The 72,089-nt window shown below is 44.1% G+C and overlaps 1 protein-coding gene across 1 annotated transcript; it reads right to left on the bottom strand.

The window, feature by feature from the left end:
- Positions 1–20,583: 20,583 nt before the first annotated feature.
- Positions 20,584–54,054, bottom strand: LOC120917164 (alcohol dehydrogenase 1-like). The gene is made up of 9 exons (XM_040328259.1): positions 53,945–54,054; positions 44,679–44,780; positions 35,084–35,225; positions 34,054–34,141; positions 33,273–33,492; positions 29,466–29,726; positions 26,225–26,360; positions 25,963–26,104; positions 20,584–20,844 (listed from the first exon to the last, which is right to left on the bottom strand). Exons 1-9 carry the CDS (start codon positions 53,960–53,962, stop codon positions 20,802–20,804), a joined length of 1,152 nt encoding a protein of 383 aa, XP_040184193.1. The 5' UTR covers positions 53,963–54,054; the 3' UTR covers positions 20,584–20,801.
- Between the last annotated feature and the right edge of the window lie 18,035 nt (positions 54,055–72,089).

Here is a 72,089-nt window from a genome sequence, read left to right on the forward strand (position 1 = left end):
ATCTATGGCATGGTCACGTGGTATGGGAAAGACAGAGTTATGTGAGAGCAAGCATGATTTCCACGCCAGGTGTCCCATTCTGTTACTGGGAGTGAGGTAACAGAGGTACTGTAGACTGGTGGAGTGGGCACAAGCTCAGCATTTCCCTCCTAATGCAACATACAAGTTACAGTGTGTAGTGACATGGAACAAATAATTATTCAGAGGAACTCTGCACTTTATTACTACGGTCATGGATCCTATATACAGGCATCCAGTAAGGGTCATCAGATCAGTGTGCTGCACTCAAGGAATCATGAACAAATGAGTAAGTGAGAATGTATATTTTATTAACTGATCGCACAACAAGATTCGTTGGCAGAATGGCACGGGCAGGCAGATGGACGTATATATACCGTATTTATCGGCGTATACCGCGCACTTTTTTGCCCTGAAAATCAGGGCAAAATCGTGGGTGCGCGATATACGCCGATACCCGCGTCCAATTTTGAATACTGCGCCGGCATTTACCGAGCGCAGTACACTCGTGTATAGTCGGGCAGTCTCGGCTCCTCTCACGCTCACGTCCTGGACGTACAAGACGTGAGCACGAGAGTAGCCGAGCCTGCCCGACTATACACGAGTGTACTGCGCTCGGTATATGCCGGCGCAGTATTCAAACTCGGCGCGGGAAAGCGGGAAACGAGCGGGGAGGATGCCGCAGAAGGACGCCGGACCCGACGAAGAGGACACCCGAAGCCGCAGACAGACGCCAGACCCGACGAGGCCGCCGCGCAAGACACCAAAACTGTAAGTACAAAAAAATCTTTTTTCCACAGGAATGCGTGTCCACTTTAGGGGTGCGCGCTATACGCCGGAGCGCACAATACCCGATAAATACGGTACGTCCCCTTTAAGAAGCGGCATTGTGGACGCGCGTGCGCCCGCCGTGAGCTCCGTGAGCCCGACTGCGTGTTCCGTGGACTCGATGTCCGCGGGAATACCCCCGATCGTCTCACGGAAAGCAAGAAGGGGGAAATGCTGAAGTAAACGAGCATTTCTCCAGTCTTCCTAGTGACAGGACACTAATCACAGCTTCACACTGATCGCTGTAAAAAAGACAATGGTCCCAAAAATGTGTCAGAAGTGTCCCATGTGTCCGCCATAAAGTCACAGTCACGATAAAAATCACAGATCGCCGCCATTACTAGTTAAAAAAAAAAATGCCATACTACTACTTCGTAGATGCTATAACTTTTGCGCAAACCAATCAATATACGCTTATTGCGTTTTTTTATACCAAAAAGATGTGAAGAATATGTATCGGCCTAAACTGTGGAAAAATTTAGTTTTTTTATAGATATTTTGGGGATATTTATTATAGCAAAAAGTAAAAAAATATAGAATTTTTTTCAAAATTGTCGCTCTATTTTTGTTTATAGGGCAAAAAATAAAAACCGCAGAGGTGATCAAATACCACCAAGAGAAATCTCTATTTATGAGAAAAAAGGACATTAAGTTTGTTTGGGAGCCACATCGCACGACCGCACAATTGTCAGTTAAAGCGACGCAGTGCCGAATCGCAAAAGTGCTCTGGTCTTTGGCCAGCTTAATGGTCCAGGGCTGAAGTAGTTAAAGATAATGACACATGTGCAACCAGCAGGGCCGCCATCAGGAGGGTACAGGCATTACACCTGTAAGGGTGGTCACCGGCTGGCCCCCCCCCCTCCCCGGTTCTCTGCTCCAGGGGGGCCCTGCCTAAAGCTGTGTAAGGGGCCCCAAAATTTGTGATGGCTGCCCTGAACACCAGCAAACCATAAACAGGTAATGAAACATAAATGAACACAACAAACCCCAAATACACCTAACTATCTAACTATGTACAAATTAAGGAAATACACATAAGCAAACAGGGACAAGAGAAAAGGGGAACAGAAAGCCAGGTACTGGGAGGCAGGAAGCAGGTATCAGGGGAGAGGTCTCAGGGGCAGGATTCAGGATACAGGCCCAGATTCACAAAGCACTTACGCCGACGTATAACACGTTACGCCGACGTAAGTGCAAATGTGCGCCGGCGTATGTGTGCGGCAGACCCACGAACCAACATGCGCCTAAAAACAGGCTACACCCCGCCAACGTAGCTTGCACACGCCGGCGTAGGGTGGGCGCACATATGGGCTGGGCGCATGGTGCTGCTCCTATTGATTAGCCATTCAAACATGCAAATGAGGGAAATACACCGATTTATGAACGTGCGTGTGCCCGGCGAATGCTACGCGAGATGCGCGTAAGTTGTACGTACGGCGTAAAGTTATTCCCCATAAATGAGGTGCAACCCGGCAACAGAGATGCACAGGTCTGCACCAGGGAACACAAGCCGGCGTATTGTGCGCTGGACGTGTGTCTTGCTGGGTGTAAGTTATGTTCACAGCGTACGCGGTGATCCTGCGTAGCTTAGGCAGTTGTGCTGGCGTGGTTGTGAGCAGGTGCAGGGGGGTGCTGTGCATGCGTCCACGTCATGGCGCATTCGCAGTTTGTGATACGTACCTGTCTGGCGCTCGGCACATCATTTGCAAGGGGTCACGCCTCATTTGCATGGGGTCACGCCCACTACCACCACGCCACGCTGGCGCAGCGTTGGGAGCACTGGCTTGCTGAATGCAATGCTTGCCTCTCCGCGCTACGTTGGCGTGGCGTACGGTGTTTGCTCTACGGCGGCGTAATGTGGGCCTTGCTCTCTGTGAATCTGGGCCAGAGTCCAGGACAAAAAACAGGAACAGGTCAGGCTCAACAGGGACAAGGCTTGCAGGGGAAATACTGAAGCCCTGAACCTCAATAAAGGACGGGCTTATATACTCCCAGCAGTTCCACATCAGGTGCAGCTTGATTATCAGTTCATACATCTGCTGGGAGACACCCGCTGGTGGAACACAGAACTACACCCTTTGGTGCTAAAAGCAACAGTGCCACCAGCAGGTGCCCCAATAATAACACTGATCCTGACAACTACACACAGTTGGGAAATGCCTTAATGTTAGATTCTTCACATGACCGCAGTCTCCACCTCATTCTGGGCATTGATGAACATGCTTGACACATGCATCCGCCCACGTGCATGGGCGCAGTAGGACCAACGTGTGTATTGTATACAGTGTTCACTGTTTGTAGTCCCTGTAACCACAAAATACTCCTTAATTAGGGTGCTATAAGTAAAAAAAGTCTCAAATAAACCTTTACTTGCCTTCTACTAGCTATGCAGGATCATATAAACAATTGTTTGTATTAGTTAAGGGACTAATCCAGTACAAGTGGAAAACAGACCGCAAAAGGAGTCAAGAACGGCCAATTTTTAGACTGAAAAATGCAAAAGGATCATTTTCTTTATGAAGCATGCAGACAAAAATCTCTAGAATAAGCTCATTTTTTATATACACTGAGAACTGACAAAACATATCATTCTCTTTCTCTGTCTCGCATACAAAGGACAGAGATATACCTCATAAACCCATATGGGCTCATGCACACAGTTGTAAATACAAGAATATGGGCGTAAAGCACCCTGTCAGACAGCTGAATTTTTGGTATGTTGGAGATGCCAAAAGTGCACTGTGCATGCCTCGCAGTGAGTGTAAGTTTAAAAAAAATATTGCTGGAAAAAAAATATAGTTTATTATTTGGCAAAAGAGAGTTACAATTTGACTTTGGTTCCTGCGCCCACAACTCCATGAATAGCACCACACTCACCTGGCACACCTGGCGGTTGAGAAATATATATTGCAGATGGCTAAATATACACCCCAATGACGTAAGGTGTTTAGGTACTAGAGATGTGTATGACGAAAAAATTAATGTACTTCCATTTTCACTTGTTCAGTAAATCCTTTTGTTTTCTTATAATCATTATGTTGGAGTGATTCTTCTTCAGACTATACGTTCGTTGTTTCGAATCAATTCGTATTTTCAGGAGTTCTGTTTTGCTGTTGTTATTTAGGAAGATTGGCTATATTCGTTATGCTACTTATTACTTATGCACTCTGAATCATCCCTGCTAGTCCGTCCCACAAAGAGAATGGAATGAGCTGATTGGATGATATCAACAGGAGTCGTGTGCATCCAAAAGTAACAAATGGAACAAAATGAATTTTAAATTCATTCGGTATGTTATGATTTAGAGATTCTGATGGAATCACCTCTATCCAACCCAAAAACAATAAGTAGGAATCATAATTTTTTTTTTTTAAATGTTTATTGAAATTTTCACATTACATGTATAGGAGCAAGTTCAGCAGCTCTGCTTCACAATTATGAACATAAAAGAGAAGACCTAAAGTTGAACACTAAAAAGGGAATGGGAGGGAGGGGAGGAAGGGAAGGAGACAGGGAAAGTATATTTACCCGTAAGCAACAATGTGGCATAGTATTTCAAGGTGAAACAATACAGTAGATATTAAAGTGGATGTAAACCCACTCTCATCCTTTCTAAACTACTGCCATAGTGCTGATCTATAAGGATATGTGTCATGATCTGTGTCATGGCTTTGGTCACCTGCTGGTGGCACTGTTTCTCCCAGTAACAGGGGTGCAGTTCTGGTGTCCACCAGCGGGTGTCTCCCATGGGATGGATTCCTCTCTAATTAAGGTTCACTTAAGGTGAACTGCTACAGGTATATAAGCCCGCCCTTTACTGCGGTTCAGTGCTTCAGTATTTTCCTGTCAGCCTGGTTCCTGCCTGTCTGGATACCTGTAGCCAGTTTGTTCCTGATATGCTCCCCGCCACGCCCCGCCCCGCCCTGCCCTGCCCTGGACTCTGTTTCCCCCCCTGTCTCTCATCCCTGCCTGACTTGCTATATATGCTCTTATTTCTTGTATATATTTGTTAATTAGTTTAGGTGGCTTTGACGGTTGCTGTGTTTATAGTATGCTTGCTTGTCTTGTGGGTTTTCTGCTTTACACGTGTGCCTTAATCTTAAATAGATACATATTTTTTCACTTATCTCTGTGCCTATTTTCCTTTGTGCAGCCCACTGATCTGTTAACCAGTATTGGATGTCTGTGTAGACATCCTTGACAATATGTATGCTTCCTGCATGTATCCTTACCTGTCAAATGTCTCTATTCTGTCTGTTATAAGCAGGGCTGGACTGGGACAAAAATTTGGCCCTGGACTTCATCCAGACTGGCCCACTTTGATAGGTCTCTCCCATGGCGGCCGGACAACTCCTGGCCCCCCCCCCCCGGCCACCCAAGCCCCCTCTCCCCCTTCACTAGCCACTAGCCATTCTACTTTATTAGAGTAGAACGGCTGGTACTGGTACTCTTATAGGCAGTACCAGTGGGGAAGCTAGACATTATTTCACCCGGGGAAAAGAATCAGTTCGGTGCCCCCCCCCTTATGGGACAAGATTAGGCAGAAGTGAGAAACTCCCAGGCCATAGCTGTTGAGTCAGCTGTCTGTCCCCTCCCCCATGCTCCTCTGTTGGTCCCCCTGCTCCTCTGGTCCTCCCCCTGCTTCTTTGTCCCCCCAGGGGAGCGCTGCGGGGAGGGAGAGGAGGTGAGGGCTGCGGGAAGGGAGAGACAGAGGAGCGGAGGGGGGCGGCGGTCCACTGTCACTGAAGCCGGCCCACTGAGCCATCGGCCCACCGGGAAACTCCCTGTAGTCCCAATTGCCAGTCCATCCCTGGTTATAAGAACTGAAAAACTGCAGATTCTGTGGCTGGATCTGTTGTCTGGAGCTCGGTGGGTGGAGTCGTGATGTCAGTAGACTCCCCGCCCACCTCTACACTCCCCTTGTCAACATGCATTTTGTCCTGTGTATTTCTCACACAAAATTCTGCTATGATCACTAACATCCAGTCAAAATCCAGAAAAGTAACCACATGACTTCAGAAAAGGAGTATGGTGGGAATTTAAAAATAATGCCTGTCTCCAGGCTAGTGCATGAGATATGTAAATAACCTGTCATTCACAGCAAGGGGGAGGAACGGACCAAAGTTTTCTCCTGTTTTTCAGTTTATTTCACTGAAAAAAGAAGAGGATTGCTCAGAGCTGGACTAACTCTTTGTGGCAAGACTGGGCACAGATGATAGGAAATCTTTTACTCTACATTGTGACAGCAAAAAAAAGAAAAAATAAATTTTGGGTTTACATCCACTTTAATACTTTCAGGAGTGGAAGCAACGTTGGGAACATCTGGGTGTTGATTTCAGGGAATGGTATGATGACAATAATAGCAACAGAGAAATCAACCTATATGGAATATAAAATCTTGAATCTTCAAAGAGCTTCAAAGGCGTGACATTTCTAGGGTGGTAGAAAGATAGAGGGATCCGATAAGCTGGATATTTTAAGTTTACCTAGGGAATTCTAGAGGTCTTGTTTTAGATACCAGTCCATGAATTTAAATGGTTGCATTATATCTAGCAGCTCCCTTTGGCTGAACGTGACCTCCATATCTTTACGCCATCCTGCAAAGAAGCGTGTAGTAGAACGGAAGTTTAGTACAATAGTGTCTAGTCTCTCTAGGTTGAAGAGCGATAACATTGAGCATTTAATCCAATGGGATATGATCATTCTATGAGCAACTAGGAGAGTTATATGAGTACATTGTGTAAGGTTGATTGAGCCTGCTGATGATGATGTGGAAGGCAGTGGTTCGCATCCAAATATACACAATAATGGATTGTTGGTTAGCCAGATCTTGTTGATTTTGAAAATGTATACTAGCACTGAGTTCCAATATCTAGTAATAGTTGAGCATTCCCATAGGCGATGGAGTAGAGTAGGATGAGGTAGTAAACACCACGGGCATTGTGCTTGAGTAGAGTCTGGCTAATTGGTGCGGAATGGGTAATATGCCGTGTGTATAATTTTAAATTGCGTTTCATGCCACGTCTCTGAGATCGTGAGTTTGTGAATGCGTCTGTATCCCTCTAGGATCCTTTCTGGAAGTGTGTTGTTGTTAAAGATGGTAGACCATTTTGGAAATGGAGCAAGGTGGTATTTATCCGATTGGTGCGTAATGAGGTATGAGTAGGCATGAGCCGAACACCCCCTGGTTCGGTTCGCAGCAGAACATGCGAACAGGCAAAAAATTTGTTCAAACACGTGAACACCGTTAAAGTCTATGGGTCACGAATGTGAAAAATCAAAAGTGCTAATTTTAAAGTTTAATATGCAAGCTATTGTCATAAAAAGTGTTTGGGGACCTGGGTCCTGCCCCAGGGGACATGTATAAATGCAAAAAAAGTTTTAAAAATTACAGTTTTTTTCGGGAGCAGTGGTTTTAATAATGCTTAAAGTGAAACAATAAAAGTGAAATTTTCCTTTAAATTTCGTATCTGGGGGGTGTCTATAGTATGCCTTTAAAGTGGTGCATTTTTCCCGTGTTTAGAACAGTCCATGCACAAAATTACATTTCTAAAGGGAAAAAAAGTGATTAAAAACTACTCACGACTATAATGAATTGTTGGGTCCCGGCAATACAGATAAAAGTCATTGAAAAAAACTGCGCCAATTAAAAAAAAATGGCATAGGGGTCCCCCTCAAAATCCATACCAGACCCTTCATGTCTGGTATGGATTTTAAGGGGAACTCTGCACCAAAATTTAAAAAAAAATGCGTGGGGGTCCCCCAAATTCCATTACCAGGCCCTTCAGGTCTGGTATGGATATTAAGGGGAACCCTGCGGCAATTTAAAAAAAATGGCGTAGGGGTCCCCCTCAAAATCCATCCCAGACCCCAAACTGCAAAGCCAACATTTTTCACCTTGCCATTTAAACTGTTTAGACAGCACTTCCCTTACAGGGCTGATTCCTGCTTGAATGATGCCCAGTTAATCACTACTGGTGTGTCTGTGAATTGTCCGGTCCAGTTAAGGACGGGCCATCACTGGGAAAAGCAGAAGAATCTAACAATCCAGCAACCCCTTAAGGAGTCAGCACTATATGAGCAACACAGCTTGGTCTAGGATCCTCTCCAGACTATGACTGAAAGAGCAGCCCCACACCACACATAAGGTCATTCATATTTTCTCCCTTTCTTTGAATCCCAACTCAAGGTGCCCCCACAGAGGACCACCTTTCAGACCTCCCAGCAGTATATTTTGCTTTAATTTTTTTCTTCTTTTTTGGTCTTCTCTTGGCAGTGCGTGATCCTCGGCTGGTGCAAACAGCAGCGCCTATGTAATAATATCAGCACCATTCTTTGCATCAATACACTGAGTTCAGGGAGCTGTGCTCTTTGGAGTTGATTGATAATGGGCATTGAGAAGACATCTTATGGCAGCTGAAGAGATACTGTGACAATAGTGTGTGTTCCTTGTGAGATAGTGTGAGATAGTGTGAAAAAAGTTAAGACTCCCACGAACCGGCATGTAAATTGCCACCATCCCTAGTGAACCAACAAAAGGATTTACCTCCAAAAAATTGGGATTTTATGGGCAATGAAATGAATGAAAAAAATATAAAAAAATATATATAATTTATTGCAAAATATAATGGGGTAGATTCACGTACGGGCGCGCAATGATACGGCGGTGCAGCGTATCGTATTTACGCTACGCCGCCGTAACTTACAGGAGCAAGTGCTGTATTCACAAAGCACTTGCTCCGTAAAGCGCGGCGGCATAGCGTAAAAGCGGCCGGCGTAAGCGCGCGTAATTCAAATGTGGAATGGGGGGCGTGTTTTATGTAAATGTGTGATGACCTGACGTGATTGACGTTTTTTACGGACGGCGCATGCGCCGTCCATGTACATATCCCAGTGTGCATTGCTTCCAAGTACGGCGCCATGACGTATTGGTTTTGACGTGAACGTAAATTACGTCCAGCCCTATTTGCGAACGACTTGCGCAAACAACGTAAATGATTCAAATTTCGAAACAGGAACGACGTCCATACTTAACATTGTATGGACAAAAAAGTGCAGCGCTCTGATACAACTAATTATAACACTAAAGTCCTAATGTACATAATCGCTGTATAAATATAATTGTACATGGAAGGGGAAACCACCACATAAATGAATGAAAAATAAATAAATGAATACATAAAACCTATAAAAAGTACAAAAAGAGTCCAAATGGGTGCTGAGTGATAGGAGAATATCCCAAAGTCCGAAAAAACTCAAACTCAATAAATATGAATACAACGGTGACTCCAAATGGTGAATAGGTGTAAGTGGAATTGAAGTTCCAAGTGTGAAGAAAGATCCCACCACCGATAAAAATGCAGGCTTACCAGAATAAGTGGACTCTGTGAAAAGTATATTTCCAGAGTCAAACAGACTTGATAAAAAACCTTGGTGTAGAATTGGGATTGGTTATGGCAGATGGCGGTGAAGCTGGATTTCTGTAACCTAGAACAGGCTAAAGGCTCGCTCACTCAGGTGATACAGGCAATGGACATCCGTATTTAGAAATCCCACATAGATGTAAAGAAGAGAAGAGGGGACGCCATAGTGTAACACCGTAAAAATCAATTAAAATTTAATAGAAAATTGCACTTACATATTGGATGAGAATACAGCGCATATTCAATAAAAACGATGGCTACAATGAGGTCATCCCTGATGCATTTCGTGTCAACACACGTTTTCAAACAGACGTATTTTATTTGTGCCAGCCATCGCGAGTTATAGTGGCTGATATCCACACACTCTGCACTGGCCGTCACAGCCTATTGGCCGTTTCACGCTTAGGTTACTCCCCTATGGTTCATCAGTTCTCTGTGGAATGCAGAGTGGCACCCATAGAGAGGGTTGAACCGCATATGAGCTTGATTCTAGGCCACCCCCACTTCCTTTGACGCTCACATCCCTCACAGCCGCATGTGCCAATGGGCTTGTTACATTCGGTCATATAGACCTCCTATCAGAGCCCGTTTTCAAAACGCCATCTTGCCGTATCCCGGAAGTGTGTCAAGTAAGCGCTTCTATGCTTTATGACACTCGGCTCACAACCGATTCAGGCTTTTTTATTTATATACATGGCGTGGTGCATACATACACACGCCATTCGCAGCACACACCTGGATATTATTAGATCCACATGCGGAAGTGATTGATTTGATTACACTCTCTGTGATGGTGAGTTGCATTCTGGGGGCTTATTATATATACTGCTGTTGGCCACATTTGAGTGATACCCCTTTGAAAACGTGTGTTGACACGAAATGCATCAGGGATGACCTCATTGTAGCCATCGTTTTTATTGAATATGCACTGTATTCTCATCCAATATTTAAGTGCAATTTTCTCAAGTCGTCTTCCAGGACAGCCTCTGAGACCTTGGGCTCCTCCCTCCGGGACAGGAAACACATACACCCCGTTTATGCCATCCCCTACCCCGGCTACCCAGGTTCGGGACTTGGGAATCATTCTGGATTCCAAATTGTCATTAAAATCGCAGGTGAATCAGGTGGTGAGCTTATGCTATTACCAACTGAAACTTCTGCGTTCTACACTGCATTTTATTGACGAGGTGGACAAAGTGCATGTGATTAATGCTTTTATTGGTAGCCGGCTTGACTACTGTAATGCGCTATACATGGGGTGTCCAAAAATCCTTCTGCATAAGCTTCAGCTGATCCAAAACGCTGCAGCTAGGTTACTAACTGGTGTGGGTCGTCGGGAGCATATTACACCGTCTCTGAAAGCCCTGCATTGGTTACCGGTTGCTGATCGGGTTTTGTTCAAAGTGGCTTGTATCGTCCACAAAGCTATCCACAAGATAGGCCCAGGGTACCTACAAGAAAAATTTACCTGTTATGTTCCCAACAGAGCGTTGAGATCTGCTAATCAGGTCAATTTAACTGTCCCTAGGTTTAGAAAGACTACATGTGGAGGGAGGACACTGGATGTGCAGGGATCTATATTCTGGAATTCTCTACCTCTATACATAAGATGTGAGACGGATTTATTAAAATTTAGGAAGTTTTTAAAAACTTTTTTATTTTCTCAAGTGTATGGTCCGAATTAGGGTAAGATATTAGTACTTCAGTTTTTAAATGGTTAGTATGTGTTTTTATATAATTATCGTACAGTAATGGGAGACTGTTTGTATTTGTATATGTCGGTTCTATGAGCGCATCGAGGCCTTTTGGGTAATGACTGCGCTCCCAATAAGCATTTTTATAAATAAATAAATAAATAAATATCTTTAAAGGCGGTCCTCCAGGCCTCCATCTTCAGTTATTTGTGTTTCCTACCGGACGGGAAGGAGCACGCACGCAAGGAACATGGGAGCTCCAGGTCTCAGGACTGTCCTGTGAAGGAGCACCTGGCTATGACCTCCTCTGCCTGGGCACCCCTCTGACCTGTTAAGGGTAGAGTATGGTGCTGTATCTAATGCTGCCCTTAGCTCGGGGAGAGTGGGACAATCGATGGCGCTTTTTCCCTAAAAACCCCTGTTTACCTTGGAAGGTTCGGCGGACTGGCGGAGGCGGGAGACGCTGACCGGCCGGGATCATTCCTCCGTGCTGCGAGGCGAGAGAGGGCGGAAGCTCCGTGCTTCCGGAAGCCGAGGGGCGGGTTTGCGTTCCAAAGGGCGGAAGTGACTCACCTCCGCCGGAACGACGTCATCGGAGGGCGCCGCGGAGATGCGTTCCGATCTCCTGGTTTTAAAAAAACGGCGCGGCAGAAGAGACAGGCCCGGAGCAGGGTGATCCTCGGCCAGGCCGTGAAAAAATACCCAGCGACATGGAAGAGGCGATTCAGGCTACAGAGCCATGCGCAGCAAGCTCCGGTACCTCCCAGGTAAGGTGGTGAGGGTAGACTACTCTTACACTGGGAGGGTGGCACTCTGTTATTATTCACTCTCCTAAGGTGGGGAACCTATGGTGGAGGGTTTTTTAGCGCACACTCATTCCTTACTGCACAGAGGTGTTAGTTAGGGGATGTTCTAATAGCTTCCTGTCTGTCTTTCTCAGGTTAAGGTGCCTCCTGTTCAGACTCCCAGGAAGAAGTGTGCCGTTTGTGGGGCTAAAATGAGCATTAATTGGAAGAAGCCAGTATGCCCAGAATGTGTCAGTGACCTAGTTAAGGACGATTCAGCAGCAGAGTGCAGAAAGATCCTGTCTTCCGTTAAGGATGAATTAGCGTCCACCTTTTCATCATTTAGAGAAATGATGGATAGAGTACAAGTACCAGCCCCTCTACCCAGGGCAGCCAGTACCCCTTCTTTATCGGTTCCAGTACAAGAAGAGGAACTAGAGAGAGAAGGCAGATCAAGTGGGTGGTCTCTTTCAGGTCCGACCTCTTCCCAAGCAGATTCCGCTTCGGGGTCCGAGGACGGGGAAGATGTCCCCACGGGATCTAGGTATAAACTGACACTAGAAGACGTGGGAGATCTGCTAAAAGCGGTCTACGACACGTTAGAAATTCAGGAGGAGCAAGTCATTCTTTCTAAGCATGACCAGATGTATCTAGGGTCTAATGCACAGAAAGCCAGGGTTTTCCCAGTACATAAATCTCTTGTTGAATTGATTTTGCTGGAATGGGAACATCCAGAAAGGAGACCATTTTTTTCGGGAAGTCTTAAAAGGAGATTCCCGTTTGAATCTGATGTCTCTCAACCATGGAATAAAATTCCAAAATTGGATGCACCATTGGCCAAGGTATCAAAAAATACAGATTTGGCCTTTGATGATCTAGGCGCACTGAAGGATCCCATGGATAAGAGGGGAGATGTGCTGCTCAAGAGGGCATGGGATGCTTCGTCCATTGGTTTAAAACCAGCCCTAGCGGCTACCTGTGTAGCCAGGAATCTTGAATGCTGGCTTACACAGTTACAGTCACATATATCAGCAGGTACCTCTAGACAACAACTGCTAGGCTCATTTCCCTTATTGTTTAAAGCTGTGGGATTTTTAGCAGATGCCTCGGCTGAGTCTGTCAGACTGGCAGCCAGATCAGCGGCCTTAGTCAACGCCGCCAGGCGGGCTGTATGGCTTAAAACTTGGCCGGGGGACTCTGGTTCCAAATTAAAACTTTGTGGGCTGCCTTTTTCAGGCGATCATTTGTTTGGGCCTGGTCTGCAGGAAGCCCTAGAAAGAACCCAGGATAAAAAGAAATCTTTTCCTGAGAAAAAGAAAAAAGGCGACAATAAACAGTTTTTTCGTGGCTTCAGGCAACAGAGGTCAGGGCCAGAGCGTGGTCACCCCAAGAAGCACTGGACAGGGAATAAAGGGCGTGGTAGAGGAAACATCTTATTCAATCCTCCTCAAGCCACCCCAAAACCCCAGTGACGCCTTAGTCCCTGTGGGAGGAAGATTGGGGGAGTTCCTCCCACAGTGGATTCAGTGTACGCCAAGCCCGTTCGTTCTAGATATCATCAGGAACGGGTACAGGCTGGAATTCGATGCAATTCCTCCTCCTATGTTTTTGCTAACCAGGTTATCAAGAGACCGAGAGAAGGCGGAAGCTCTAAGCCTGTTGTTGGGAGATCTTCTAGACCAGAAGGTTTTGGTGAGAGTTCCTCGAGAGGAGGAAGGGCAGGGGAATTACTCACACGTGTTTGTAGTAAAAAAACCCTCTGGGAAGTTCAGGTTGATCCTGAATCTCCGTCCCCTGAACAGATTCCTGAGATACAAAAGATTCCGGATGGAATCGATATTTTCAGTAACAAATTTTTTGTTCCCAGGTTGCTTCCTAGCAACAATAGACCTTAGAGATGCGTATCTCCATATCCCCATACATCGGGAATACCAAAGATTTTTGAGGTTGGCAGTACAGAGAGGCTCAGAAGTGGTCCATTACCAATTCAGGGCACTTCCCTTCGGCCTAGCCTCCTCTCCGAGGATCTTCACAAAAGTACTAGCAGAAGCCCTAGCACCCTTAAGGAACAAGGCAATCACTGTAATACCGTACCTGGACGATCTGCTTTTCGTTTCCTCCTCCGGTCCCCAGTTGGAAAAGGACCTAGAGGAATCCCAGAGGTTACTCCGCTCCCTGGGTTGGCTGGTGAACAGAGAGAAGTCCCAGCTTATTCCGTCCCAGGAAGTCCTGTACTTAGGGTACAGGATTTCCTCGGTGGAAAGGAAAGTATTTCTTCTGGTAGAGAAGATTCAGAAAGTGGGGCAGGCAGTGGCTCAGATACAAACCAATCAGATCACCCCAATCAGGGAAGTTATGAGAGTGTTGGGACTGATGTCGGCCTGCTTTCCAGCAGTGCCGTGGGCCAGGCATCACCAGCGCCTATTGCAGAATGCGATGCTAGGACAGTGGGATGGAAGAAGAGAAGGCCTAGACCTCCCTATGCACATTCCGACCAAATTAAAAAGAACCCTGTGGTGGTGGCGGAACCACCACAATTTGGAGATAGGATTGTCTTGGAATCCGCCCACGGCCATAGTGATGACTACGGATGCCAGCGCGCTGGGGTGGGGAGCCCACCTAGGGAGCAGCTTGGCTCAAGGCTCCTGGTCTCCAAGAGAGGCTCAACGGTCTTCAAACCAGAAAGAACTTCTCGCAGTCCTAAGGGCAATAGAGTCCTTCCAGCCCTTGATATCAGGGAGGCATCTGCAGGTCAGGACGGACAACGCGGCGACCGTCGCTTATTTAAACAAGCAGGGAGGTACGAGGAGTCCTCCCCTGCAGGCTATCGCAGACAAGATTATGAACTGGGCAGAAGTGAACTTGTCTTTCCTTTCGGCAGTTCACCTAAAAGGCTCTCACAACACTCTGGCGGATTTTCTGAGCCGCCAGCCAGTCAGCCAGGACGAGTGGTCCTTAAATACGGAGGTATTCAGTCAGATAGTGTCCCACTGGGGGGAACCAGAGGTGGACCTTTTTGCATCTCAGAAAAACAGGAAAGTAATGAGATTCTTTTCCATTCATCCTCAGGATCTAGCCATAGGGGTAGACGCCTTTGCCAATCCTTGGAACTTCAGACTAGCGTATGCCTTTCCACCAATAAGGCTGATAGCCAGAGTCCTCCAGAAGTTTCTGACAGAACCCACGGACCTGATCATAATAACGCCATTCTGGCCCAAGCGACCATGGTTTGCCAACCTGAGGAGGCTAGCTGTGGATCCTCCTTGGAATCTTCCATGGAAGGAAGACCTAATTTCCCTGGGTCCAGTTCTCAACCCAGAAATAGAAAACTTGAATCTCACAGCTTGGTACAGTAGGTGAACCCGATTTTGTGTCAATCTCGCTCTCTTTCTCGGCGAGATTGAGCACCTACGAGCCCCATCGCGGGAGCCAGCGCCGAGCTGGCTTGCCGCGATGGAGACAGAGCCGTCATAGAAGCGACGGGAGATCCGACTTGGATTCCCGCCAATTCTACACGTGTGCGGCGTTTGTTATGAATCCTGAGGGGGAAGTCCCCGCCGGATTTTAAATAAAAATCCGGCATGGGTCCCCCCCTCAGGAGCATACCGGGCCCTTAGGTCTGTTATGGGTTGTAAGGAGAGCCCCCCCTACGCCGAAAAAAACGGCGTAGGGGGTCCCCCTACAATCCATACCAGACCCGTATCCAAAGCACGCTACCCGGCCAGCCAGGAAGGGAGTGGGGACGAGCGAGCGCCCCCCCCCTCCTGAGCCGTACCAGGCTGCATGCCCTCAACATGGGGGGGGTGGGTGCTCTGGGGCAGGGGGGGCGCACTGCGGCCCCCTCCACCTCAGAGCACCCTGTCCCCATGTTGATGAGGACAGGGCCCCTTCCCGACAACCCTGGCCGTTGGTTGTCGGGGTATGCGGGCGGGAGGCTTATCGGAATCTGGGAGCCCCCTTTAATAAGGGGGCCCCCAGATACCGGCCCCCCACCCTAAGTGAATGAGTATGGGGTACATCGTACCCCTACCCATTCACCTGCAAGAAAAGTGGTAAAAACACAAATAAACCACACAGTGTATTAAAATATTTTATTTTTCTGCTCCGGAGGCCGCCCCCTGTCTTCTTTATTAGCTCTTTTACCAGGGGGGCTTCTTCTTTGACGTCTTCGGGTGGGTGGGGGCCGCCGTCTGGTTCTCTTCCACCGCCGGGGGGGGGGTGGCTTTTAAAAAAGCCCCCACCCCCCCGGCGGGTTTCCTCCGGCGTCTTCGGCGGGGCTCTTCTTCTTCCGCTATCCCGACGGGTCTTCTCAACTCTCCGGGGTTCTCCTTCTGTCTTCGCCGCTCTCCGTTGTTGACTCGGCGCACCCCGGTTCTTCGTCTCGCTGTCCGGTGTCTTCTTCCGTGCTGTACGTCTTCTCCTTCCGTGCTGTGATGAGTTCTTCTTCCGTGCTGTGACGTCATGTTCTTCACTTCTCTCCTTCTCCCGATGTTGACACGCCGGTCCTCCTCGCTGAAATGACGGATGCGCGCCTTGCATCGGACCTATATAGGCCTCACAGTCCCATCATGCTCTGTACCTACCCATGTGATACCTACCACGTGGTAGGTATCACATGGGTAGGTACAGAGCATGATGGGACTGTGAGGCCTATATAGGTCCGATGCAAGGCGCGCATCCGTCATTTCAGCGAGGAGGACCGGCGTGTCAACATCGGGAGAAGGAGAGAAGTGAAGAACATGACGTCACAGCACGGAAGAAGAACTCATCACAGCACGGAAGGAGAAGACGTACAGCACGGAAGAAGACACCGGACAGCGAGACGAAGAACCGGGGTGCGCCGAGTCAACAACGGAGAGTGGCGAAGACAGAAGGAGAACCACGGAGAGTTGAGAAGACCCGTCGGGATAGCGGAAGAAGAAGAGCCCCGCCGAAGACGCCGGAGGAAACCCGCCGGGGGGGTGGGGGCTTTTTTAAAAGCCACCCCCCCGGCGGTGGAAGAGAACCAGACGGCGGCCCCCACCCACCCGAAGACGTCAAAGAAGAAGCCCCCCCTGGTAAAAGAGCTAATAAAGAAGACAGGGGGCGGCCTCCGGAGCAGAAAAATAAAATATTTTAATACACTGTGTGGTTTATTTGTGTTTTTACCACTTTTCTTGCAGGTGAATGGGTAGGGGTACGATGTACCCCATACTCATTCACTTAGGGTGGGGGGCCGGTATCTGGGGGCCCCCTTATTAAAGGGGGCTCCCAGATTCCGATAAGCCTCCCGCCCGCATACCCCGACAACCAACGGCCAGGGTTGTCGGGAAGGGGCCCTGTCCTCATCAACATGGGGACAGGGTGCTCTGAGGTGGGGGGGGCCGCAGTGCGCCCCCCCTGCCCCAGAGCACCCACCCCCCCCATGTTGAGGGCATGCAGCCTGGTACGGCTCAGGAGGGGGGGGGCGCTCGCTCGTCCCCACTCCCTTCCTGGCTGGCCGGGTAGCGTGCTTTGGATACGGGTCTGGTATGGATTGTAGGGGGACCCCCTACGCCGTTTTTTTCGGCGTAGGGGGGGCTCTCCTTACAACCCATAACAGACCTAAGGGCCCGGTATGCTCCTGAGGGGGGGACCCATGCCGGATTTTTATTTAAAATCCGGCGGGGACTTCCCCCTCAGGATTCATAACAAACGCCGCACACGTGTAGAATTGGCGGGAATCCAAGTCGGATCTCCCGTCGCTTCTATGACGCGCTTGCTGGGATGTGCTGTCACTATTCCAGTGAGTGTGAGATGTCGGCGAGATCTCGGCACCCTGTCGCCGAGTATCAGCGCGACGCTGTCGTGCTAAAAGCACAATATCACAAACACCTACTGTATCTGAAGAACAGCTGTTGAGATCTCATGGGTTCTCAGAGAAGGTGGTTAAAACACTCTTAGAATGCCGCAAACCGGTTACCCGGGCCATTTATGGCAAGGTCTGGAAAAAGTTCTGTTCTTGGCAGGCAGAACGAGGGGTTGTCCAGCCTAGTGTTTCGGTAATATTGGACTTTCTGCAGGCAGGGGTCGATTTAGGCCTATCTACCAGTACTTTAAAGGTTCAGACAGCGGCCCTGAGTGTGTTCCTTGAATTTCCCCTCCAGAAAAATCAATTCATAAAGAATTTTTTCAAAGCTTTAGTAAGGTCCAAGCCAGTTAGAGTAAGAGCTTGTCCTTCTTGGGATCTATCTCTAGTCCTTAGGGCTCTTACCAGGCCCCCCTTTGAACCTTTGGAGAAAGCTTCTCTAAAGAATTTAAGTTTAAAAACTATTTTCTTGATAGCGATCACGTCGGCCAGGAGGGTCAGTGATCTGCAGGCTCTGTCAATCCAGGAGCCTTTTCTGTCAGTTCTAGAGGATAAGATAGTTCTTAAAACAGACCCTTCTTTTTTGCCCAAGGTGTCGTCCACCTTTCATAGGACACAGGACATTATCTTACCCACTTTTCGCTCCACTTCAGAAGCTAATGAAGAGGAGTCCATAAGTTTACTATACGTCAAAAGATGTCTTCTAGTTTATTTAGAGGCCACTAAGAATTTTAGGCACTCTGAATCCCTTTTCATTAATTTTGCGGGAGTCCGCAAAGGATATAAGGCTTCTAAATCGTCCATGGCAAGGTGGCTCAAGTTAACGATCACAGAAGCTTACCAGTCAGAGGGCAGGCTCCCACCTTTGGTTAAAGCACACTCGAACCCGGGCAGTCTCGGCATCATGGGCGGAGAGAGCCGGAGCATCAATGGAGGACATTTGCAAGGCAGCGGCATGGTCATCTTCCTCCACGTTCGCCAGACACTACAGGCTAGACCTGTTATCGGACAGGGATCAAGCGTTTGGACGCAAGGTCCTCCAGGAAGTTGCCCCCCTAACAAGTAAGTGTTTTCTTGCTTATCATCTCAGAGGCTGTCCTGGAAGACGACTTGAGAAAACCGGAGTTAGGCTTACCGGTAACTCTATTTCTAGGAGTCTTCCAGGACAGCCGGGGTTTTCCCACCCGGGGTCTTTACCTAGGTATCTGAGGTATGAACTAACGTTGTGTTAGTGTATTATGTCTTTCAGAGCCTTCCGGTGGTTTTCTTGTATGAACTGAAGATGGAGGCCTGGAGGACCGCCTTTAAAGATATGGGGGTGTGTGTGTTTCCTGTCCCGGAGGGAGGAGCCCAAGGTCTCAGAGGCTGTCCTGGAAGACTCCTAGAAATAGAGTTACCGGTAAGCCTAACTCCGGTTTTCTATTACATTTTAATAGATTTTTACGGTGTTACACTATGGCGTCCCCTCTTCTCTTCTTTACATCTATGTGGGATTTCTAAATACGGATGTCCATTGCCTGTATCACCTGAGTGAGCGAGCCTTTAGCCTGTTCTAGGTTACAGAAATCCAGCTTCACCGCCATCTGCCATAACCAATCCCAATTCTACACCAAGGTTTTTTATCAAGTCTGTTTGACTCTGGAAATATACTTTTCACAGAGTCCACTTATTCTGGTAAGCCTGCATTTTTATCGGTGGTGGGATCTTTCTTCACACTTGGAACTTCAATTCCACTTACACCTATTCACCATTTGGAGTCACCGTTGTATTCATATTTATTGAGTTTGAGTTTTTTCGGACTTTGGGATATTCTCCTATCACTCAGCACCCATTTGGACTCTTTTTGTACTTTTTATAGGTTTTATGTATTCATTTATTTATTTTTCATTCATTTATGTGGTGGTTTCCCCTTCCATGTACAATTATATTTATACAGCGATTATGTACATTAGGACTTTAGTGTTATAATTAGTTGTATCAGAGCGCTGCACTTTTTTGTCCATATTTTGTTTGTTTGCTTCTCACTTTTCGGTTGCCGTGTTCAGCAGCTTGATACACATTTATTTCCAGCAGCACAGTAATTCACACCACACCATACTTAACATTGGCTGCGCCTCCTAATAGCAGGAGCAACCTTACGCAGAAAAAGCCTTTACGCAAACGACGTAAAAAACGAACGCCGGGCGCACGTACGTTTGTGAATCAGCGTATCTAGAAAATTAACATATTCTACGCCGACAGCAACGGAAGCGCCCCTAGCGGCCAGCGTCAGAATGCACCCTAAGATACGACGGTGTAAGAGACTTATGCCAGTCGTATCTTAGGCTAAAGTCGGCGTATCTAGCTTTCTGAATACAGAAAGTAGATATGCCGGCGCAGCTTAGCAATTACGCGGCGTATCTATGGATACATAATTGTTCTCTGAATCTACCCCATTAGAAACAAGTCACAAAAAAAAACCACACAGGTGGTAAACAATTAAAAACAATTGTACGTAGAATAGCATGGACATATATGAATTGTGACAAATATCTGCATATGAACCCAAAGACAAGGTTTCATAAAATATGCATATTTTTTTATATATTTCATTCATTTCATTGCCCATAAAATCCCAATTTTTTTGGAGGTAAATCCTTTTGTTGTGTGAGATAGTGTGTTCCTTGCAAGCAAGGGCTCAGAGTACCTCCCCCCCCCCCTCCACCTTTCCAGTCTAGGTACTGATGTGAGGGATTATCATGGCTGATATCAAGTCGAATTCGACTTCTTGAGGTGAATATATGCATATTTCCCTAAAATTCTTCAATGGGAGTGATGGAATCAGCAGCTGAATGTAGCAGTGGAAGCAAAGTAAGTATAAGCCACATGCAGGGTGGCAAATAAATGAACTTTTATACATTTAATGAGTGTGTGTGGAATTTGTCTTTCATTTTATTTTATAATTTGCTTATTTATAATTAATTGTTCTAAGTGGCATACTTGGTAGTATAAAAACAGACACAATTAAGTTCAGTTCAAACTCATAAGCTTTATTTATTGTCAAAAGCTAGCTTTATATCGTAAAATAAAATGATTTCATCTTGTTTAGTACAGAATGATCACCAAAGACCCTAGAAAAGCAGTATGAACCCAAAGATAAAAATACAATTTTATTCCTTCAATGAAATTGAAATGATGAAGAGATGACATTGTAGTTGTGAAGAATATCCACAGGACAGCAGGCGTTCTATTTCTTCCCACACTTATCCATTATAAGCACTGTACGGACGCTGTAAGATAGTATTTTATTATTGCATTAGCATACTTCATTTTGCCTTTAAACATTTAGTAAATGTTGCATTTCTTCAATCAACCCAAAAATTTACCTTTGTTACAGGTAGGCCCATTTTAACTCAAGGTTTATTAAAATAAATGAATTTGAATTGATATTATTTATTGAATAACTCAATAGACTGAAAGAATAATTGTTTAAAACATGCTTGGTTATAACCACAGTCAGGGGCGGACTGACAACTCATGGGGCCCCCCGGCAATAGAAGATTATGGGGCCCCCGGGTTAACAGATGGCCACCAAGCCCGGAGGCATTACAGAGGTGGGACAGCTAAAATCTCATACTTACTATAGCTCTCTTTTCTCTATATCTCTCTCTTCCTCCTTTTCTGTTGCTTTTCCACCCTGGTGTTCTCCTTTTCTTTTTATAAAACAAACCCCCTGCTCTTGATTGTTTACTACCCACACATATTTGGTCACAGTGGTTTATTGTCTAATCTGCGATATATACCTATTTATTGGTGATTGTACAACACATTTTCTTTCACTATATATTCCCTGTTTACCCTGTACCTTGACCCCTCTCAGAGATAGCCATGTTGTGTGACATTATGTACTTTTTCTGTGTTTTGCAATAAAAATGTATTAAACGATAAAATAAAATAAAAACATGCTGGGTTTATTTGTTAGGCATAATATACCTCTAGTCACTATTTATACCCAAAACTTCACAGATGCTAATTGTATCTTTCTATTTAAAAATAAATAAATCAGTGGTGCAGTTTTTTTTTTATATAAAATGTGATTCTCCAGTATTGTATTCCACCTGAAAAATAAACCTAATATATTCCAATATCTCACATTTTCAATTTGCTGGTGAAGCTGTCCATTGATTAAGCCATTTAGGTGAAAGAGAGATGATTATTGTGAATGTAAACTCAAACATGTAACTTCTCGTATTTGCTTCCTTTTGGTTTGACAAATATATAATTGATAGTCATTGAAATTAAGTTTTTAACACTTTTATATATATATATATATATATATAATGTGTGTGTGTGTGTGTGTATGTATGTATGTATGTATGTATGTGTGTATATATATATATATATACAGAGCTTTTTTTCTCAGAAAATAGGTGCAGGAACTCAACCACGACCCCGTTCATATTTCACAAACAGTAGAAGGGTCTTAAAGGGGCATTAAATACCAGGATTGCATTCCATACAGTGCAGAATTCAGGGGGTTACATACAGAGTGCAGAGCTGTCACTTGTAAACACAGAAACCAGATTTCTGTTTTTACAAGTGATTGTGGTGAGCAGGCACCAAAGGGTCTGAGCCAGAGGTGGTGGAACTGAGTTCCCCCAAGTTCCCCCTGAAAAAAAGCCCTGTATATATATATATATATATATATATATATATATATATATATATATATATATATGTATATATATATGTATATATGTATATATATATGTATATATGTATATATATATGTATATATATATATGTATATATGTATATATATATGTATATATATATATATATGTATATATATATGTATATATGTATATATATATGTATATATATATATATGTATATATATATGTATATATATATATATATATGTATATATATGTATATATATATGTATATATATATGTATATATATATATATATATATATATATATATATATATATATATATATATATATATATATATATATATGTATATGCATATAAACCTGAGTCTATTGTCATTTTAAGATAAAATCAATGCAAAAGTAAAATCCAAATGATTTCTACACAAGTTAGTTTGAACTGGATGGACTTGTGTCTTTTTTTCAACCTGACTAACTATGTAACTATGTAAGTTAACTTTTCAGATTTTTACATTAAAGTGGCATTAAAGTGAGACTAAAGGTTCGCTTTTTTTTTTTAAATACCAAACATTTCATACTTACCTCCACTGTGCAGTTGGTTTTTCACAGAGTGGCCCCGATCGTGCTCTTCTGGGCTCCCACGGCAGCTCTAGCGGCTGCTCCCCGCAAGAGCTAACTCCCTCTGGTAAGCTCTATCCCGAGGGGGTTAGCTTGCGGGCGCGCTCCCGTACCATACAATCAGCGTCCATAGCCGCCGATTGTATGACTCGGCCCCGCCCCCTGGCGGCTGCGTCATTAGATTTGATTGACAGCAGAGGGATCCAATGACTGCGCCGCTATCAATCTATCCAATGGGGAGAACAGCGCGGGATTGCGCCCTCTGAGATTCGGGACTCAGGTAAGTAAAACGGGGGCTCAGGGGCGGCACTGACTGCAAGGTGTTTTTTCACCTTAACCGGTTAAGACCCGGACCAATATGCAGGTTAAGGACCTTGCCTCTTTTTGCGATTCGGCACTGCATCGTTTTAACTGACAATTTTTTCCCCACAAATAGAGCTTTCTTTTGGTGGTATTTGATAACCTCTGCGGTTTTTATTTTTTGCGCTATAAACAAAAATAGACGACAATTTTGAAAAAAAAAACAATATTTTTTACTTTTTGCTATAATACCCCCCAAAAAATCTATAAAAAAACAATTTTTTTCACAGTTTAGGCCGATATGTATTCTTCTACATATTTTTGGTAAAAAAAAAAATCGCAATAAGCGTATATTGATTGGTTTGCACAAAATTTATAGCGTCTACAAAATAGGGGATAGTTTTATGGTATTTTTATTATATATATTTTTTTTACTAGTAATAGCGGCGATCTGCGATTTTTATCATGACTTGAGACTTTATGGCGGACACATGGGACACTTTTGACACATTTTTTGGGACCATTGTCATTTTTACAGCGATCAGTGCTATAAAAATGTACTGATTCTGTGAAAATTACACTGGTAGTGAAGGGGTTAACCACTAGGTGGCGCTGAAGGGGTTAAGTGTATCCTAGGGAGTGCTTCTAACTGTCGGGGGGATGGTCTGTGTGTGACACGACACTGATCACCGCTTCCGATTATAGGAAGCTGTGATCAGTGTTCTTGTCACTAGGAAGACTGTGGAAATGCTTGTTTACGTCAGCATTTCCCATTCTGGACATGTGACGTCAGTGATCATCATTCCCTATAACGGGGAACAGACGATCAGTGACAAGCCACAGAGAAGAACTGTTACGGTTATTACCGTGCCAAGCAGACAGCGAGGCGTGATCGTGCCCCAAGTGGCTCTGGGTGGTATTGAACCTGAGACCTCTCTGTTGCTGCTTCGGTTCTTTACCTCTGAGCCACTCCTCAGTTTGGTCTTCTGCTTGCTTTCCAGCTAAGGTGGTTCTGAATGATGTGCTGATCTCCTTGCAATCTGCACCTGTCTCTCCTGGTCCAGCTGAGGCAGGTTAACCAATCAACTAGGATATAAAACACTGCCTCACTCTGAGGGAGTTGTCAGTTCATTGTGATTGTCCTGTCCTTGCCAAAGGTTCCTGTGTACCTGTATTCCTGTACTTTGTTTCAGCTACAAGACTGACTCCGGCTTCTCACCCTGGCTATGTTTATCGTGTCTTCTGAATTATGGGATCCCTGACCACGGCTTAACTTTGACCATCCTTTGGCAAATCCCTGTCAAGCCCCCGTGCACAGACTCACAGCCCAGGTAGCTTCTTACTTTGTTACCGTGGGCTGTGTGTATTTGTAAGGGTGAGGATACAACTCTGCAATATGGACTCCGGCCAAGGTAAGCCCTTACATAATGTAACTGACCAACAACATGGAATCCGCAGAGTTGTACAAAATGCTCACCTCCCTGGCTCTGCAAGTCTCCAGCCTGGGCCATACCATTTTGGAACTACAGCAAGAAGTTCAAATACTTAAAGGGACAGTACGCCCAGCCCTGGAACCCATGCAGATCGGGGCCATCCGGTCCAGGCTATCTAAGGTAGAAAGAGAGCGGAGGAGAGGCTATGGACTTTGTTTTTACTGTGGTGTAAGCGGGCACTTTATATCTCTCTGCCCAACTCGCCCAACCTCGGCCAAAGGTTCTTCAGGTGGGTACTATTGGGAGCCTTTCTGCTACCCCAGAATCTTTGCCTGCTATGCAGCTTGAAGTTCCTTTGCCCCAGTCTGACATTCCTGTGACTACTGTCCAGTCCGATGCACCTGTTCTTCAGCTTGCTGTACCTACCTTCCCAGTTGAAGTTCCGGCTCCAGTGTCCCCTGTTCCGGTTCCAGTGTCCCCAGCTCCGGTTCCAGTTCCTGTGTCCCCAGTCGAAGTTCCTGTGTCCCCAGTCGAAGTTCCAGCTCCTGTGTCCCCAAGTAAAGTTCTTCCACCTGACTGTACTTATGCCTCGAATGGTACCGTGGTCCGTAAGCAGGATCTGGTAATATTTGAACAAGCTTTGCAAGCAGCGAATGCACCCCCTTCGAGAACTCCAAGGACAACAAAGACCAAAAGAAAAAGTCTTCAAGCTCTGCTGTTGGTGCTTTGTTTCCCCATGGGTTTAATGAGAACTATACGTATGGCATGGATGCCTATGGCAATACATTTCTCTTGTCTACTAACGACATGCTTGGCTACTCTAGTGAAGAGGGTGGTTTGGACTTTAAAGACAATGCCTATGAGAGAGCTCCTGCCCACACCCAGAGGGCGTTTTTAAAGGGGGGGAACTGTCAGTTATTACTGTGCCAAGCAGACAGCGAGGCGTGGTCGTGGCTCTGGGTGGTATTAAACCTGGGACCTCTCTGTTGCTGCTTCGGTTCTCTGAGCCACTCCTCAGTTTGGTATTCTGCTTGATTTCCAGCTAAGGTAGTTCTGAATGATGTGCTGATCTCCTTGCAATCTGCACCTGTGTCTCCTGGTCCAGCTGAGGCAGGTTACCCAATCAACTAGGGTATAAAACACTGCCTCACTCTGAGGGAGTTGTCAGTTCATTGTGATTGTCCTGTCATTGCCAAAAGTTCCTGTGTACCTGTATTTCTGTGCTTTGTTTCAGCTACAAGACTGACTCTGGCTTCTGACCCTGGCTATGTTTATCGTGTCTTCTGAATTATGGGATCCCTGACCCTTATCCCTGATATTATTTGTATATATGATTGTCATGATTTCTACGAGAAAGTTCCATATTAAGAAACTGCTTACCATTTCCCATGTCTCATGAGGTCAAACCCCTCATTGATCTTTTCAAAGGGCAACTTGTTTGTCACCAGCTTGGAGAGGTCAAATTTCTTGGCCTGTATGGCATCTTGTACTAAGCCTGGAAAGTCCAAGGAGGCCTTAAAATCTGAAAATGAAAGAAATAAAAATAAACGCTAGAATTCAAGTCCATGGTGGTCAGTGTGCATATATATTATAACACACAGTGAACTGTATTCAGCATGTTGTAAAGGGTTAAGTGTTTTACCTCCCAAGAAGGCTCCATTTATTGTACGTCCAGTTAGCACCCACATGACATCCATAACAAGCCTATCTGTGGATTTGGGAACTCCAATGATATTTGCAGATCCAAAAGAATGGTGAGTGGACTGAATCATAGATGCCTAAAAAAAGTTTCCAAGTTAGTTACACTCTTTATTAGCTTATTAGTTCAATATTTAAATGTACCAATAATTTGTAAATTATTAGATAATTTTATATTTGAACCTGAACTATTTTTTTCTACTTATATTTAGCCTTTCCTGCCAATACATTTTTTTCATATAAACCCTTCTGTTTTCATGACATACCTTATTTTGTACCCATTGATATGATCACTTGGTCTCCAACTATGCTATGCAGGCAGATCATGGTTAGTGGGAAGGGTGCTATACCTAGCTTCCTGAAAACATCATAGCACCATGTTCTCAATACATCCCCCTCAAGTGTCCTCAACTCAGATGCATGCATTGGGTTGGGAATGAAGTTAGACAAAGGTAAAATGCCTTGATGCCTCCTTTAGAATGTCCTCAGGGCGCTGGGCTCTGCACCCAGAACACTCCTACTATAGCATTGTTCCCTGCAGTGGTTATTGATTGGCGGGTCCTGTGCCTTCACGTCTGGTTTCTCAGACTCATCCCAGCTGTCCGAATGTGGATGACAGCTGACTTGCTGTGAGTATTGGGGGGGGGGGCATCAACTGTAAATGAGGACTCGGATGGTGACCTCAGCTGCAAAGGGGGGCTCTGATTGTGACATCTGCTGTAAAGGGGGACTCTGATGGGGACATCTGCTGTAAAGGGGGACTCTGATGGGGACATCTGCTGTAAAGGGGACTCTGATGGGGACATCTGCTGTAAAAGGGGACTCTGATGTGGACATCTGCTGTAAAGGAGTACTCTGACGTGGACATCTGCTGTAAAAGAGGATTCTGATGGGGACATCTGCTGTAAAGGGGGACTCTGATGGGGACATCTGCTGTAAAGGGGACTCTGATGGGGACATCTGCTGTAAAAGGGGACTCTGATGTGGACATCTGCTGTAAAAGAGGATTCTGATGGGGACATCTGCTGTAAAGGGGGACTCTGATAGTGAAATCTGATGTAAAGGGGGCTCTGATGGTGACCTCTACTGTAAAGGGGGGCTTTAATGGTGGCATCTGCTGTAAAGGGGGCCTTTGATGGTGACACCTGCTGTAAAGGGGAACTCTGATGGGGACATCTGCTGTAAAGGGGGACTCTGATGGGGACAACTGATGTAAAGGGGAACTCTGATGAGGACACCTGACGCATAGTGGGATGCTGATGGGTACACCTGTTGTAAAGGGGGACTCTGATTGATACACCTGATGTAAAGGAGGGCACCAGCTGTACAGGGGGACTCTGATGGAGGTATCTGATGTAAAAGGGGTCTCTGATGAGGACACCTTATGTTAAGTGGTTTTATTTTATTTTATTGAAATGTGAATGTGATTGGCCTACTGTGATGGGCACAGGGAGGCTGTAATTGATGGGCACAGTGAGGCTGTAATTGATGGGCACAGTGAGGCTGCATATGATTTGCACAATGAGGTTGCTTATGATGGGCACAAGAGGCTGCCATTGATGGGCACTTTAAGGCAGCATTTGATGGGCACAGTTTTATCTAGCAGTAATGATATATAATCACCTGATAAATGGCTATTTACAGTCCTGCATTACTAACAGTTTAAAGTGGTAGTAAACTCTGTACTAATAAGGCTTACTTGTAGGTAAAAAGAATATCTCCTAAACCTGTACGATTTAGGAGATATTCCCCTCGCAATGAGCCGCTGTCTCCAGCGGTGCATGCACAGGGGGGTTCCTCGGCTAAAGGCCCGGCAGCCACCGGACCTTGCCAGAAAGAAGTCTCCCTCGCGTATGCACGGGAGTTACGACATTGCCGCTCCAGCCACTCACAGCGCTGGAGCGCCGATACCCGGAAGACACGCTGAGGCAAGATGACATCTCCCTATGGCGTGGACCAGGTAAGTTCCCCACGCCTCGTTCCAAGGTAAGTATTTCATAATGAGCTAGTATGCGGTGCATACTAGCTCATTATGCATTTTGCCTTTCATATATGCAGAAAAAAAAAGCTGCTGCGGGTTTACTACCGCTTTAATTTTTCAGTTTGTTTGCGCCCCCCCCCAAAATGTTTTAGCATAATGGGGACATATGCTGTAAAGGTGGACTCATGTACACTGGATGTTATAAAAAAGCCAGTAACGTTAGCTGTAGAAAGCTGTAGGCCTCACTCTAAAGCTGTAGCTGTAGAGTGAGGCCTCGTACACACGACCGTTTTCCTCGACAAAATCCATCAAGAAACTTGGTGGCAGAGCTTTTTTGCCGAGGAAAACGGTCGTGTGTATGTTTTTCGTCGAGAAAACGGTCGTGGATCTCGACGAGAAAAAAAAGAGAACAAGTTCTCTTTTTTTTCTCGTCGGGAGTCTCAATTTCCTCGTCGTGTTTCTGGTCGGGCTGGTTTACGACGAGAAACACGTTCGTGTGTATGCTTAGAAACCCGCACATGCTCAGAATAAAGTATGAGACGGGAGCGCACCTTCGGTAAAAGTATTGTTTGTAATGGAAATAGCACATTCGTCACGCTGTAACAGACTGAAAAGCGCGAATCGTCTCTCACCAAACTTTTACTTAACACGCAGTAACATGAGATTAGCAAGAGCACCCCCAAGGGTTGTGCCAGTGGAATCGAACTTCCCCTTTAAAGCGCCATCGTACGTGTTGTACGTCACCACGTTTGAGAACGACAAGATTTTGTCTTGACAGTGTGTACGCAAAGAAAGCTTGACAAGATTCTCGACAAGCCTTGACAAGAGACTCGTTGAGGAAAACAATGTTTCTTTTACGACGAGATTCTCGGTCGTGTGTACGAGGCCTCCGTTTTTCAGTGTTTTTGTAGTAGTGTTTTTGTAGTAGTGTTTTTCAGCGTGTGTAGCGTCTTTTGGCATTTTTTAGTTGTAGCGTTTTCTGGCTTTTTTTTGGCAAAACTATACTCCCATAAAAGCTTTTGGCTCAAAAACACTGATCAATGCTCTTTCTATATTTTAACCATGTAATAAACCAAATGGAGGTTTTATAAATGTTGTCCTCCCTTGTACCAGTAAAGTCTGTAGGTTTTTTGTGGGGCTTTGATTAAGTTTTATACAGATAAAGGAATAACAAGCTACAATTTCCTATATTTTTATCTCTTACCATGACATCAACTTTGCCAATGCATTCAAATCCATAGTCTGCTCCTCCTTCAGTCATTTCCACAATAACTTCATGAATTGGTTTGTCACAGTCATTTGGATTGATGCACTCAGTACATCCCAATTCTTTAGCTCTGCTAAATTTTGTTGGATTGATGTCTACACCAATTATCCTGGAAGCACCAGCAACTTTGCAACCCATGACAGCAGACATTCCAATTCCACCCAAACCAAACACAACACATGTGGTTCCTGGTTTCACCTACAGTAGGAAAAAACACTGTCATTAAAATGGTATTCGGGTACTGTATGAGGATTATACTCTGAAATATGGACCGTAATTATCTATTTTACCTGTTGAGAGGACTATTCTATAAGTCCTACAGCTTGAAAATGTAGAATTTTTCTTGTAAGGTCGCAATATCTGTAAATTTTAGAGTTTCAATTTTACCAGCCATAAACAATTAAGTAGAGCTGAATCATCCACAAGCCAATGGATTTGCCGGGCTTGGTGGGTGTCCAGGGTACTTAGCTACAATGTGTATGCACCTGTAGTAAACCAAGAGGATAGAACAATTCATCAAATCTCTGCACCTGCCTGTTTCTTCATAAAGGGGGATACACTTGTAGAAAGCTGATGTCTGATGGGGCCATGCCAGTGCATAAAATCCACATGGGGTCTTCTATGTGCCTACTGCAGTCCTTATCAATGCTAACTAAAGAGGTTGTGGGGAAAGAACAAAGCTGTTTCCTTGCCTTAGGTCTCATTCTTCCTTAACTGCTTCCCAACCATCGCACAACGATATACGTCAGCAGAATGGCACGGGCAGGCAGAAGGGTGTTTATATACGTCCCCATTAAGAAGTGGCATTGTGGACGAGCGCCCGCCGCAAGCTCTGTGAGCCTGACCACGTCTCCTGCGGACTTCCAGTCCGCTGGGATACCCGCGATCGTCTCACGGTGAGGAAGAACGGGAAAATGCTGATGTAAACAAGCATTTCCCCAGTCTTCCTAGTGACAAGAACACTGATCACCGTTTCCTATAATCCGAAACGGTGATCAGTGTCGTGTCACACACAGCCCATCCCCCCGACAGTTAGAAGCACTCCCTAGGATACACTTAACCCCTTCAACGCCACCTAGTGGTTAACCCATTCACTGCCAGTGTCATTTTCACAGTAATCAGTACATTTTTATAGCACTGATCGCTCTAAAAATGACAATGGTCCCAAAAATGTGTCAAAAGTGTCCCATGTGTCCGCCATAAAATCTCAGTCGTGATAAAAATCGCAGATCACCTCTATTACTAGTAAAAAATATATATAATAAAAAATACCATAAAACTATCCCCTATTTTGTGGACGCTATAACTTTTGTGCAAACCAATCAATATACGCTTATTGCAATTCGTTTTTTTACCAAAAATATGTAGAAGAATACATATCGGCCTGAAAAAAAAATATTTTTTATAGATTTTTTGGGGGGTATTTATTATAGCAAAAAGTAAAAAATATTGATTTTTTTTTTCAAAATTGTCACTATTTTTGTTTATAGCGCAGAAAATAAAAACCGCAGAGGTGATCAAATACCACAAAAAGAAATCTCTATTTGTGGGAAAAAAAGGACATCAATTTTGTTTGGGAGCCACGTCGCACGACCATGCAATTGTCAGTTAAAGCGACGCAGTGCCGAATCACAAAAAGTGCTCTGGTCTTTGGCCAGCGAAATGGTCCGGGGCTAAAGAGGTTAATGCATCTCTGCAGTTACCATTTTGCAGAATGTGGATGTTAAAGTGTAACTCTGTGATAATTATCAATAAAAAAAATTGATACAGAAAATCTAAGCATCTTAAACCCAGCACGTTACACTGACTATAATCCTAGGAAGGCATTGCAAATTTGTGAAAAAATATATTTTGTCATACAGTACCAGGGCTCAAGTCCTGCGGGAACGCGTGGGAACGGAGTTCCTGCACTTTTTTCACAGCAGGAACGCAGTTCCCTTAACAGCACTAGAGCAGCCGAGCCGGCTCGAGTCACTGTCAGGGGCAGGCGAAGTTATCGCGGGATTTAGAAAGAACTTCTTTCTAAATCCCGCGATAACTTGCGGCAGACCTCCGCAATGTCTCCTGGGAACAATGACAAAAGCTCCCAGGAGACATTGCTGCATTGAGGAAGTGACTGAATACCCGCAAACTACCCGATGAATCCATATACAGGAAGCAGCCAGTAACATAAAGGATTACCAAGGTACAATGGATCGAAAAAAACAAAAAAAACATGTGGTTTAGTAATTATGCATATGAGCGTATCATTTTTTTTTTTTGGTGGGGGAGTGGATCTTGGGTGGGAGTTCCCACACTTTTTTCCTCAGGACTTGACCCCTGTACAGTACCATTTCTTGTAGTACAGTACAGGACAGTATTTACAAACCCTGGGTTTTAGGCTTGTACCTTCAGACGATGGACATTGGCAAAGCTCTTGAGGACCTACCCCATGCCTCACTCCATAAGTCTTCAGTTTTGTAGCAAGCAGTGCTGACTAACCAAGGAACAAAGGGGAGAGTTGTCTGTGTCCTGTCCTGTGTGCCAAGATATGAAGTTTACAGATATGTAAATGTATATCAGGATGCATGCATTGTATTCATAGACCCTGGGACGTCCCCAATCAATGAATGGGGTGGGTAAAGCACAGGGAACAGGAATGTGCAACGGGTCCACACAAAAAGGATTCACTAACCCAACATGATGACAGATTGCCCCAGAATGGCTATAGAATGAGGCCCTTCTTATGGGTGGCATTACATGAATGAAAGAGGGGTAGGCATCTGATATAGATGATCTGTTAAGCTGGTGCTGATGGGAGGAATACAGAATGTCACTAGGAAGATTTTGGGAGGGAGAATTCCCACAGGCTGTTTTTTCTGGTTTGGCACTTAAGAAGAACCCCTGATAACAAGGCTTTACACTATTTTCAAGAGGAAAGGAAGTAGTTCCCTTTAGTTCCCTTTATGGTGATGCCAGAGATGTCAAGAATATCTGAGGCTTGAAGGCTGCTTGGAAGTTTGTCAAAAGGAAGAATCCGCCATGGGTATTAATTGATACATTCAATGGCTCTGTTGATGAAGTGACCCTCACAGTGTACAGAATGGTGAAAGGAGGTTGGATTTGAATTGGAGCTAAAGGACCTACTCTGAGCAATCTCAGTCTTGAAACCTAATTTTTGCACACCTAGAGAAAAAGGATATGGGTTGGACCACGGCCCTGGAGTTGTATAGCAACCTTCTTCTAACTCAACATGTTGCACCAAATGCCAAGGCCCCACTAAGGATCCAGTGTCCAATGCAAAATTACAGGCTGTCCCAACAGCAAGGGTACAGTCTCCAAGGTTTTACAAAGGTTTCAAGTTACGGATGCAATGTTTCTGTTGTTAATCACTAGAAAACAATAATTAGTTGATTGAAGAGTTGATTGAAGATTCTAAAGTTAAAATAATAAAGCAATCAAGTTAAGAGTGATTTCTTCACAAGGAAGAAGGGGTCCATCATCTATGGACACTAGTAATAAACTGAAGACTCTCTGAATGAGTAATATAGAGGAGGTGCCCCAGGGTGGCAAGTCTTCAAGAGCTTTGCCAGTGTCCAATAATCTAAAAATATGAGCCTATAACTCAGGGTATATGAATATTATGCTTGTGTCTTGTACTGTCAGAATACTTTCTTTTGACCTCTAAAGTGTTCATATTTGTCGAATATTTCATAACACGTCAATCTGTAATTTGCAATATGGAATATATTTACTCAAACTTACTTTGGCGGTGTTAAGTACTGTTCCGTAGCCAGTGGAGAATCCACATCCAATAAGGCACACTTCATCCAAATTTGCTTTAGGATCAATCTTAACACATGCAAATTCATCCACACAAGTGTATTCTGTAAATGTACTGCAGGACATGAAGTTGTAGATCTGTTTTCCATTGATGGAAAATCTGGTGGTTTTATCAAGCATGAGCCCTTTGTTTTTGCCAACGCTGTAATGAAAACATTTATTAATGGTTTATCACAATATTTGTTCAACTTATTTGCATCTTATACTATAATTGACTAAAAAGATAAAATTTTGTTAGGATTAGACTGTAACTGGATCATTACTTGTGTGTCTTCAGGTGATACCTTTTAGGCAAAGATCATGGGAAAATATGCACTGGCCTGGTAGGAGCATGACGTTCACTGGAGATAAGGAGATGGGTCTATGCAAGATGCAAATTATAAACAATAGTAATCTGTCCATGAGGGTTCTTTTTTTTTTATCAAGGTCATTGCATAGCTATTAATTAGTCACATTCAACTAGACTTGTTCTGTAAAGGGATTTCTTGATCAAGCCAAGTTTCTTCTTCAGTTCAGATGAGTGTCATGAACATAATTACAAGTTTGCCATATTTTGCCAAACTAGTAATTAAAAAGTACACAGACTCGAAGATCATAGTAAAATGTCCTGTCAAGGTGAAGAATATACTATATCTGTTGTAATTGAGCCTAGTTATGCATCTCCAAAATTAAGAAAAATAGAAAAAAATTAAAAAGAACTTACTCATTGTCTACACAGAAGTTGCTGTCCTCATGCAAGCAGCATTTACACTTCATACACATCGGACTGCACAATGCAATAACATGATCTCCTGTAAACAAACAAAAAAAAATATCTTGTGATAATAGGATCATCTTTCTGAAAAAAAAAAAGATTTAAGTTTCCCAGAGAGTTGAAGTTTTTGCAGCAAGAGTGGCTGGTGTCTACAATTTGCTCTTAGGAGGCCCACAAACCTTCCATGCTGCCTTCCCATAATAGTTTTAGTTTGAAAAATAGCATTTGAGCTATCTCATGCCTGGTGAAGTTTGTGGATCAGTGGCGTACTGTCATTGGTTGCAAAGGTTGAAATTGAGACCTGGCCCATGCACCAGGGGGGCCGGTACAGCCACCCTGTCACATTAGATTTTGCGGTGGTTGGGGCGCAGTGAAACTACAAGTCCCAAGAGACATTGCAAGACCCTGGCAATCACAGGCACGACTCCTAGAGGCAGAGGCATGATGGAATTTGTAGTTTCACCACAGCTGGAGGGCCGAGGTTGCCTTCCCCTGGCCTATGGGGATTCACTGGCTGTACAAGCACCTGTCCTTATTTAACAGGTGTGTAGGTGTAAGTGAGTGGCCCTGAATGCACACTGTCTGTGTTTGGGGCCATACATATGCACCTACACTCCTGCCATACAAATTGCGACTGGGCCCTGGCTTCCCGACACTGTCAAGGACTTGAAAATGGCAGGAAGGGGACCTGCTGTAGAACATGTGAAAGGGTCGCACTGTAGGACCATAATAAAGGGCCCATGGTGGGAGAAAAGGGCCCCCGGGTTCAGAGGGAAGGGCCCCAAGCTGGGGGTTCAGGGGCCCTCCATGGTTTCTTGCTCTAAAGATACTATTTACACCTCTGGTGTGGATGAAGGCCAATTCTAGTGAGAACAAGAAAAATGCTTTTAGGTAAGCATATCACAGACTCTACAAATATGATTGAATAAAATACATTACAGTAATTGCGCGTTATTTTAAAGTTAATTGCAGGTACTACCTGGTTTAACCTTTGTTACTCCTTGTCCACAACTCTCAACAATTCCAGCTCCTTCATGGCCCAAAATAACAGGAAAATTTAGGCTGGCCATACCAGCTGAGAGGGCATGGTCATCAGTGTGGCAGATTCCACTGGCACAGATCTAAGAAATCAAACACATCCATCATAAAAAAAAAACATATATTACATACATTATATAAAATGTACCTAACTAGCATGTAGCATGGGCCTCATTTACTAAATGCGACTTAATGTGAATGCAATTGTCTAATGGCATGTAGAGGAAGCTCTAATGTTTCACACTTCGCTGTGCTGTGCATGCTTTAAAGAGGTTGTAAAGGTTTTTTTTTTTTTTTTTTCTAAATAGGTTCCTTTAAGCTAGTGCATTGTTGGTTCACTAACCTTTTTCTTTCGATTTCCCTTCTAAATGTTTTTTTTTCTTTGTCTGAATTTCTCACTTCCTGTTTCTCCTCACTAAGCTTGCCCCCATCATCCATGGGGGTTAGTCAGCCAAAACAGCTTAATGAGGAGAAACAGGAAGTGAGAAATTCAGACAAAGAAAACAAAGAAAGAAAACATTTAGAAGGGAAATCAAAGGAAAAAGTAAGTGAACCAACAATTCACTAGCTTAAAGGAACCAATTTAGAAAAAAAAAAAAAAAAAACCTTTACAACCCCTTTAAGGTTTAGGTTTAAAGCCTATGTAAATCCAAGCTAGTTGAAAACATGTTTATACTGTGCTCTTAACCTATAGTGCGGTTAAATCCAATTTTTCATTTTGTGACAGTGATTATGAAACAGTATAGCATTTTTGAAATGAACAGTAATAAAGAAACTTGATAATTTTAAAACTTTCAATCTCATTGGAAAAAATATCCTACCTGCTGAGTAGGGATGAGCCGAACACCCCCCCCCCCCCCCCTGTTCGGTTTGCACCAGAACCTTCGAACGGACCGACCGTTCGCGTGAACATTTAGAACCCCATTGACGTATATGGGACTCGAACGTTTGAATTTAAAAGTGCTCATTTTAAAGCCTAATATGCAAGTTATTGTCGTAAAACGTCTTTGAGAACCCAGGTCTTGCCCCAGAGAACATGTATCAATGGAAAAAAAGTTTTAAAAACGGTCGTTTTTTTCTGGAGCAGTGATTTTAATGATGCTTAAATGAAAAAATAAAAATAAATGAAAAATTCCTTTAAATATTGTACCTGCTGGGTGTCTATAGTATGCCTGTGAAAACGTCTTTGAGAACCCGGGTCTTGTCCCAGGGAACATGTATCAATGGAAAAAAGTTTTAAAAGCGGTCGTTTTTTTCTGGAGCAGTGATTTTAATGATGCTTAAATTTAAATAAATAAATAAATGAAAAATTCCTTTAAATATTGTACCTGCTGGGTGTCTATAGTATGCCTGTGAAGTGGCACATGTTTAGAACTGTCCCTGCACAAAATGAGATTACTATAAGAAAAAAGTAATTTAAAACTGCTTGCGGCTTTAATGTAATGTCTGGTCCCTGCAATATGGATGAAAATCATTGAGAAAAATAGCACAGACACAGAGAGTACACACACCACGTAGCTTTAGGTGCACACTGCAGAGGACACGGACAGTACACACTACGCAGCATTAGGTGCAATCTGCAGAGGACACAGGCAGTACACACCAAGTAGCTTTAGGTGCAAACTGCAGAGGACAAAGGCAGTACACACACTACGGAGCTTTAGGTGCAAACTGCAGAGGACAAAGGCAGTACACATCATGTAGCTTTAGGTGCAAACTGCAGAGGACACGGGCAGTACACATTAAGTAGCTTTAGGTGCAAACTACAGAGGACAAAGGCAGTACACACACCACGTAGCTTTATGGTGCACACTGCAGAGGACACAGGCAATATACCACGTGAGAATACTGCAGCTAGCACAATCACCTGCCTGCCAGTAAATTAGGAAGAGCTGATCTAGCTAAACTATACAGTGTATAAATACACTGGGATGCATACATATCCTGGGATGCATACATATCCTCTACACACTTCGATGCATACATATCCTCTACACACTGTGGCCCGGATTCACAAAGGAGTTACGACGGCGTATATCCGGATACGCCGTCGTAACTCTGAGTTGCGGGGTCGCATCTATGCGACTGATTCATAGAATCAGTTACGCATAGATTTCCCTAAGATCCGACCATCGTAAGTGTCTTACACCGTCGTATCTTAGGCTGCATATTTACGCTGGGCGCTAGGTGGCGTTTCCGTATATTTACGGGAGGAATATGCAAATGATGTAGATACGACGATTCACAAACGTACGTACGCCCGGCGCATTTTTTTTACGTTGTTTACGTTAGGCTTTTTCCGGCGTAAAGTTACACCTGCTATATAAGGGGTATCCTATGTTAAGTATGGACGTCGTTCCCGCGTCCAATTTTGAAAATTTTACGTCGTTTGCGTAAGTCGTTCGCGAATAGGGCTGTACGTAAGTTACGTTCACGTCTAAAGCATTGACTATTTGCGGCGTAATTTCGAGCATGCGCACTGGGATTCTTTCAAGAACGGCGCATGCGCCGTTCGTAAAAAACGTCAAATACGCGGGGTCACCATTAATTTAAATAAAACACGCCCACATCATCCACATTTGAATTAGGCAGGCAACCGGACCACATACGTTACGCCGCCGTAACTTAGGGCGCAAGTTCTTTCTGAATACGGAACTTGCGCCCTATCTCAGATACGTTACGCCCGCCGAGAAGATACACCATTGTATCTGAATCCGGGCCTGTAACTTTAACTGACTAGCCTGCCTGCCTGCTCTATCTACATACAAAAAATGACACTCTCTCTCTCTCACTCTCTCTGTCTTCTCTCTTTTAACCACCGCAACACACTACACAAGGCCGACCTGCAGGCGGCCTTTTATAGTGTGGGGCGTGTACTAAACCCCCTGAGCCATAATTGGCCAAAGCCACCCTGGCTTTGGCCAATTATGGCTCTCCGTTTATTGCAAGCTGTGATTGGCCAAGCATGCGGGTCATAGTGCATGCTTGGCCAATCATCAGCCAGCAATGCACTGCGATGCCGCAGTGAATTATGGGCTGTGAAACGTAACTCGAATTTGGCGCGAACAGCCCAAAACGTTCGTAATTCGACGAACAATCGAACATACGATGTTCGAGTCGACCATGAGTTTGACTCGAATACGAAGCTCATCCCTACTGCTGAGTAGGTCCAGATTTCATTTTGCCATGTCTCGTTGCAGCCAGCCCTGATGCACACATCCCTACAGTTGTACCTGTAAACTGACTGCCCCTGAATCTGATTCTTAGACAGGAAGAATGCACAACAAGGAATCATGTGACAGGAGGTTGCAAAACCACCCATTAGTAATAAAAATCTTCAGAATTTGTTATAAAGCATTGCGTCATTTCCAGGTTAAAGTCCATCTCCAGCAAATTTTTTGCATCTTTAGGCTTCATAGGCATTTCCGTTCCTGAAGTGGGATTATTTAAACCCCCAAAACCCACTGGCTTTTAATAACCCTATATGTTCGACTCGAAAATTGTATGTTCATAGAATTGCGAAAGTTTTGGGCCGTTCGCACCAAATTCGATTGGCGTGTCACTATGGCCCGCATGCTTGGCCAATCACAACTTGCAATAAATGGAGAGCCATAATTGGCCAAAGCCAGGGTGGCTTTGGCCAATTATGGCTCAGGGGGTTTAGTACATGCCCCACACTATAAAAGGCCGCCTGCAGGTCGGCCTTGTGTAGTGTGTTGCTGTGGTTAAGAGAGAGAAGACAGAGAGAGAGAGAGAGAGAGAGAGAGAGTGTAATTTTTTTGTAGGTAGATAGAGCAGGCAGGCAGGCTAGTCAGTTAAAGTAACAGTGTGTAGAGGATATATATGCATCCCAGGTGTTGTATATATATTTATACATTGTATAGTTTAGCTAGATCTGCTCTTCCTAATTTACTGACAGGCAGGCAGGTGATTGTGCTAGCTGCAGTATTCTCACGTGGTGTACTGCCTGTGTCCTCTGCAGTGTGCATCTAAAGCTTTGTGGTGTGTGTACTGCCCGCGTCCTCTGCAGTGTGCACCTAAAGCTACAGTGGATGTTGCCGAGAATGTGTTTCTAGCACGACAGCATCGCACTGATTCTCGGCGACATGGTGCCGACATCTCGCACTCGCTGGAATAGACAGAGCACATTCCAGCAAGCGCGTCATAGAAGCGACTGGGATCCGACTTGGATTCCCGCCAATTCTAGCTGCGGCATTTGGTATGCATTCCCAAGAGGGAGAACTCCACGCCAATTTTTAAATAAAAAACCGACATGGGTTCCCCCCCCAGGAGCATACCAGGCCCTTAGGTCTGGTATGGGTTGTAAGGAGACCCCCCCTACGCCGAAAAAAACGACGTAGGGGGTCCCCCTACAATCCATACCAGACCCGTATCCAAAGCACGCTACCCGGCCGGCCAGGAAAGGAGTGGGGACGAGCGAGCGGCCAATCCTCCTGAGCCCTACCAGGCCACATGCCCTCAACATGGGGGGGTTGGGTGCTCTGGGGCAGGGGGCGCACTGCGGGGCCCCCCCACCCCAGAGCTCCCTGTCCACATGTTGATAAGGACAGGGCCTCTTCCCGACAACCCGGGCCGTTGGTTGTCGGGGTCTACTGGCGGGGGGCTTATCGGAATCTGGGAGCCCCCTCAAATAAGGGGATACCGGATACCGGCCCCCCACCCTAAGTGAATGGATATGGGGTACATCGTACCCCTACCCATTCACCTGGAGGCAAAGTGTTAAAGTTAATAAACACACTACACAAGGTTTTTTAAAATAATTTATTAGTCTGCTCCGGAGGCCCACTGTCTTTAGCTCTTTCACCAGGGGGGCTTCTTCTTCCGCTATCCGGGGGGTCTTCTGCTCTCCGGGGGTCTTCTCCGCTCTCTGGGGGTCTTCTCCGCTCTCGGGGGGTCTTCTTCTATCTTCGCCGCTCTCCGCTGTTGACTCGGCGCACCCCCGTTCTTCCTCCCGCTGTCCGGTGCCTTCTCCTTCAGGGCTGGCCGCCGTTATCTTTGTGTGTTAGCTCAATTACTAGCGGCGGCCAGCCCGCTGTTATGTGCCATCGTCTTCTTCTCTTCTCCCTTCTTCCGATGTTGACCCGACGCCTCTTCTCGCTGCAATGACAGGTGCGCGGCTTGCATCCGACTTATATAGGCCTCACAGTCCCATCATGCTCCGGTACCTACCCACGTGGTACCTACCCAACGGTCGGTCCGTTCGAAGGTTCTGGTGCGAACCGAACGGGGGGGGGGGTGTTTGGCTCACCCCTAGTGGCTAGGATAACCTGAACTGCTTGGATAAGCTGAACTTCTACAAGGTATCAGCATCCGTGAACTGATCCAGCAGTATGCACTCTTTCCTTTAAAGGGACCACTTGAGATCTTCTCCTCCTCCTCCTCCTCCTCCTCTTCTGCATAGCTTTAAATTCCAGAAGACTGGATTCAAAGAGCTTCATCATCTTTGCTATGCTGTCTTCCAGCCGCCAGAAACAACTCCTTACTAAAATCTAGCTGACACCAGATCCAGCTTACACTTATCCAGCTTACACCTATTTTCTAAACCAATTACTGGGGATTCTAACCATTGTCATAGTTATCACAAGCTTGGACTAGTACTTAATTACCACATTTATTTATTTTTTTCCTTTTGTGAATTGACTTTAATGCCTTTTTATGCAGTATGTAACAAACATTTTTGGTCCTAAATACCACATACGAGCAATAGTGAATTGACATTTTCATTTTTACATGCAATAAGTGGTCACGTGACCGCCATAACGCATGCGATAACCTTTAGTGAATTGTGCCCAATGTACTGACTATTTAGTGCATCACAGTGATAAGATTCACTTATAGTGTTGCTCACGAATATTCGCATTGCGAATATTCGACTCGAATATAGCATATTCGAGAAATCGCGCTATATTTCGAATTTCGCGGTGAATATTCGCAATTCCGAATATTCGCATTTTTTCAATTTGATTTTTAAAACAGATCACATCCTATCGACGTCTAAAAGCATTGCTGGTATGATTAGAGACCCTGGGCCGAGTAGCTAAGCTGAGGCGATCCTTTTATGTTGCCAAATTGAAAAAAAAAAAATTGCGATTTTTCGCTATTGCGAATGCGAAAATGATTGCGAATTTTCGATAACTGTGGTAGGAGAACTCTGATTGTCTCTGATGCAAAAGGGGGGGGCTTTGTGTATGTGTATGTTATGAATATTTGTATGTTTGATATTATTATTTTTTGTAAGAAGATTGCGCATACCTTAAAAAAGGGGAGAATACAGCAGCAACTCAAAAATGTTATACAACATAAATTAATACAAGACAGAAAATGGAGTCGCTCTACAAGAATAAAAAATATGTCTAGTGACAAGACATGTGGGCAAATTATAAAATAAGCAAGCGCAAATAACTTGTGAAATACACAGTGAAACAAATATATAAAGAAATATAGTCCCAATAATAGAAAAATAATCTTTCATAAAAATGTCTTTGATATGTGAAGTGAAAAAAAGTCCAAAGCATGCAGCATGAACTTGTTCAATCTTTAAGGTGTTTGATTGACAAACGGCTGTGACAGATGGATAGAGTAAAGAATCACCACCAATGCAAAACACTTTTTATTTTCTATTGTAAAATATCAAGAATATTCTGAGCCAATCAGAGTGCTCCTTCCGCATTTGCCGAATATTCGCAATTATTTTGTATTGTAAAATATCAAGAATATTCTGAGCCAATCAGAGTGCTCCTTCTGCATTTGCCGAATATTCGCAATTATTTTGTATTGTAAAATATCAAGAATATTCTGAGCCAATCAGAGTGCTCCTTCCGCATTTGCCGAATATTCGCAATTATTTTGTATTGTAAAATATCACGAATATTCTGAGCCAATCAGAGTGCTCCTACAGCATTTCTCGAAATTGCGCAATAAATATCGCATTCGCATGTTGCGATATTTCGATAAAATATCACGAATATTCTGAGCCAATCAGAGCGCTCCTCCAGCATTTCTCGAAATTGCGCAATAAATATCGCATTCGCATGTTGCGATATTTCGATAAAATATCACGAATATTCTGAGCCAATCAGAGTGCTCCTACCGCAGTTATCAAAAAATCGCAATTATTTTCGCATTCGCAATAGCGAAAAATCGCAATCATTTACTTTCGATAAAATATCACGAATATTCGAATTTAGCGAATATATCTCGAATATTCGAATATATATTCGAGATATATCGCGAAATCGAATATGGCATATTCTGCTCAACACTATTCACTTACAGTAAAAATTATTTAGTGCAATAGGCTATGTGTGTGAAAACGTGAAAATTTATTGTAGATGTAGTGTATACAGTATTAAGAACTGGGGCCTTTTACACTTTTGAATGTGTACTATGATCGGCTAAATATTGAACGCATTTCTGGTAAGATTTACATTAGCATTATCATTTTATGTACAGATGTGCATTCCACAGATGAAAATCGAACAAGCGTTGATGATTCACGCCACAAAAGTCATTCTGTTTAATCAATGTAGTTGACTTCCAACTCTTCCAACTGACCCTTTTTACCCCGATTGGGCTTATTCCTTGACTCTTAAGAATAATCCTGGGTGAAACGTTTTAGAGGGACATGGCTTAGGGTGGGGATTTTGTTTGAAGACGGCTACATTAATTTAACCTAACAGGATGACTTTGATAGAGTGTTGTTATGTTTTTTGAGCTCTTTGTTAACACCCGGAGCAGCGGAGGACCACAGAAGCAAGTCTGGGACTTGGAGTGGTGCCATTTCTTTTTTCTTTGAATTCTCACAGGAATTGGTGACCAACAAACTGCAATCATCCCCAGTAAACACACATCAGTGGGCTCATTTGTATAATGGTTTATACGTCACCCTCCTTGGCTTTTTTTATTAAATGTTAAACATTTTACTGCTTTTTGTCTATCCTTGTTGCCATGACAATTTCATAACATCTTGTGGATGTTTGACTAAAAGAATCAGTGCATGGAGAGTATTTATATATTTATTTATGTATTCATATAATCATCATCATAATATCCCAGATTATGTCCTTGGGACGAAATGCGTCGGAAAAACCCCACTGTTGCTACTACTTTGCACAAAGTGCTTGTACATCCATCTAAATGTAAGTGTTCTTGCTAAATTTTAAATTTGCAACATTCAACACAGAGTTACGCTATGTGGATGTTTATTTCTTCCTAATCTATGGTACACACCCTTCCATACACATCCGGGATTTTTTTTGGACCATCATGTCCTGTGAGACCATCAGGTAACCAGCTATATTTGTCTGTGGTATACTCATTCCTCTGCCGTTTGGTCACTCTTGCTACAGCCATTGGAGACACATACATACAAATCATTAGTAAGACCTCATCTGGAATATGCAGTTCAGTTTTGGGCACCAGTTCTCAAAAAGGATATCGGGGGAACTGGAGAAAGTGCAGAGAAGGGCAACCAAACTGATAAGAGGCATGGAGGAGCTCAGCTATGAGCTATGAGGAAAGATTAGAAGAACTGAATTTATTCACCCTTGAGAAGAGGAGAATAAGGGGGGATATGATCCACATGTACAAATATATAATGGGTTCATATAGTGAACTTGGTGTTGAGTTATTCACATTACCGTCAACACTGAGGACAAGAGGGCACTACGTCTAGAAGAAAAGAGATTTAATCTCCAAATACGGAAAGGTTTCTTCACAGTAAGAGCTGAGAAAATGTGGACTCCCTCCAGAGGTGGTTCTGGCCAGCTCAGTAGATTGCTTTAAGAAAGGCCTGGATACTTTCCTAAATGTACATAATATAACTGGGTACTAAGATTTGTAGGTAAAGTTGATCCGGGGAAAAATTTGTTTTGCCTCTCGGGGGATCAGGAAGGAATTTTTTCCCCTGCTGTTGCAAATTGGATCATGCTCTGCTGGGGTTTTTTGCCTTCTTCTGGATCAACTGTGGGTATGGAGTTGGGTGTATGGGATTGTACTATGTTTTTTATGTTGTTTGTTTATTTTTTTGTGGTTGAACTGGATGGACTTGTGTCTTTTTTCAACCTGACTAACTATGTAACTATGTAACATACAGGATTGCCCAGGTTCCATCGTGGTTTTACCACACAAAGCTCTGTTTGACCCATCTGAATGTAGGTTCTCCTGGGTTCAAACTATCTGGTAAGCCTCTTACCTATCGGTGGTGGTTTCTCTTCACGTTAATTCATATCAATGCTCCTTCAACTCTAGCACCTCTTTGAAGTTATCACCAGGCTTTGGAATTCACCAAAATTATTGCTGGACTATTCTATAGTCAGATTTGTATTTTTACACTATTTGTGTTTTTCACATATGGACATTTATTTATATATCTATATATTTATGTATTTATGTGGACATTTTCACTTTACTTTTATGTCATATTTGTAATTTGAAGTTTTATGCCAACCTAACTTAATTTGCACTACTCTTTTTTTTTTTTTCATGTATTCATATAATCATCATCATCATGTTACCTTAATCCGAACTTCACGTGCTTTGGGTGGAGCAACCTCTATTTCTTCAATTTTCAGTGGTTGATTGAATCCATAAAGAACTGCAGCTTTGCATTTGATAGGCTAGAAGAAAAGTATTACGTTTATTTATGTGAATTAAAACAAAAAAGGCAAAATATTATACTTTCCCTAAAAAAAAAATAAAAAAATGGCGATTAAGTATTGTGCAAAACAAGCAGAAACGTTTTCAAACACTCTTTTCACAAGCCTTTCCAACGTCGCCCCCTTATAACGTGCCCTAGATACAGTACTTACCCCAAGTCATCTAAATCAAAATGATTGTAGTTTATTATTATTATCATCATCCTTAATTCAATATTTAACTAGGGAGGCCCTAAAATTGTTCTACCCCAAGATCCCTTTGCTGACTATGTCTGCCATTGGATATTGCATCCGATTTTCAGATACTCAATAAGCTTACTGTAAACCTGTGAGAACAGGTATATGGTAACCACCTTTACTGACTTTTTTTTTTTTTAAAGGTGTAGGCTATTGAGGCATTAGGGTTGATTTACTAAAACTGGAGAGTGCACAATCTGATGCAGTCGTATATGGTACCCAATCAGCTTCTAACTTCAGCTTGTTCAATTAAGCTTTGACAAAAATATCTAAAAGCTGATTGGCTTCTATGAAGAGCTGCACCAGATTTTGCACTCTTCAGTTTTAGCAAATAAGCCCAATTGGGTAGGAACAAGCATGCAATCACACCTGTCATTAAGTAGTGATGGCAGGATCAGGAAGAGGGCCCTGGATCCTGAACCTTTCAAACCCAAGCCAGTAGATTTTTTACTATTTAAGGTGTACTATAAATAGGACATTTTGCAATTTAGAAAAAAACTTTATTCATTTATACCTTTGATTGGATTGTGTATGTATACACACGCATTTGTAAGTTTCCAGTGCATGTAATGACATGCTGTATTCTGATTACATTAGCTATCCTTATATAACCTCTAGTAGTGACTGTGTGCCTGAAAGAGTTATTCACACTAAAGCAAGCACTACCCTTCCACTTTTCCAAGCTGTTTTCATGCCTGTCTAATAGTAAGCTGGCAGGAAGCCATGCGCTGTACAAAAGGACTCTAGTTACTATATAAGTGGTAAACACATTCCATTTCATGTAGATGTTGGACATCAAAAGGGTTTGTAGATAACATTAGCCATTCTAAAATCTTTCTCTGCTTTACTGAGAATATTAAATTAAACCAAATGTTTTTAGCTTTGTATACATTCTTACTGAAAGAAGCATTGTAACACACCAAATCCTAATTATATAAAACATAGCAAAATCTGGACATAGGCGCCTGAAGTGTTTGGACAAGTGGGCACAATCTAAGACCTCCCAAGCATTCATGTTTATGTCTATGGCAGGTACAGGAAACAATAGCAGCTCTGACATACTGGTAAAAGTATGAGCATATTAAAATTCTTCTGTGTTGATGCATTAACAAGCATCTGTTATAGATCATAAGCATTGTGGCCCATACTTTGATGTTGATTTACTAAAGACAAATAGGCTAGTCACGCTGCAAGGGAAGTTGCACTTTAAAAAGGAATTTTCCCCAGAGTTAAGTCAATGAGGTGAAGCTCTGTTGACTTCCATCATCCAATCATGTGGGAGCAAAAATGCATTTCTTTTTATTTCCTTGCACGTGATTTGGTATTCTTTACAAGTAAAATTCCACCTGATTCAGTAAGCCTTGGGTCAGGTTCCCTTGCAAAGTGCAACTGTGTTGCAGAGAGAACAGTCTGTTTGCCTTTAATATTTCTAGTGGTAATCCCGGTGTGCCTTGGGGTTAAAGCGGGAGTTCACCCATAAAAAAAATGTTACCCTTAGATTGATGCTCATTTTGTCTAGGGGAATCGGCTAGTTTGTTTTAAAATCGAAGCTGTACTTACCGTTTTAGAGAGCGATCTTCTCCGCCGCTTCCGGGTATGGTCTTCGGGCTTCCGACGGTCGCATCCATCGCGTCACGAGTAGCCGAAAGAAGCCGAACGTCGGTTTGGCTCTATACTGCGCCTGCGCACCGACGTTTGGCTACTTTCGGAAAATCGTGACGCGATGTATGCGACCGTCGGAAGACTATCAATCAAAATAGGAACGCCCAGTCCCGCAGCCCATACCCGGAAGCGGCGGAGAAGATGCATCTCTAAAACGGTAAGTACAGCTTCGATTTAAAAAAAACTAGCCGATTCCCCTAGACAAAATGAGCATCAATCTAAGGTTAAAAAATGTTATTTCCGGGTGAACCTCCACTTTAATTTCCAGTACCTTTAGTGGTAACCCCGAGCCACACTCGGGATTGCATCACAGTATCCTGTTGCATGCAACTAACCTTGTCCCCAGGATCCTGCGATGTTGTCCCTCTGTGTTCTCCACCGGATCCTCGGCCTGATGTATTACTGTTCCTGGCTCCATTCCCTGCGAGTGTTGCAACGCACAAAGGCAGAGCCCGACGTCAATTTCAAAAAGTGCAAAAAACATAACGCATACAGTACACTGTAATTTGTAAGATTACATTACTGTATCAAATCATTTCACCTCCATTTTGTCCCTAGTGCTTTTTCTATTGTCCTGCCTGCATATTATATATGCCGTTCTTTCTGCCCGGAAACTTGAGATTGTCCATGGCATCCAAAAAGCGTTCCTTTACGTTAAAAGTGTTTTTTCACCAGTTGGAAAACAGCGATAGTAAATTAGAATCACTTGTAGAATTGAGCAATAGTGATTTGTGGGGAAATATCTCATCATACACTGAAAGTTACGACAGCGACAATTCTACAAATTATCAAATGTCATGTTTTTGATTTGGTTACATTATTAAATACATTTTATTATTATTATATTATCATTTTTGATAAATATTTATAGTTATTATGTTATAATTTATGATTTTGTAATTCAAACTTTATCATACCCAAGATGTCTACTAGGCTATTTTTTGGACAGATTTAAATGAGTTATTCCTAAGAATTACAGGCCTACAATATAAAATGCCAAATTTCTATGCAAAACAATGTACCGCTTTGAGATTCAAAAATCTGACATAATCATACCACCAGGGAGGTTAAAGCATTTTTGACTTTGGTCCTCTGGGTGAGTTGACACCCACCACAATGTGGTATGAGTTTTTTTTTTAATCACCTCCTTTTCCAGTTTGCACCCTTGGCTAGTCCATGTGGCTAACTCTGATTGGGGATGGAGGTATATATGGTATGGTTTACTAAGGGGAAATAGACTGATCACTTTGCAAGTGAAGTTACACTTTCCTTTGAGATTTTCCCCAGAGCTTAGTGAATTAAGATGAAGTTATGTTGACCACCATCCAGCCATGTGCAAGCAAAATTCTGTTTATTTTATTTTCCTTGCATGCAGGTCAGTTTACTAAAAGTGCTAGGATTTTTTGCACAATAAGTTGTATACATATTCACTTTAACCTCCCTGGCGGTATGATTCTTTCAGAAAAAAGGTGCTGAAAGCGGTACCATTATTTGCAAGGAAATTTGGCATTTTATATTGTAGGCCTGTAATTTTTAGAAATAACTCACTTAAATCTGACCAAACAAGATTCTAATAGGCATCCCGGGTATGACATTTTTTTAAAAACAAAATTATAAATTATAATATAATAAATAATTATAAATATTTATAACAAATAATAATATAATTATAATAAAAATTATTCAATAATGTAATTAAATCAAAATCACTGAAATTTGCTCAGTTGCAGAATTGTTGCTGTCATTTTTTTTTTTTTTTTATGACGAATTTCCCCACAAATCCCTATCGCACAATTCTGCAAGTGATTATAATTTATTATCGCTGTTTTTTAGCTGCTCTAAAACTATTTTTGACATAAAGGGACACTTTTGGTTGCTATGGACAATCTACAGTTTGCAGGGAGAAAGAAAGGTTTTTATTATATAAAAGTACATGTAGGACACTGGGCAGACCACTAGGGACAAGGGGGGTGTGTATTTTTTACATACAGTACTGTAATCTATAAGATTACAGTATACTGTATGTAATGTGTTTGTTTACGTTTTTGAATTTGGCGCCGTTCTCCGCTCCCGTGCGTCGCAGGGAACGGAGATCGGTCACACAGCTCGGTGGCATCGCTGGATCCAGGGACAAGGTAAGTAAACACAGTCTGTGGATCCAGCGATGCAAGCCCGAGTCTGACTCGGTGTTACCGCTCGCAGCATGAAAATCTAACCCCGAGTCAGACTCGGGAATACCGCCAGGCAGGTTAATTATTATGTAAAAATGAAATTCCTGTTAACTCATTTCATCTGCACAGGACTGGGGTTTTCTAAGGTAACATGAATCTGGCTTTCACATGATTATATAATTAAAGGGAATGTTTACAATACATTGCATGAGGATTCTCAACTGAAGGCATGCCCAAAACTGTTATTTATCCAGGTTCAACAAAGCTTGCAATGAAACTTATTCTGGCCATGGCACAGGGTGTGGTGCGGTATGAATTGTAATCAGTGTGCTAACAGTATACTATTACAGGTCTCAGCTTTCCCATCCAATCAGCTGCTACTGGAGCCAATCCCTTTTTTTTTTTTACAATGTTTGAATAGAATAGAGATTTGTGTTCTCTGTTACTCTCTGGGGGGACAAAAACACTTTGGTTCATAATTAACCATATATATAAAGATGTGGATACCAGAGATGAGATCTATTTAATCTACTTCATGGACCATGTTGTGGGTCAGTCACAAAAAATATTAGGACCAAATGATCAACAAGACAACTACAGAGATAGCATTTCCAAAAGAAGAGCTCAGTAAAGGGAGCCTCGTGTTTCTCTCAGGGAGGTTTTACGTTTTTCTTCTTCTATTGCAGTTGTTGCATATCATATAACAGAACTTGCCTACAAAGAGCAACCTTTAGAATCTATTTGCAACCTTCTACACTAGCTTAGATTTGAAAAGATGTACAGTAGTACAGTGTGGCTGACTATATAAAATGTACATGCACACAAGAATAGATGCTGACTCGAACCCTAATGTTGATTAATTATATATATATATATATATATATATATTTATATTTATATATATATATATATATTTATATATTTTTATATATATATATATATATATATTTATATATTTTTATATTTATATATATATTTATTTATATATATATATATATTTATATATATATTTATATATATATATATATATATATATATATATATATATATATATATATATACACACAGTGGTTTCTTCTTAAAGCCCCATACACACTATCAGTTTTCCTTCAGGTTTTTCTCTTCAGGTTCACCAAAACCATGTAGTGCAAGGGCCTGCCTGATTGCATACAAATTTCAACTCTTAGGCCCCGTACACACGACCGAGTTTCTCGGCAGAATTCAGCCAGAAACTCGGTCGGAGCTGGATTCTGCCGAGAAACTCCGTCGTGTGCACACTTTTCAGCGAGGAACCCGTCGAGGAACTCGTCGGGCCGAAAAGAGAACATGTTCTCTATTTTCTCGTTAGTCAATGGGAAAAGTCGGCCCGCCAAGTTCCTCGGCGGCTTCCACACTGAACTCAACGAGGAACTCGATGTGTTTGGCACGTCGAGTTCCTCGGTCGTGTGTACGGGGCCTCAAGGTTTGACCTCATATTAGATGGTTTTGGTAAACCTGAAGAGAAAAACCTGCAGGAAAACTGATAGTGTGTATGGGGCTTTAAAGTTTTTTCTTCTTAAGCTCTTTGTCACACATTACTCTGTAGTATTTAGGCAGGGAATTAGTAACAAAGTCCATCTCTATGTCAATAAATCAAAGTGAATTTTATTTTGTAATACTACTAGTTTTGTTTAGAGGTAGGCTGGATCAATATAATAATTAGCATGACTTGTGTTTCACAGATAATATATAGGGGAATAGTAAAACATGTAGGAAATACACAGCCAGCCAGCCATGTTCTTTAGCCTCCCTGAGAAGCAAATACTGTAGATAACTATAGTTTTAAAGTCTATTTGAGTTTGTTTTTAATTCTCGCCTTCTGCTTTCTTACAAAAAAATAACAAATCAATTTTCGCCTTCTCCATGCTCCAGCACAGTCCTCTGCTCCTATTTTAGGTTAATGCCCAGCATCATACAATCTATTTCCTGTAAACCTAGGGTGTCATGGACACCTCTTGTGAATATTTCTAACCTAAGTTCACAGGAGAAAGGGGCTCAGATCAATACTTAGCCTCCTATTCTCTGCAGCATTCAGGATTTACCATTGTAGGAGGACAAAGGAAGTGGAACAAGACCCCGTTTACCATGACTGGTTAGAAGATACCAGAAAGATACCAAAAAATATGTGTGTGTATATTGATAATTTTAATAAAAATTACTGTAAGGGGGAGGGGATCTGTGGGAGGGGGATATACCCCAACCTGGAAATGGGCTCCAGCATGCATGTCTGACTGCACCTCAGATACCTGTGCCCCACTTATCTTCGGGATGTATTAGAATTACGTATAAAAAAAGTAGCTTTTTTTTTTTTACCCAAAGGGAGGTCTGTCAAACGTGTTTATTGAGATTAGTGTTTCCCTACAGGCATACTCCACTTTTAACCACTTTCCCACCGCGCTATAGAGAAAATACTGCTACAGCGCGGTGGGGTTACTCTGGGAGGACGTCCCTGGGACGTCCTCCCAGAATCCTCCTCTCGCGCGCCCCCTGGGGCGCGCTCCCGGATCGCGGGACCTGGCGCATCACGGATCGCGGTAAATTGCACTGTGGGCTGGATCTGTGACAATGCGCCATACCATCAAATGCAGTCGATGTGCCATGCCATCAAGCGCAGCCACTGTGCCATCAATTGTCACCACTGTGCCATGCCATCAAACGCAGCCACTGTGCCATGCCATCAAACGCAGCCACTGTGCCATCAATTGTCACCACTGTGCCATGCCATCAAACACAGCCACTGTGCCATCAATTGTCACCACTGTGCCATGCCATCAAATGCAGTCACTGTACCATGCGATCAAACGCAGCCACTGTGCCATCAATTGTCACCACTGTGCCATGCCATCAAACGCAGCCACTGTGCCATCAATTGTCACCAATGTGCCATGCCATCAAATGCAGCCACTGTGCCATGCCATCAAGCGCAGCCACTATGCAATCAATTGTCACCTCTGTGCCATGCCATAAAACGCAGTCACTGTGCCATGCCATCAAACACAGCCACTGTGCCATCAATTGTCACCACTGTGCCATGCCATCAAACGCAGTCACTGTGCCATGCCATCAAACACGGCCACTGTGCCATCAATTGTCACCACTGTGCCATGCCATCAAACGCAGCCACTGTGCCATCAATTGTCACCACTGTGCCATGCCATCGAATGCAGCCACTGTGCCCATTAATTGTTGCCACTGTGCCAATTGTCGCCGCTGTGCCCTTAGTCGCCACTGTGCCCGTTAATTGTTGCCACTGTGCCAATTGATGCCAATGTGCCCTTTAATTGTCGCCACCGTGCCCATTGTCGCCACTGCATGAATCTATGTTATTGTAATCAGTGGCGGTGCGAGAGCCAGAGGGGGCGGCGCTCCGGCGCCCTCTATAGACGCACCGCTACTGGATACAGTACTGTAATCTGTAAGATTACAGTATACACTATCTATACTGTTTTTTACTTTTTGAATTTGGCACCGAGCTCCGTCATCGTGCGTTGCAACTCTCGCAGGGAACGGAGCTCGACACTGTGAATCGAGCAAGACACAGCGGCTCGCAGATGACAGCGGGGAGACATCGCAGGATCCAGGGGACAATGTAATCAACCTCTACATGGATCATGCGATGCAATTCCGAGTGTGGCTCGGGGTTACCGCTTTTGGTATGAAAAATTCACCCCGAACCACACTCGGGAATACAGCTCAGCAGGTTAAAGTAGAAACTGCCCCAAAAAGAAAATGTGAACAGGAAAATTCTTATTAGCAAAGAGACAAACTTTGGGGTTGATTTACCAAAGGCAAATCCACTGTGCACTACAAGTGCACTTGGAAGTACATTCGCTGTAGATCTGAAGGAAGATCTGAAATGAGGGGAAGCTCTGCTGATTTCTATCATCCAATCATGTACAAGCAAAAATGCTGTTTTTTATTTTCCTTGCATGCTTCCCTCAGATCTAAAGTGACTGCACTTCCAAGTTCACTTGTAGTGCACAGTGGATTTTCCTTTAGTAAATAAACACCTATGTGTCATACTATTTTTCATTGCTACCTTACTTACCATTACTTACCTTACTAACACAACTGATACACGCAAATCTTACACCGCAGTTTTTAAAATTTTAAGTTTTATCTCTAAAATAATGTATATGTGAGGATGTTACAAATATCAGAAAATCTTCACATCATCATGACAAATAATACTTATGATGGTTTGCAAACAGAAAAAAAAAACTCAAAGAAGCAGTGGGTTGATTTACTAAAGGCAAATGTTAACTTTGCAAAGGAATTATTCACAAAACATAGTAAATGAGGTAAAGTTCTGCTGATTTGCATCATCCAATCGCGTGCAAGCAGAAATGCTTTTAAAAATGTTTTAATTGTATTTGTATGTGACTGGGCATTCTTTGCAAAGTGAAATTTCACCGCATTCACTAAACTCTGAGGAAATGTCTATTTGTCTTTAAAAAAGCAACCACAGTAAGTATAGGAAATACAATGCATACACAGGATTTAATATTTCTTGTTACGCTTACAGTACTAATTATTTTGTCTAAATTTCATAATATACAAGGATTATTATGAGTTATTTATACCCCTGCGCCCATAAACTTAGTTTACATTGAACACATACACAAATGCCATTCAGTCATCTATAATTAGTTCAACATACTTTAGCATGCATTTCATATATTTATATATGAATTATAATTCCTAATTGTTAATTCATTCTTACAACAAAATGCAAAGAAAGATTCATTTAGTTTTAACTTTTAAAACAGTTTAAATTGTATCTTCTGTGTATAAGTGTACGGGTGGAAAAAACTTCTGAGAACAATGACAGAATCAGTGCTCAAATAAAGCCATAGAATGTTTATTCTAAAAATGCTCATAAGCCACTGAAATAAATGAAAGGTATACTAGATGAACAGCATATGGTATTGGTTATTCAAGTACATGCTATTACTTCCTTATCAGTTTATATGACGTAATATTAATGGGATAACATCTAAATAAAGGGTAACTTACCTTTCCAACAGTTGACATTTCTGCTCAGTTACAGAGTTCTTTTGAGTGATAAAGAAGATTTCCAGGTTTTGTCCTCCTGTCAAAACTGCTGTGCTTTCAGTGTGAACCAGGCTCAGCTTATATAGAGGGCATTCTTTCAGTTTGATTACACCCCTTAAAGAGGAATGGCATAGCAGCAAATAAGTAAATGCCCTCTACTAAACAAACAATTTTGCCAGGTTTACCAAAGGCAGTTCACATAGATGTGATCATGTCCTACACTATTTCATTTCTGGTAGAATTTTTGCAATGTCATTCTATTCTGATCATCGTGAACTATAATATTTTATAAAAAAAATGTCATGGCTGTATTCCTTATTAAATACATGCATGTCAAGGAAAAACTCGAGCTTTCTGGCATGAATGTTTTTGTATGTCATGTAGAGTAAACACCATAATTTTGTTTTAGTTAATGTTGTTCCATGCAGTAATTTTCATTACAGCTCATTTAAAATAAAGATTTTCTGATATGCAGTTATAAAATCTGCATACAGAAAATATCTTTTCATTTCCATCCATAAAACAATGTCTTGCTTGCAACAATTGTAAATGTGTAATTAAAATGGTCAAACCTAATCTGTGTTTCACGTGGTTGTATTTTTTTCCAGTTGTGAAAAAAAAAAGCGCATTACATTTACAATTTTAGGTGCATTCTGAATGTTTTACCCTGTATATTAATATTTATTTGGTTTGTTAACATGATACCTTTGCTATCTTTAAACACAACAAATTGTTTGCAATTTTGTTCATCTAATACAATGTGCTACTTACCAAAGAATTTGCATAACATTATAGGTTGTCTCAAGAAGCAGCACCACAGTTGTTATCTCCATTGTAGCAGGCTGCCATGCACTAAACCCTCTAACAGATCAGACCAATAAATTGATCTCACTTCTCTGACTCATTCATGGTTATGTGGTAATTTGGGCTAGAGCTATTGAGCTATGTATGCAGCATTTTTATTTGCAATTATCAATAATCATGCAGCGCTGCCTAAGATATATGATCCTATATAAAACTATGCAATACAAAGCTCTATACATATACAATGTGCATAAATAAAAAAAGTATAAAATCAGTGGATATGACTAATACAATCTCAAAAAAAATGTAATATAATAAACGTGACCAGTAAAATTCTAAACGTCTGTGAATATGTCTAAAATAATCCCAATACAATATGTATGGTTCCAGAATGTGTTTTCTGTGTCCAAACAATATATTCCTCCACTCTTTGTACAAACAGTATCAAGATACCACACCAACATACAAGTGGATCCCACTACCTTTCCTCCAATGCGCTCACCTCAAGATATGACCCTAAAAACATAAGTTATTTGGTCAGATTTATCCCCAGGGGGTATGAGTATGATACCTTCTATCTTCCTGGCAGGGGCGGACTGACCATTCAGGGACTCGGGCACTGCCCGAGAGTCCCATGCCACTAGGGGGCCCCATCAGGGTTTCCAGCCTCAGTAAAACCAGGGACAGTATGTAAAAATCTGTGTTTTTAAAAAAAATCCCAAGATTATATCTGCCCCGCCTCTCCAGTACCTTTTCAGTGTGTGTATGTGTATTCTGTGTGTATGTATACTGTTTGTGTATACTGTGTGTGTATATTGTGTGTCTGTGTGTGTATACTGTGTATGCATACTGTATTTGTGTGTGTGTATACTCTGTGGCCCCATAATCTATTGCCTGGGGGCCCCATAATCTCCTATTGCCCAGGTGCCCCATAATCTCCTAATGCCCGGGGGCCCCATAATCTCATATTGCCCGGGGGCCCCATGAGTTGTCAGTCCACCCCTGCTTCCTGGATATCCTTAGGGATGATCTAATTTTTGCTACACCTAGGGCCAAATCCTCAAAAATCCTGCCTAACTTATCTTTTCCCATTTAAGTTACACTGACTTAAAATTTCTACCTAAGTGCCCGATCCACAAAGCACTTACCTTGAAATTTCAGGCCGTGTAACTTAAATGTCTCCGGCGCAAGGCGGTCCTCTTCTGCAGGGGGCGATGACAATTTAAATGAGGCGCGCTCCCGTGCCGGCCGTACTGCGCATGCTCGTGACGTCATTTTCCCGATGGGCAGCGCGCGAAATTACGTTACGCCGGGCTTTGTGGATTGCGACGGGACAATAAAGTTGCGTCGGGTAAAAAAAAAGTTACGCGCCGGGAAAAAAAATTCAAAATAAAAAAAAAAACGCGGCGATCGAAAAAAAGGTCTGTTTTTACAAGGTGTTACTAGTTTACACTTTGTAAAAGCAGAACTAATTTTACGTATGCAAACGTAAACTTACGCAGAAAACACAAAGCTGAAAAGCTTTGTGGATCTCCGTAAGTCCTCATTTGCATACGCAAAGCGGCATTTCAATGCGAAATGCCCCCAGCGGCGGATGCGGTACTGCATCCTAAGATCTGACAGTGTAAAGCCCCATACACACCATCAGATTATCTGCAGATTTTTGTCTTCAGATTTACCAAAAACATATAATATGAGGTCAAACCTTAAGAGTTTCAATTTGTCTGCAATCAGGCAGGCCCTTGTACTACATGGTTTTGGTAAATCTGAAGACAAAAATCTGCAGATAATCTGATGGTGTGTATGGGGCTTAAGTGTCTTACAGATGTCAGATCTTCTGCCTATCTTTGGAAAACTGCTTCTGAGGATCAGTTCCAAAGATAGGCACAGGGATACGCTGGCTGAACAGCAGTTCCGCCTGCGTATCCCTTTTGAGGATTTGGCCCCTAGTGACTATCTCTTTAAGAGACCACCGGTCTCTACCTTTTCTGTTGCAAATATGCTCAAAGAAACATAGGATGGCCTCTCATAGTGTACTAAAATCAGTACCAAGTATGTACAGTGTATTAGAAGTATTGCACTTACAGCATAAATATAGTAAATGTACTTTTAAAATCCTCGCTGTGCAGCCATGATTCAACACTCCTGTGGCATCGGCATCACCCAGCACCTCCTGCGCGTTACTTTATGTCCCATGTGACTTTATCATTTGCAATGCAGGAGCAAAGAGATAGATAATGTGAAGATAGGTAAAAATAAGCCTAAATATCCACCTACTGGATCAAACATAGAATGCAAAATATTAATATGCAATATTTCATATTTTATAATAATAAATAATGTCCCCACGCAGCCTCCCACTTACCGGTATATAAAAAAAGACCCAGTTGTTCAACATGAACACATCATTTAGAGAACCCAATGCTAGTGAGCATATATATTGCACAACGTGTGGAGGTGTTAGTGGTGGTCTACTAAGTACTGTACCATGTTTGGTGCACAAAGGATCAGGATTTCTTTACCGAGTTTATGAATTAAGAGAATTATGTATGGATGTTAATCGGGGGTCAAGTCCTGGGAAAAAAGTGTGGGAACTCCCACCCAAGATCCACTCCCCCACCAAAAAAAAATGATACGCTCATATGCATATATATTTCACATAAAATACTGGTGCTGGCCTGACTGGTCTCAGTACTGGCCTGACTGGTCTCGGTGCTGGCCTGGCTGGTCTCAGGGTGCTGGCTGGCCTCAGGGTACTCGGTACTGACCTAAATGGTCTCAGGGTGCTGGCCTGGCTGGTCTCAGTGCTGGCCTGGCTGGTCTCAGGGTGCTGGCTGGCTGGCTGGTCAATCTATATATATAAATATATATTATAGCAAGGTACAAAAGGGGCTTTTTTTAAAGCTCACTGCACACACAGGGGCTGATTTACCAAGCCTTTACTCCATGACTCATGGAGTAAAAGCAGGAGTAGCAGCCGTTTTGCCATTTACTAAAGAAATACGCTGCTAGTGCAGTGTATTTCCCTAGTTACTAATGTGCTCCGTGCGCCCAGGAGAGGGTGCATTGTGCACCAGTACAGACCTGGCGCACGGCACATTAAACTGTAAATTGCGGGGGTTTGGGCGGGAGTTTATTAGGGGGGGAGGTGGGGGGATGCAGGGGAAGTGAAGTGACATGTGTTTTGAAGTGTTTGGCGGGCCGAATTGAAAGGGAAAGTGTTTTTTGAAAACAGATCCCCGTACGCTTGCACAGTGCGCCTGAACCTCGGGAGGTTCATTTGCATACTGGGCATGCGCAGAGAGAAAAGTCAGGGATTCCCGTGCGCCTTGTCAGTACGCCGTGAAAATCTTGGTAAATACCAAGCGGCGTACCCGTGAATGCGCTGCGTGACGCGGCGCACGGGAATCTCCGAGCTGTTTTCAGCCCTGAAGGGGAACTCCGCGCCAAATTTCAAACTTGAAATCGGCGCGGGTCCCCCTCCAGGGCTACATTAGGCTCTTAGGCTTGGTCCGGAACGTGAGGGGTTAAACCCGCGCCGATTCGGCGCGGGGGTCCCCCCCAGATCCAAACCAAGCCCTCATCCCAAGCATGCAGTCTGGCCCGGACAGGAATGGGGGCGGGGACGAGCGAGCGCCCCCCCCCCCCTGAGCCGTACCAGACCGCATGCCCTCAACATGGGGGAGTGTGTGCTGTGGGGGAGGGGGGCACTGCCCCCCCACCCCACAGCACTCTTGCCCCCATGTCGATAGGGACAAGAGCCTCTTCCCGACAACCCTTGCCATTGGTTGTCGGGGTATGCGGGCGGGGCTAATCGGAATCTGCGAGCTCCCTTTAATAAGGGGGCCCCCAGATGCCGGACCCCCACCCTATGTGAATGAGTATGGGGTACATCGTACCTCTACCCATTCACATGGGGGAAATGTAAAGTAAAATAAAACACCACACACAATAAAATATTTTATTAATCAGCTCCGGAGCCCCCCCTTTCTTCTTTAGCTCTCTTAGAAGGGGGGGTTTCTTCTCTCCCGATCTTCTGCCGGGACCCTGGGCTTCGGTGATTTCTGCCGGGGGAGGGCGCCATCCCTCGGTCCTCTCCGGAGCCTTCCGCCGGATGCCCCCACCCCATTTAAGCTCTTTTTCATTAGGGAGGGGCATCCGGACTTCGGGGTCTTCTGCCGGGGGATGGCGCCTATCCCCCGGTCTTTCCGGTGCCTTCCGCCAGGGTTCCGGTCTTCCTGGTCTTCTGCCGGGGGTGCGCCAACTCCCAGGTCTTTTCTCTGCTCCCTCTTCTGCCTGGCTCCCCCGCGGAGCCAGGGCTTTCTTCCGTCTTCTTTCTTCTCTCTTCCTTCTTCTGCCTGTCTCCTCCGGGAGCACAGGGCTTGTCTGCGCTGTCCTCTCCCTTCTCTTCCATTGGATGTTGACACGACGAGGTTCCGCGCTGACATGCCGTGTCAGCGGCGGGCATGGACTTATATAGGGCAATGCCACCATGTGACCTCAACCCATGTGACATCACATTCCCTGGGCATGATGGGAATGTGATGTCACATGGGTTGAGGTCACATGGTGGCATTGCCCTATATAAGTCCATGCCCACTGCTCAGACGGCATTCCAGCGCCGGACCTCGTCGTGTCAACATCGAATGGAAGAGAAGGGAGAAGACAGCGGAGACAAGCCCTGTGCTCCGCGGAGGAGACAGGCAGAAGCGGAAGGCATCGCAGAAGCCCGGAGAGTGGCGCCCTCCGGCGGAAGACACCGTACAAGCCCGGGACCCTCCCCCAAAGGCAGGAGCCTCCCTGGTGAAGGGGGTCCCGGTGAATTACGTCGCTGAAGACGGGGGTGGGGTGCCAGTGCACCCCCCCCCGCAGAAACCGTCGTGGAAGCCCGGGACCCTCCCCCAAAGGCAGGAGCCTCCCTGGTGAAGGGGGTCCCGGTGAATTACGTCGCTGAAGACGGGGGTGGGGTGCCAGTGCACCCCCCCCCCGCAGAAACCGTCGTGGAAGCCCGGGACCCTCCCCCAAAGGCAGGAGCCTCCCTGGTGAAGGGGGTCCCGGTGAATTACATCGCTGAAGACGGGGGTGGGGTGCCAGTGCACCCCCCCCCCCGCAGAAACCGTCGTAGTAGCCCGGGACCCTCCCCCAAAGGCAGGAGCCTCACTGGTGAAGGGGGTTCCGGCAGAAGATGGCGAAGCCCGGGGCCTAATGGGGTGGTGGTGGGGGGCCCCGGCAGAAGACCCCCGGCTGACTAATAAATTAATTTATTCATGTGTGGTGTATTATTTTTTTCCATTTTTTTCCCCAGGTGAATGGGTAGGGGTACAATGTACCCCCATACTCATTCACATAGGGTGGGGGGCCGGAATCTGGGGACCCCTTTATTAAAGGGGTCTCTCAGATTCTGATAAGCCCTCCGCCCGCATACCCCGACAACCAACGGCCAGGGTTGTCGGGAAGAGGCTCTTGTCCCTATCGACATGGGGACAAGAGTGCTTTGGGTTGGGGGGGCAGTGCCCCCCTCCCCCACAGCACACACTCCCCCATGTTGAGGGCATGTGGTCTGGTATGGCTCAGGAGGGAGGGGGGCGCTCGCTCGTCCCCACCCCCATTCCTGTCTGACCAGACTGCGTGCCTGGGATAATGGCTTGGTTTGGATCTTGGGGGGGACCCCACGCTATTTTTTTTGCGCGGGTTTAACCCCTTATGTTCCAGACCAAGCCTAAGAGCCTGGTATGCACCTGGAGGGAACCCACCTTATTTTTTTTCCGGGGGTCTGGAGTTCCCCTTCATGAACAGCGATCTGTCATTTACACATGTCAGTCCCCCCCCCCCTACAGTTAGAACACACCCAGGGAACATATTTAACCCCTCCCTCGCACCTAGTGTTAACCCCTTCCCTGCCAGTGGCATTTTTTGAGTAAGCAATGCATTTTTTACAGCACTGATCGCTAGAAAAATGCCAATGGTTCCAAAAAACTGTTCGATGTGTCCGCCATAATGTCGCAGTACCGATAAAAATCGCTGATCGCCCCAATAACTAGTTAAAACAACAACAAAAAAAAATTTGTAGACGCTATAACTTTTGCAAAAACCAAACACTAAACGCTATTTGCGATTTTTTGGAACCAAAAAGATGTAGAATACGTATCGGCCTAAACTGAGGTTTTTTTTAGTTTTTTGAATATATATTTTTGGGGATATTTATTATAGCAAAAAGTAAAAATAATTTTTACATATGTGGGCGGGACTTACGCAAGTCCCGCCCACATATATAAACATCGTTCAAACCACACATGTGAGGTATTGACGCGTGCGTTAGAGCGAGAGCAATACTTTTACCACTAGACCTTCTTTGTAACTATAAACTGGTAACCTGGAAAAAAAAGAAAAAGGTCACCTATGGGGATATTCACGGAATTCATTTTGGCCCCATTGCAGGAGTGTTTCCAATAGTAAAGCGTGACATGTAAGGTATCTATTTACTCAGTGTAACATCATCTTTCACATTATCCCAAAAATTGGGCTCACTTTTGTGTTTTGTTAATTTTTAACCACTTGAGCCCGGACCATATTTCTGGTCAATGACCGGGCAAGTTTTTGTGATTCGGCGCGGCGTCGCTTTAACTGACAATTGCGCAGTCGTGCGACGTGGCTCCCAAACAAAATTGGCAACCTTTTTTTTCACACAAATAGATTATTAAATGTGCGTGTTTACTTCTGTCTTTAACACCTCCCCTTCAGGCTGGAAAGCATCAGATCAGGGGAAACCAAAAAAAAAAAGCTCTCATTCCATTGCAGCTTGGTTCCTACATGTGTGATGAACTGAGCATGCTCAAACACTTAGAAAAAAAATATCCTTTCTTTTTAAAAGGTGAAAAACACTCATTGGATGCTCATAGAGCGTGGTTTGGGTTAATTGCAGGTGTGCCCAATTACAAGCTCACCCAAACTAGAGACTGCAATTTGGTCATGTGATTTCAATTGCTTCATTACTAGCACTGTTATAAAAAGCTTGGATCGATCAGTCCTCAGCTGCCCTCAGAAGGGGCAGGCTGGCAGAAATGCTGTTGCTAAACACAAATGTGGTTTGTTGCATGGGTTTTGTTTTATTTTGCCAATGGTTTTGGTTTATTTTTAAATGATGTTCACTTTGATGTATTTGTCTATGTGGCCTTATTTTATGAAAAATGTGTAAAGCTATGGTTATTTAGAATTTTGAAATGTATTTTTGTTTGTTTGTCTTTTTTTGCTTTCCTTGTTTTGTTGACCAATAAAAATTACTTTAAAATTGTTAAGTTTGTCTTTTGTTACTTTTTCATGCTACATATGTTGACAGCTGCAGCTGAACTAGGTTAGGGCCTAACAAATTATGTGTGATTTTTGTCTAAGCTTCTTTCCTGGTGTGTAATCATGAAATGTTTGCCATGTTTATTCTCCCTGACTTTAAAGACAAAAACTGGTAAGTATTTTATTTATTCTGCAGTGGTCCTCAGCCCTCAAGTACCCCCGACAGGACATGTTTTGGGGATTTCTCTTATCAAGAATTGCTGTCCAGACTATTTTAAAGCACATGTGCAAGATGAAGGAAAACCTGCAAACATGGCCTGTGGGGGGGGGGGTTTGCTATTGGTGGACAGGCTTGACGTGCTGATTTACAGCACTGTGCTTAAATCTAGCGCAAGGCAATCCTATTCAAATTGTGGGTGTTTGAGGGAAGCCAAGTGAGTGTTAGAACCCCTGCTTTGTGTTTTTTTATTTTTGTGTTGAGCTTTGTGTCCCTTTTCTTAAAATTGGCTTCACTTCCTGTCACACAGCTGAACAGGAAGTGAGGTTAAAACCCTACCAGTGTCATTTCTTGGGGACACCGGTCAATCTAACTAGTGTCCCCATTAAGCAAATTGCACTCCAGCACTGCTGTGTACACCCCAAATCATGGGTCTTCAAACTACGGCCCTCCAGTTGTTCAGGAACTACAATTCCCATCATGCCTAGTCATGTCTGTGAATGTCAGTGCATTACAAGGCCTCATGGGATGTGTAGTTCTACAACAGCTGGAGGGCCGTAGTTTGAGGATCCCTGCCCCAAATGATTATTTAGTTTGGGGTTTAGTAAAGGCAAAGCCACTCTGCAGTACAAGCATAGTTGCTGAAAATCAGAGAGGAAGCACTGATGGTTTTAACATCCAATCCTGTAGAAGCAAAGTTGTTTTGTTTTCTTCCTTGCTTTGCACTTGTAGGAGTGGATTTGCCTTTAGTAAATGGACCCCAAAGTCCAAGATCCCTAATAATTTGGGGTGTACACAGCAAAATGCTAGAGTGCAATTTACATAATGGGAAACTATTTAGATTGATCTCTGTGTCCCCAAGAAAATATATTAGTAAGGTTTTACCCTCACTTCCTGTTTGGCTATGTGACAGGAAGTGAATGAATTAGAAAGGGTGAAGACACCTCACAAATGTTGTCACTATCAGGGGTGCAGACATCCCCAAAAAAATGAGCAGATAATACTTATTTGCAAATTAATAATTTTTTAGTTAACATTGGGTGGGGTGCTCTAACACACACATTCCTACATATTAGCAACGCTCTATCCTGGCCTATTGGCATGGTTATATTTTCTTAGGGCTCTCAATAAAACTCTATGAAATTTGTGCTTAAACTAGAACCAGGGGCGGACTGACAACTCATGGGGCCCCTGGGCAATAGAAGATTATGGGGCCCCTGGGCTTACAGATGACCACCACGCCAGGAGGTAGTGCAGAGGCGGGCAGCTAAAATCTTGGGATATTCACATTAAAAGCATGTCATTTTCGGACATATCAGGGACAGATCTAAAAAAAACACAGATTTTTACATACTGTCCCTGGTTTTACTGAGCCTGGCAACCCGGATGGGGCCCCCTAGTGGCATGGGGCCCTCGGGCAGTGCCCGAGTGACTCAATGGTCAGTCCGCCCCTGACAAGAACTATAATCAACAAGTTTTATTTTCTTTCATTTTGGATAGAGTGAGGGAGGGTTATAGGCCCTGTCAGTTTATTTTGTATTATCTGTGTCCAATTGGGGAGATTTGCCTTCACTTCCTGCCCCATAGCCAAACAGGAAGTGAGAGAAAAACTATGCAAATTAACCACTTCCCGCCCAGCCTATGGCCGATTTACGTCCGGGAAGTGGTTACACAATCCTGACAGGACGTCCTGCAGGATTTCATGCCGCACGCGCCTGTGGGGGCACGCAGCGCGGCGATCGGTGATGCGGGGTGTCAGTCTGACACCCTGCATCTCCGATCTCGGTAAAGAGTCTCTCACGGAGACGGAGACTCTTTACCACGTGATCAGCCGTGTCCAATCACGGCTGATCACGATGTAAACAGGAAGAGCCATCGATGGCTCTTCCTCACTCGCGTCTTACAGACGCGAGTATAGGAGAGCCGATCGGCGGCTCTCCTGACAGGGGGCGTTCGCGCTGATTGTTTATCAGCGCAGCCCCCCCTCGGATCACCACACTGGACTACCAGGGATGCCCACCCTGGACCACCAGGGTGTGCAAAAACAAAAAAAATATAGAACAAAAAAACAAAAAGCATTAAAAAATAAGAAAAAAGATGCCAATCAGTGCCCACAAATGGGCACTGACTGGGAAAATCAGTGCCACCCCACAGTGCCCATCCATGCACAGTGCCCACCTGTGCCACCCATAAGTATCCATCAGTGCCACCCATAAGTGCCGCCCATAAGTATCCATCAGTGCCACCCATAAGTGCCGCCCATCTGTGCCGCCCATGAGTGCCCATCAGTGCCGCCTATGAGTGCCCATCAGTGCCGCATAGCAGCGCCGCCAATCAATGCCACCTCATCTGTGCCGTCAGTACTACCTCATCGATGTCCATCAGTGCCATCTCATCGGGGCCCATCAGTGCCGCCATATCAGTGCCCGTAATTGAAAGAGAAAAACTTATTTACAAAAAAATTAACCTAAAAAAAGAAAAAGGTTTTTTTGTTTCAAAATTTGCAGTCTTTTTTTAGTTGTTGCGCAAAAAAAAAAACGCAGAGGTGATCAAATAACAACAAAAGAAAGCTCTATTTGTGGGGAAAAAAGGACGCCAATTTTGTTTGGGTACAGTGTTGTATGACCGCGCAATTGCCATTCAAAGTGCGACAGTGTTGAAAGCTGAAAATTGGCTTGGGCGGGAAGGTGCGTAAGTGCCTGGTATGGAAGTGGTTAAGGGAATCCAGTGCCCCCCCAGAACTAGTGTGTGGGTCCCCTGAAAATTACTGGGCGGGGTTATACAAAAACAGGGTGTGACCTTGACAGGAAGGGGTGGGTCATTTTTCTATTAGGAGGTGCAGATATGTAGTCAGGCCTTGGGCAGAACCAAACCTTAATATACTACTGCATATTAGGGCTTATTTAGACCGGAACCGATTTACAGCGTGTTTTTATATTGTGGGAGGAAACCCACGCAGGCACAGGGAGAACATGCAAACTCCATGCAGATGCTGTCACGGGCGGGATTCGAACCAACGACTCTTTTGCTGCTAGGTCAAAGTGCTATACACTACACCACTGTGGTGAACGAACATGATTGCAGCTGAAAGCATGAGATCTTTTTTTTTTTTTTGCAATACCATGCTTTCCAGCCTTATTGACCCCGCCTCTCTCCATAAAGAGGACCTGTCACACACTAGTCCTATTACAAGGGATGTTTACATTCCTTGTAATAGGAAGAAAACTGATCATTTTTTTTTTATTTTTTTATTTCAGTGTAAAACATTATAAAACTAAATAAAAATAAATAAGAAAACCCCAAAAAAAATTTTTAAAGCGCCCCGTCGCGACGAGCTCGCGCACAGAAGCAAACGCATACGCGAGTAGCGCCCGCATATGAAAACAGTATTCAAACCACACAAGTGAGGTATCGCCGCGATCGTTAGAGTGAGAGCAATAATTCTAGCCCTAGACCTACTCTGCAACTCAAAAAATGCAACCTGTAGAATTTTTTAAACGTCGCCTATCGAGTTTTTTAAAGGGTAAAAGTTTGACGCCATGCCACGAGCGGGCGCAATTTTTAAGCGTGACATGTTGGGTATCATTTTACTCGGCGTAACATTATCTTTCACAATATAGAAAAAAATTGGGCAAAATGTATTGTTGTCTTATTTTTTAATTCAAAAAAGTGATTTTTATCCAAAAAAAGTGCGCTTGTAAGACCGCTGCGCAAATACGGTGTGACAAAAAGTATTGCAATGACTGCCATTTTATTCCCTAGGATGTCTGCTAAAAAAAAATATATAATGTTTGGGGGTTCTGATTAATTTTCTAGCCAAAAAATTGTGATTTTCACATGAAGGAGAGAAGTGCCAGAATTAACCCGGTGGGCAAGTGGTTAAAGTACTCATGGCTATAAAGAATAGAGTCATTGCTCATTAAAAAAAAAAAAAAAAAAAGGGGGTCCCTCCAAATTTAATTACCAGGCCCTTCAGGTCTGGAATGGATATTAAGGGGAACCCCGCCGTAAAACCCCCAAAAAAAAAAGACGTGCGGTTCCCGGCAAATATCCATTCCAGACCCTTCAGGTCTGGTGTGGATTTTAAGGGGAACTCCACCCCAAATTGAAAAAAAAAATGGCGTGGAGTCCCCCTAAAAATCCACACCAGACCCTTATCCGAGCACGTTGACCTGGCCGGCCGCAGAAAAGAGGGGGGGACAGAGTGCGGCCCCCCCCCTCTCCTGAACCGCACCAGGCCACATGCCCTCAACATGGGGAGGATGTCCCCATGTTGATGGGGACAAGGGTCTCATCCCCACAACCCTTGCCCGGTGGTTGTGGGGGTATGCGGGCGGGAGGTTTATCAGAATCTGGAAGACCCCTTTAACAAAGGGGACCCCCAGATCCTGACCCCCCCCCTGTGTGAAATGGTAATGGGGTACATTGTACCTCTACCATTTCACCCCAAAAAAAATGTCAAAGTGATAAAAATGACAGTAGCCGGTTTTTGACAAATCTTTTAATAAAATCTTCTTTTCTTCTTTCCTTCGGGGTTCTTCCGCTGCTTCTTTCTTCTCGTCCACATCTTGCCCGACGTCTTCTTCTATCTTCTCCATCCGTCCTTCCGCCTTCTGGTCCCGCATCTTGCCCGTTGTCTTCTCCGTCCGCCTCCTCGTCCGCATCTTGGGTCTTCTGCGGTCTTCTTCTCGGTCCGCCGCCTTCTCGTCCCCTGCGTTTGAATTGTAATTGGCCGCCGTTTTCCCGCTCCTGGGACCCGCCCCCCTCTGACGCCACAAGTAAACTCCTTAGAAGGTCATGTGCGTCAGAGGGGGGCGGGGTCGCAGAGCGTCACACAGCGGGGGAATTCAATTTCAATCGCGCCGCCCGGAGAAGAAGTTCCCGCCGTGTCACACTCATGTGACCCCGCCCCCCTCTGACGCACATGACCTTCTAAGGAGTTTACTTGTGGCGTCAGAGGGGGGCGGGGTCACATGAGTGTGACACGGCGTGAACTTCTTCTCCGGGCGGCGCGATTGAAATTGAATTCCCCCGCTGTGTGACGCTCTGCGACCCCGCCCCCCTCTGACGCACATGACCTTCTAAGGAGTTTACTTGTGGCGTCAGAGGGGGGCGGGTCCCAGGAGCGGGAAAACGGCGGCCAATTACAATTCAAACGCAGGGGACGAGAAGGCGGCGGACCGAGAAGAAGACCGCAGAAGACCCAAGATGCGGACGAGGAGGCGGACGGAGAAGACAACGGGCAAGATGCGGGACCAGAAGGCGGAAGGACGGACGGAGAAGATAGAAGAAGACGTCGGGCAAGATGTGGACGAGAAGAAAGAAGCAGCGGAAGAACCCCGAAGGAAAGAAGAAAAGAAGATTTTATTAAAAGATTTGTCAAAAACCGGCTACTGTCATTTTTATCACTTTGACATTTTTTTTGGGGTGAAATGGTAGAGGTACAATGTACCCCATTACCATTTCACACAGGGGGGGGGTCAGGATCTGGGGGTCCCCTTTGTTAAAGGGGTCTTCCAGATTCTGATAAACCTCCCGCCCGCATACCCCCACAACCACCGGGCAAGGGTTGTGGGGATGAGACCCTTGTCCCCATCAACATGGGGACATCCTCCCCATGTTGAGGGCATGTGGCCTGGTGCGGTTCAGGAGAGGGGGGGGGCCGCACTCTGTCCCCCCCTCTTTTCTGCGGCCGGCCAGGTCAACGTGCTCGGATAAGGGTCTGGTGTGGATTTTTAGGGGGACTCCACGCCATTTTTTTTTCAATTTGGGGTGGAGTTCCCCTTAAAATCCACACCAGACCTGAAGGGTCTGGAATGGATATTTGCCGGGAACCGCACGTCTTTTTTTTTTTTGGTTTTTACGGCGGGGTTCCCCTTAATATCCATTCCAGACCTGAAGGGCCTGGTAATTTAATTTGGGGGAACCCCTACACATTTTTTTGTTTGTTTTATGAATGAATCCCTTTAGAATTGTCAGAGCCGACAATTCATTATAGCCGCGTGTGAAATTTTAAATGACTTTTTTCCTTCAGAATGTCACTTTGTGCAGGGGGAGTTCTAAGTGCGGGAAAAATGCGCTATTTCACATGCTGACATTACACCCCCCCTAGGTACGAAATTTAAAGGAATATTTCACTTTTATTGTTTCACTTTAAGAATTATTAATTTCACTGCTCCCGAAAAAACGGCCGTTTTAAAAAATAAAAAAAGCATTGATACATGTTCCCTGGGGCAGGACTGAGGTCCCCAAACACTTTTTAGGACTAAACTTGCAGATTAGCCTTTAAAATGAACACTTTTGATTTCTCCCATAGACTTCTATAGGGAGTTCGGCGCGGCTTTACATATTAGTTTCAATGCGCCGGCTGCTACGCTGGTTCATGCGCCTGATTAAGCCTCCACCCGGAGTACTAATTAATGCATGAACCAGCGCAGCGCACATAGCTTAGTAAATCAGGCCCACTGTGTCAGTGTGTCAGAGTCAGGGTAGAGTGCATGTAACGGTGTGAGGAGAGGAGACACAGGCTCACCCTAGCGTTTCTGTGTAACTCCGCCTCCGCGTGATGTCACATGCAACCGGCAGCATACTGAAGGATAGGTGGCAGGCGAGGTCGGAGCCTGGAGGAGGAGCTCCGAGTCTGCTCGGTTCAGTTTGCCTGCCCCTGACAGTGACTCGAGTCGAGTCCTTCACTATGCGGCAATGCTGGGCATCGATGCTTAGTGAAGGATCGACTCGGGCAGCTTAGCTGCTCGAGGCTGCTCTAGTCCTGCAAAGGGAACGCTGTTTCTGCTGTGAAAAAAGTGCAGGGACGCCGTTCCCACACGTTCCCGTAGGACTCGAACCCTGATGTTAATGCACTTTTGGAAAGATTTTGTATGGAAACCTTTGTGACGTAATCGGATTTGGCTTTGATTATTTTTATATTTTATTTTGTATGCCTTCAATAGAGCATGACATAGATTTTTATATTGCTTCGTATTTTCTACACCAGTGTATAAGGGCATTCCACATTTTTTGTTTTCATTAATATTTTATATTTAACCAAATAAATATATATTTTGTAAATTTTACTTTTTATTCTTGACTATAATAAGTTTTAGAAATTTGTTAAAAAGTTATCTTAGAGATAGGAACAAGTCATTTGTAGAAAAATAGTAAATAATGGTAAACAAATATCCACCTACTGGGCCAAAGGTAGAATGCAAAAAATAATATGCAATATTTCATATTTAACCTTCTGAATATATATTTTTTAGTTTTACCTTTTAGTCCAAACTATAACACATCAAAAAAGAAATAAACACACAAGCCTTCTCATTTCTTTTAGAAAGATAAATATACTGTATGTACTCATTCAAATACATTTAGATTGTGTTGTTTCCCTCAGAGTAGTGGTGTAACATCCATGGGTGCAATGTGTGCAGTGCATGTGGACACCAAGGAAGGAGGGCCCACTGTGTCCTCACAAATTTCTCAACATAGGGAGACTCTGGTTCCCTGTCTTTCTTGTCTGGGCAAGGAAGTGCGCTGCACATAACATTTAAACCCCACAGCTACAGGCCGCATCTATGTAACGAGCAGGCATTACCAAAGTATCGGCTGGTTACTTGACAGCTCTCATCTAGGGAGGAAGGTGTTTCATCTGTATCTTTCCCCCTGACGCTACCACTGTGCCCAATCTCATCTACATCACAAGCGCTAGCAAGGCAGCAAAGATTCATGTAGCAACATTGGGCCAGATTCTCGTAGAATTACGTTGCTCCACGGCAGCGTAACGTATGTGATTTACGTTACACCGCCACAGGTTTACAGCGTAAGTGCCTGATTCTCAGAACTCTTACCTGTAAACTTGCGGCGGTGTAACGTAAATCCGATCGGCGCAAGTCCGCCTAATTCAAATGGGGCGGGCACCATTTAAATTAGGGGCGTTCCCACGCCGAACATACTGCGCATGCTCCGTCGGGTAAATTACCCGACGTGCATTGCGCTAAATGACGTCGCACGGACGTCATTTGTTTAGACGTGAACGTAAATGGCGTCCAGCGCCATTCACGGACGACTTACGCAAACGACGTTGTTTTTTAAATTTCGACGTGGGAACGACGGCCATACTTAACATGGCTTAGGACAACTAGGGCTCAGCCCTAATTTTACGCGGCGTAACTTGACGGAAACGACGTAAAGTTAGATCGACGGGCAGCGCGGACGTTCGGGGATCGCCGTAACTATTCATTTGCATATTCTACGCCGACCGCAATGGCCGCGCCACCTAGCGGCCGGCCTAGAATTGCATCCTTAAGATCCGACAGTGTAATTAAATTACACCTGTCGGATCTTAGGGCTAGCTATGCGTAACTGATTCTAAGAATCAGTCGCATAGTAAGGACGGCCCTAACACAGAGATACGACGGCATATCAGGAGATACGCCGTCGTATCTCTTTTGTGAATCTGGCCCATAGTGCTTGTTATGTGGAGGAGATTGGGCTCTGGGGGGTTGGCAGGGGAAGTGGGTAAGAAGAAATATTCCGCCCTCTCCAGATGACAGCTGTCAAATAACCAGTAGTGGAGCAACTGTGGGGTTCTTCTCCACTGGGCTCCGCCTCTAATGCCGCGCACACACGATCATTTTTCGTTTTTTTTTAATGTCATTAAAAACAATCGTGTGTGGGCTTCAGAGCATTTTTCGGGTTCTGAAAAACGGGCAAAAAAAAATTCGAACATGCTCTATTTTTTAACGTTGTCATTTTTCGGGTTGTAAAAAATGGTCGTGTGTGGGCATTAACGACGTGAAAAATCCGCTCATGCTCAGAAGCAAGTTATGAGACGGGAGTGCTCGTTCTGGTAAAACTACCGTTCATAATGGAGTAAGCACATTCATCACGCTGTAACAGACAGAAAAGAGCAAATCGTCTTTTACTAACACAAAATCAGCTAAAGCAGCCCCAAGGGTGGCGTCATCCGAATGGAACTTCCCCTTTATAGTGCTGTCGCCGCGCTTTGCTAGAGCATTTTTGTTTTCACGATCGTGTGTAGGCAAGGCCGTTTTAATGATCAAGTTGAAAAAAACGTAGTGTTTTCTAGAGCCTGAAAAGTCATTTTTTACAAACCGAAAAATTATTGTGTGTATGCGGCATTAGAGGTGGGGGGGTTAACTGTAATGTAACATCTTTACAAATAATCCTGATTAGAGCTCAACAACCCACCAACATTTCACCCATAATACATGGAATATAAAGAATGAAGCTGCTATTGAAAAAATATTATTCAAATGTTGGGGGGTTTGTTGAGCTCTAATTAGGCTTTTTTTGTACAAGGAGTATTTGGGTTACATCTTGGTATTTACCAGGAGCTCCAACCTCACTTCCTACTGATCTCTGAGCTCTGCGCCACCTCCCACTAATCTCTGACCTCTGTGTCACTTGCTACCATAGGCCTGTGCACAGGGTGTGCCAGGCCTGTGCATGGGCACACCCTAATCACCCTGTGCTGCGCAGATTGCCCCTGCTGCTTGGCTGCAGAGAAAGAGACTGTGGAATCTCTGTTCTCAGTTCCATTTCTCTGTCTCAAAAGTGGGACATCAGAGGTCTGTTTGTACCCTGATATTACACCAAAGCCCCTCAACGGGGCTCCTTAACCACTTAAGCCCCGGACCAATATGCAGCCTAAAGACCCAAGGTGTTTTTACAGTTCGGGACTGCGTCGCTTTAACAGACAATTGCGCGGTCGTGCGACGTGGCTCCCAAACAAAATTGGCGTCCTTTTTTCCCCACAAATAGAGCTTTCTTTTGGTGGTA

The sequence above is a fragment of the Rana temporaria genome, chromosome 1 (genome assembly GCF_905171775.1).
Source record: "Rana temporaria chromosome 1, aRanTem1.1, whole genome shotgun sequence".
NCBI lineage: Eukaryota > Metazoa > Chordata > Amphibia > Anura > Ranidae > Rana > Rana temporaria.

Coding starts and splice junctions, on each gene's coding strand:
- LOC120917164 (XM_040328259.1), bottom strand. Junction 33,493..34,053: donor AACTTCTGTGTAGACAATGA/GTAAGTTCTTTT, acceptor TTTTCATTACAG/CGTTGGCAAAAACAAAGGGC. Junction 20,845..25,962: donor CTCATGAGACATGGGAAATG/GTAAGCAGTTTC, acceptor ACTATCTTACAG/CGTCCGTACAGTGCTTATAA.